General features: G+C 42.4%; 1 long non-coding RNA gene and 1 pseudogene across 1 annotated transcript; one reads left to right on the forward strand and one right to left on the reverse strand.

Annotated features, from left to right (window-relative positions):
• Positions 1-21,377: 21,377 nt before the first annotated feature.
• Positions 21,378-39,087, forward strand: LOC128096850 (uncharacterized). Its single transcript, XR_008213757.1, has 4 exons — positions 21,378-21,569; positions 25,493-25,538; positions 26,678-26,834; positions 38,475-39,087. It is a non-coding gene; the product is annotated as an uncharacterized LOC128096850 (long non-coding RNA).
• Positions 39,088-58,728: 19,641 nt separating this feature from the next.
• Positions 58,729-60,253, reverse strand: LOC128097584 (rRNA-processing protein FCF1 homolog; annotated as a pseudogene).
• Between the last annotated feature and the right edge of the window lie 11,836 nt (positions 60,254-72,089).

Raw genomic sequence — 72,089 nt, forward strand, 5'->3', positions numbered from 1 at the left:
TCTAAAGACAGAGGCACGTGGCCAAAGCTGCCAAGTTCTGCTGCTTATTGGGGCTGGAACATGGTCACCTCATTCAATTACATCTTCACCAGCTTCCTGTCTTTCGCTACCTAAGCTTGGCTGTCCCGAAACTTGCTCCGTAGACCAGGTTAGCCTCAGACTCAGAGCTCTGCCAGCCTCTGCCTTCCCAGTGCTGGGGTTAAAGTTGTGCCCTACCACACCCACCTCTAAGCTTTTCTTCAGTTTCTTTCCATAAGTTTGAAACTTAGCTGGGTGGGATCTTGCCGTGAGGTCACCACTCCCTTTATTCCATTTCTTAATTCATTTATCTCCTTGAACACAAGATTTAGCTCCATTCCACTTCTTGGCGCTCTTTTTCTCCCCAAAATTTACTTTTTCTAATTTACCCTCCTCAGCTTGCTCCCTTTCACTATAAATCTTCATTAGAGTTACCATTAATATGTCCACACAATAGAGTCTATACTAGGCCATTCTGAGATTTCTTCTGCCAACAGAATTAATCCAAAACTCTTCACTTTAGCCTCGGGCAGATTCTATGGACAAGGGCAAAAGGCAGCCACATTCTTCACAAAAATATTGCAAGAATGATCTCTTGACAACATTCTAAAATTCTTCTCCTCTGAAATGTCTTGAGTGAGCACCCAACAGTTCAAATAACTGCTAGCACCTCTGTCTTCCATGTTCCTACTAGTATGGCCCAGTAAGCAGTGCTTAAAGCATTCCACTGCTTTCCAAACTCAAAGTACTAAAGTCCAAATTCCTCCAAACAAACACGTGGTCAAGCCTATCACAGCAATACCCCAGTCCCTGGTACCAACTTCTGCTTTCCCAGTGCTGGAACTGAGAGTGCTACATCTTGCAGGTAACAGGAAGTCGAGTGACAGTCACGCTGAAGGAAACTTGAACAAAAGAGACCTCAAAGCCCACCCCCACGGTGAAACACTTCCTCCAGCAAGACCACACCTCCTAATAGGGTCATTCCCTTTGGGGGTCATTTTCTCTCAAACCACCATACTGACCAAAAAACAACCTGGGAAGGAAAGGGTTTGTAACAACCTAGGGTTAGAGCCCATCATCAAGACAAGCCAGAGCAGGAGCTGCAGCAGGAACCTGGAGGCAGGACACAAAGCAAAGATCGCTGAGGAACATTGCTTCTTTATATAGCCCAGGACCACCTGTCCAGGGTGTGCTGGGCTTTCCCACATTAATCATTAATCAAGAAAATGCCCTCAAAGACCTGCCTTCAGGCCAATCTGATGAAGGCATTTTCTCAGTGGAGGTCTTCTCTTCCCTGGTGACCTCAGCCTGTGTCAAGTTGACAGAAAACTAACCAGTCTCTTATTGATTTGTTTTCCTGTGAATATTTGTTAAGAATTCAGGAATTTTTAAAAGCCATTATTTCTTACTATCACTTTATGATAATAAAGTCTTCAATTTTAATTCAGATTTTTTTGTTTTGTTTTAGAAAGTTAATTTATTTATATGACAACAGAATACAAAATACATTCATTAAGACTAGAAAGCCAGGCAATGGTGGTGCACGCCTTTAACCCCAGCACTCAGGAGGCAGAGCCAGGTGGATCTCTGTGAGTTCAAGGCCAGCCTGGACTACAGAGTGAGATCCAGGACAGGCTCCAAAACTACACGGAGAAACCCTGTCTCCAAAAACAAAAACAAAAACAAAACAAAACAAAAAGACTAGAAAGCTAGGATGAACAAAGACCAAAGACCATGTCTTACTTATGTCTATGGCTTATGTATAAATTAACTTTAAATTAACTTAAAATTCTAGTTCCCATAAATAGTCATGCACAAAACATACACTCATATGCACGCACACACACACACGCACAGGTATTGACCACCGCTGTGCGGCAAGAATGTCTTCCTCACTCAGCTGAAGTAGGGCTGACATATCTGTACCATTCTTTGGCATTCTTATGGACTGGATACAAGGCATGGTTCAAGTACCCAAGCAATCATTTTTAGGATTCAGACAGTTATGTCCCATGAACATCATCCTTTGGGCTAGTCAAACATAGACTTGCATTCAGTCCCATTCTATTCACCACTATCTACAGATCGTTGCACAAAACTGGGAAGGAACTCCTTTGACAGTGGTAAGCATAAACAGCAGGTGCTTCTAATAATCTGCTAGTTAAGTAGAGTTTTCATTTTCAGTGTTGTTTTGAATAAAAAGCCAATTACATTTGGATTATACTTTTTTAAATCCTCCATTTGTTTTTCTTCATTAAGACTCAAATGGAACCAATTTGGGGCTGATGGACTCATATAGGTTCCAAACCTGAGTCCCTAAGCTGATTAACAAAATCCTGAAAGATGTTATTTTTTCTTTTCAATCCTCATAAATTTCCCTTTCCCTTTTAATATTTACTAAAGTCTCTTAATGATTAAGAATTTGATTCTTAAAATCAAAGTATCCAAAAAAAGTGACTGTGTTAGATATTCAGCATCTAGGAGGGAAAATAGGAAGGCAGGGAAGGCCGGAAGGAATGGAGGGAGGGAGGAAGAGAGGAAGGGGAAGAGGAAAGAATGAGAAGGGTGGGGCAGAGAGAACTCCAGGCCCTACAGAACGTTCTCCTGGTGAGGTTCTTGCAGTCTCATCCCCAGTGTGGGCATCTTGTAGATGAATCAGAATCCTCTGCATCATCATGTCGCTGCCATCCTCCTGAAACCCAGCTCTTGAACTTGGGAAGCTCCTGCTGCTGGTAGAGCTGTCTGGTCTGATTTCTTGTCCTGCTCCAGTCCTGGATGGGGTTTTTCTTTTCTGGGCTCATTGTACAATGCTGTGTCCTGTTGAGAAAGCATATTTCTACCTTTGCATTGCTTAACTATCATCATCAGAGCCACCCTAGAGTAATGGAACCAGGCTCATGGGACAAAAGTCCTGCTGCCTTGTGGGTCCCAGTGATGCCAGAAGGTCTCCCTTCAGCTGCTCCTAACTTCACAACAGCACAAAGACCACAACTCAGAAATCCTAAGGGAAGATGGGAATCCGTGGATGTAATATTAGCATTGTACTTGGGTTTTCAGTGGTCCTGTTCATTAAGTAGATTGTCTTGCCTTCTTTGTTATCCAACCATAACAAGAGAAAAACTGTTCCATGTCCAGTAGAAGCAAGTGAAATATGTTCTAACCTCACTTTTGGAAGATGTAGAGACCCAGAGAGGTTTCCTAGTGAAAACTTACTCGGAGAGTCTGAGCTCGCTTTACCCAGTAGGGATAAATAAGGTGATGATTTGAACACAGGCATGGTTACCAGGCATTTGGAAGGGTCTACACTTAGCTGTGCAGTATGCTTTGATCTAGCAAGGAGGAGGTCTTTTGCCCTGCCCCTTGGCGTTGTTATAAAAGGCCCATTTGAAGAGCCTGAAGGGGCTGTTGGATTTTGATCCAGGTCCTTCTGAAGCTATTCTGTGTTTCTGTCTTTTCCTTCCCCAATATCTTTCTATCTAAAAGTTTCTTATCCCTCTCTTCTCCTCACAGGAACCCTTTTAAAGGTGGGAGCTGGCCTCCCACAGGAAGTCTATATTGAAGGAAAGAAACCATTGGAGAAATAAGCAGAACTGACTGTAGAACTGGTGACTTACAACTAACCTGGCCTGAGCCTTAGTGACCAGGTTGGTGGGTTTCCTCCTAAGCTTTCACTGAAAGAATTTGAGTTTGTACCCACCAAACTATGAAAAACTGACAGTGTAGGAAGTAAATAATTAACAAGTCGTTGGACTCTGATTCTTGCCTCTGTGTTACCAGTTACATTTGCTCTCTTAAAAGAGAGAAACTGTCAGCAGTGGATGGCAAGGTGGGGTTTTGTTGTTTCCTAAGACAGCGTCCCACTATGCAGCCCTGGCTAGCCTGGAACTTAACTATATAGCCCAGGCTGGCCTCAAACTCATGAGATCCCCCTGCCTCTGCCTCCTGAGTGCTGGGATCAAAGGTGTGCAACCTGGCACCTGGCTTGCATGGCAAGGCTTCAGTCGCTGCCTTCGTATTTTCCAGTTTGGGTTGCTTCACACCTATGTGATGGGATGCGCAGGCTTCGATAACAGACGGGCTTTTGAATTCCTAAATATGAACGTACGACAGATGGATGTCAGTTCTAGTTTCTGAATCATGTCACTTTTTATGAAGGTATAATTCTTTCCTCTCATTTTTAGTAGTTTAAAAATCTGTTCCAGATTTTAAAATTAATATTTTTTCCATTTATCACATTTTGGGGTCACAATTCTAGCACTGGGAAGGCAGAGAGAGATGAATGGACCCCTGGGGCTCCCACATAATTAGCCAGCTTAGCCGAATTGGTGAGATCACGATCAGCCAATGAGAGACCCTGTTCCAAAAGAGTAAGTGGATGGCTCCTGAGACGCAACACCTGAGGCTGACACTCGGCCTCCACACGCAAGTGCAGGCACAGGCACCAGAGACTTTAGATTATCTGTAGTTGTTTGCACCTGCTCATTGAAACTGATAAAATCTACAGGTGGCTATTTCTCAATAATGGTAAGCACAGCAATTTTTTTCAGGACATTATAACTATTCCGTGACTGCTTCTGGCTCACTCACCTGCACCCCAGTGACCTTGTTTACAAAACAAACTGATTTTATTGTATACTTTCTGTGACAAATTCTCCTACTAAATGTACTTCTAATACTTAATATAGTTAGAGTAGACTAATATATGAATATGTGAAAAATGAATCTATTCTTCTCTAATCTGGCAACCTTTAAATATCTACAAATTTCCTTCTCTTCTTCCTGTAATAGCATTCACACATTTTAAATACATTATCTGACTCAGTCTCTTTGGCCATGAATATAACAACTTTTTGATGATCATCCATAAGTTGGTCAAATGGTTTGATTTCCCAAAATGTCTCTATCCACTGAGGCAAATACATGTTCATTCCATTCTGCATTTGTCAAGGAAATGCCATGCTTCAGAAGACGCAGGGAAAAGCACCCAAAGTGTCCAGATGTGGTGAGGGCTGCCAGGCTAACACAGGAAGAAAAGCTTCGGAATCCCTCTGGAAAGGTGATCTGCACAGTGGTTCAATGTGATGAGCTGTAAAAAGTCTTTAAAAAGCAAACCAACCAGCCAGAGCTTATCATGACAAGGAGAGTGCATAAAGGCCAACTCAGCCTCACTGTCACTGGCACCTTATCAGAAGGAAACTCATTAAACCGAGTTACCTCCAGGGGGTACAGCCCCCAAAGTCCCCAGCTGAACAGCCCAAGCTCGCAGGCAAGCCTGGTTTCATCCCAGCAAGTACCCAGCAAGTACCCAGCAAGTACCCAGCAAGTAGTGGCAGGAGTCAACACTCAAGCAAAGCAGGTCAGTGTAGGTTTTAGAAAACCCGGACTCATGTCTTTATTTCTGAAATAAAGTATTGCAAATACTGAGTACTGGTCTGTCTCCCTTTGTATCATGCTATTGGTACTTTTTTTTCCCTAAGCAAACTGCATCCTCCAGCTTTCTTCCTGTTTGGTGGAGTCATAAGATTGTTCTCTGGCCAATGAAATGTAGGTGGAAATTTCTTCTGGCAGATTCTTTACAAATGAGCTAGGATACCCTGTGACTGCTCTTCATCTCTTGTTCTTGTCTACAGCTGGAGCACAGCTGTGATAAAGACACACATGTGGAGACAGTGTGGTGAACTGAGATAAGGCTATGTCCCTGAAGATACTGTGGACTGTGGCTACCAAATCAAAACTGCTTTGTTTCCTTCTGTAGTTAGAGAAAAGAAACACGACTCTTCATGTGTGAGCCACTGGTATCCTAGGACTCCATGCTAGATAACAAAACCTAATCTCAAAAATCATAGATAGGAGAATGGACATGGTGGTCCCTACCTATAATCTCAGCTATTCAGGAGACTGACGTAGGAAGATCACAATGCAACTCTAGCCATGACTATGTAGTAAGACTCTCATCTCAAAAAAAAAAAAAAAGAACCTATCATCTACCTATTTATCTATCCATCCATCCACGTATGTACAAGTCAAAATACAAATGGAGTTTTATAAATGGTTTTTGTAAAGAGTTTTAGCATGTTTCTCATTTGCACAGCTGAGAGCCCAAACTCAACCCTGTCATTACAAAATCCACCTCTGTGATGTTATTTGGAGACATAATTCTGTTCTGGATCATAATAGTCCCAAGTTTCTATCTTGATTCCTATTGGTCTCTAGACACTTCATATAGAGCAACCTAATAATTAAGTCTAATGCCTCAGAACTGCTAAAATAGCTCTAAGTAATTCTAATCCAGACTTCTCCAGAAATGTCTGTACTCCATGTAACCCTGTATATGAACAAGCACCTATGCAAGATGACTATCCTGGATTTGGAAGAGAGTATATGAAAAAGGTATATTTTAAATCATTAAATCATTTCAATGTTAGCATGATTAGATCATTTCAGTGTTAACAGTCAATACTCTATAGTTATCCTGAAAGTAGATAAATATTCTGAAGGGAGCGGAATTTTCCACTACTTTCCTATCAGTTTGGATCTGTCCAACTCTAACTGCTGAACATTGTTTTCCATTTCCTAAATGCATCAGAATCCTCCATTGTTTATATCGATTTCCTTTGTCTACATACCCCCAGGAGATTTTTGAGAAAAATAGAGCTGTGTGCAATGGATTCAAATCTCTCTTCCTCATAACCCTCTATTTTTATGTCTCAGGTTGACAGAAAGGGGAAGCTTCCTTGCATATTTCAGGACATCCTCTCCTCTCCTAGCTTCTTGTTCTTGCACGTAGATGTCACCGTCCCACCTTCGTGCTGTCAGACTAAGCACAAGGCAAGTGCCACCTGTCACCGCCTTGCAATGAGTCCAGATGTTTTCTTCTCCTTTTAGGCAACACCATCTTATTTTTGACCTTTCGGTCACAAACCGTAATGTTTTTCATTTTGATCGTCCACATTGCTGCCATTGTCCCTTTTAGATGTCACAGCTTATTTGCTGTATCAGGCATTGATTAGTCATCCTGCTTCATTCTGACCCATCTCGGATCATTAGGAATCACAGGCTCAAAATCACTGAGAATTACAGTTTATTCTGGTTCTGTGGTCCTGTGTGTGCATGTTTATATACAGGGGTATATCGGTTTTATGATCTCTATGTGCTCCACATTTTACAAAGGAAAGCAAGTTTTTATAAAATTTCCTCGTTACTTTGACTTGACATCTCTGAGAATTATTTCTAATAAATCCAGGAAGATGTGATTACTATTATTTACCCTTATGAAACTACAGCTGTATATATCAATAACTGGCAAGTCAAACTTCTGGAAGATGGATGGACATTGTGAGAGAGATTACTGTTCTTTCATTTGCCTCTAGTGCTAACACAATGTGAAGACAGGAGCCACATGGAGTTTAAGGCTAGTTTATGTTATGTGACCTTGTCTTTAAATGAGGAATAGGAGAAATAAAAGTTACCATGGCTTCACAAACAAATCCGTAGCACACTTTTTAACATGCATTTATTTGCATAAGGAGAAAGCTTTAGTTAGCTGGTATAACTAGTGGGCAAAGTCCATGTGAAATTCGGTGAGGAATTCTTGAGGGAAGGCAAGTCTTGAGTAAGACAAGAAACATTCTTAAGCCGTGTGCTGGTTGGCATCAGTCTGAGTTTACCAGGTCAAGAAGCCACTGAAGCAAAATATAGGATTTTGATTTTGTATTAATAGGATCCAGGGTCTGGGGGGTACATATTTCAGCTCTGGCTTGTAATTCGAGCTGAAGGCAGGTTATATAGCTACAGATACAAAATTGAAGATATCAAATAAGCTGGCTGAGCCACACCCCTCATTAATCAATCTGCAATACATATTGCAGTGCACGTTTTTAGTCTTAGTGGGTTTTAGTGTTATTCTATTTGTTATTTTTCAATATCTAGCTTAGATATTATCTCCTGCATGAAGAATTTCCTGTCTTTACATTTGGATGAAATTGTTCCCCTTTTGAGAAACAATTATCTATGGTTTATAATTTCATCTGACTGAAAAACAATTCACAAACCAGAGAATTTTATAAATTGCATATCTGCTAAAGCATATATATTCAGGAAATTTAAAGAAGTCATGAAAATCAACAATAAACTAAATTTTTAAATGAGCAAAATTTGAACAAACATCTCTCTAGAGAAGATATAATGATCCACGAGCATGTGCAAAAACATTCATGCTTTGTCTTTAGGGAAATCAAATTAAATGATCTCATCCGCTGGAATGGACACAACCAAATTGAGGACAGCAGCAAATGTTGGAGAGGATACAGAGAAGCAGGAACCCTCACACAGCAAAACGGTGCAGCCTCCTCGGAAAACAGCTGGACAAGAGCTGAAGAGTTACCTATGACTCTCAACCCCGCCTTTAACCATCACCTGTAAAACATAAAAGCATATGAATGCTTACGATGAATTATCCAGAATAGCCTAAAAATAGAAACAACTGACCCTGTCAGGCAAATGTAAAGAGACAGAAAGTAGATTAGAGACAAAGAGCAGAAATGTGAAGAGACAGACGCATGCTGCCAAGGGCTTGAGAAGGAGGAGGAGAGCCGCTAAGGAAAATGGAGTTTTTAGTGTTGTAGAGTGTTCTGGTGCTAGACAGTGGTGACTCTTGTACAACTCGGTGAGTGAGTTAGGAATACCTAGATTGTAAACTGTATATAAAAAATAGTTGGGAACAGGGACCGGTGTTCACTCAGTAAAGTGCTTGCCCCGCAAGGACCTGGGTTGGAGTCTTCAGAAGCCACAGTTTTTAAAAGCAATGCATGCCTATAATCCCAGCTCTGAGGCAGTGGGACAGGAGGCTCTCTGGGGTGGTCTGTCTAGAGAAATAGCGGAGCTCTAGGTTCAGTGAGAAACCCTATCTCAAAATATAAGTTGGGGAGAGATTAGAAAGATATACTTTGTCAGCCTCTGGCCTCCATATGCGTATATACACACACTTGCACACAGACATGTGAAGAAGCACATGAACACACATAGAATTCCCCATGTCACTAACTAGAGACATTGATCTGAGAGGGGCATGAGAGGAGTGATTGGAGCAGACCAACAATCTGATAGGATGTCTGGTCAGCAAAAAGTAGAGGAAACCCCCCAGTTTCCTCATCCCTACTTCTCAAGCTTATTCATTCTCCCCCAGGCTGCAGAGGGACAGGGGAAGTAGCCTGTCAGGGGGAGCGTGATTAAATGCGTACACAACTGCCTGTCGCTCCGTAGATGGGTCACTGCAGGATGGAAATTCCCCAGAATCACTCTAGGCTGGTGGTGACAGCAGCAGAAGGTGCCGGGGAACGGAAGGGGAAGGTATTTGCCAGCTGTTTGTTTTAACAAATATCTCAGGCTGACAGCACATGTCAGCACACAAACACCTCATTCCAGTGCACCCCTACTAAAGCCTGCCAGCACCCAGTACCTAACTTCCTCGTCTCCTTTCTTGGCCAACATGACTGGCAAAGACAACTAAGATAGGAAGGGTTGATTTGACCCACAGTTGCAGTCTGTAGTCCATCAGGGCAGGGAAGTCAAGCGGCGAGAGCTTGAGACTGGCCATGTTTCTGCAGTCAGGATCCACAGTTCCAGCGGGTCTTCCAATCAATCTAGAAACTCACACAGAGGTTTGTTAGGTGTCAAGTTGACATATTAACATCACGCCTAGTGAAAGCACTCCATGAGCCTTTGTTCCTATGACAACCACTGGATGCCTTGGCTGGGCTTGAACGTATATCCTTGAGTTCTACCTTTTGAGGAATAAGACAAGACATCCTGTTACCTTCCTCCATAACTAGGCAGAGATGACACATTATCCCGGGAAGCAACTGGCACCAGGCTACCCCGCTTTCTGTCTAACCACTTCACAAGAGAAGGGGGAAGTGCTGAGCAGTCACAGAGCAGAAGGCACTGTGCCATGCTGGCTGCAGAGCCATAGTCACTAACAGAATGCTGCCACTAGCATATACTCTACCCGCCTCCAGATTCCTGTGGTGATATTGTGTTCCCCAAAATATTGTGCACCCTAATAAACTTATCTGGGGTCAGAGAACAGAACAGCCACTAGATATAAAGGCCAGAAAATGGTGGCATACACGCCTTTAATCCTAGCATTCCTAGATCCAGATGGATCTCTGTGAGTTCAAAGCCACACTGGAAACAGCCAGGTGTGGTAACAAGAGCCTTTAATCCCAGCAAGTGATGGCAGAAAGCAGAAAGGTACATAAGGCGTGAGGACCAGGAACTAGAGCCTGGTTACGCTTTTAGGCTTTTGAGCAGCACAGTTCAGCTGAGAGCCATCCAGTCTGAGGAAACAGGATCAGCTGAGGAACTGGCGAAGAGAGGGAGCTGTGGCTTGTTCTGCTTCTCTGATCTTCCAGTATTCACCCCAATACCTGGCTCCAGGTTTGTTTTTATTAATAAGAACTTTTAAGATTCGTGCTACAGACTCCCAGGCTTGACACATCACCTGAGCCACCTCTACAACCACACCTGCTCCAGAGTCATTGCCTGATAACCATCCACCCACTTGTAATTGCCCCCAACACAGGGAAGTAAAGCAGGAGCAGGCTTCTGGCTTCAGCTCAGCCTTTAGGAGCCAGGGCAGGGTGGATAATTGAGCTCTGTATTTCACACACAGTGTGGGAACTTGGCAGTCTGGACTTTAAGACTGTTTCCTTCGGCAACTGACACAGTACATTAAATGATAGCAAATTTACTGAAAATACTCACATGATACACTTCTTTGCACCCAAAACTTTGGCATTTGATATTTAACTTTTGATTTTCCAAGATGCATTATAATGAAAATGAAATTATTTTTCCCCCAAATTTAAACACAATTTAACATTATTTTCACAACGTCCTCAAATAGCTTGTTAACCTTAATTTATATTTCAGCAAGTGTTTTTATAATTTAATCTAAATTTTAAAACAAAATTTAAATTTAATTTAAGTTCATTTACAATTTAAATCCAATTGCATTTTAATTAAATTAAAATTTCAAATTTAAAGAGCAACAGATATAAATCAGAATTGGCAAAGGATCTATCAAAGAGCAGACACTGCTATTTTGGTTTCTAATAAAAAATTCAGGAACTGAAAAGTGAGATACAATTTGAAAAAAGTTTCAAAATGTAGCACTGTTCTATGAACAGGAATTAATGTTTAGAAATCAACACTTTAGCAAACTAGGTATTTCATATCTCAGTTATTGGCTGTTATTGAATCAACTGTAAACAAAAACTAAAAGAGTAATCTGAAATATATAAAAATTTAGATACTAGCATGTCAGCAAGTTGAAAGCAGGGCTTAAGAGTCGAGAACAAAAATTAGCATAAACTGAAATTTTTCCACTTCAAACGCTAAATATGAATTATGTTCAGTGAAAATCTGCTCAGCCGTCACAGCTCTACCTGAACAGATTCCTGTGCTGTCGAACCCTTCACCTTAACACTGTCGGCTCTCAATGCATTCCTCTAGGGCAGTGGGTCTCAACCTGGCTAAGGCGGCGGCCCTTTAATACAGTTCCTCATGTTGTGGGGACCCCAACCATAGCATTATTTTTGTTTCTACTCCGTAACTGTAATTTTGCCACCAGTATGAGTCAGAATGTAAACACCTGTGTTTTCCAATGGTCTCAACCCCTCAAAGGGGTCACATGACCCACAGATTGAGAACCACTGCTAAAGGACCTTTTTCAGAGAGAGAAAACGGGGCTCTCAGTTCTGGACAGGTTGGAGAGCTTAGGGCTGCGAGCCCTGCACATAGGCGAGACCTGGGGAGGAAGTTGCTATAGTAACAGCAGAACTGCCTGTCAACCAAGACATGCTTATCCATGTCTCTTCAGCAACCCAATGGAATGAGTCTCCATGTCCAGAGTCCCTGCCACATTGTTCCTAGGTTCCAGTTCTCAAGCATTCTACCTCTACTTCCAGGAAGTGAAAGGAAAGCCCGTTAGAGGAGGGTCAACTGATAGGCCGAATCGGTTTTCAGTCGTAACTTCTCAGCTGTAATGAGGAATGGGGGTAGGAGTAGAAATCTGCCAAATGACCAAACAGACAAAATCAATTATGTAGAAACATGTGATACGGCTTTAGTAGTTTTAAATGCAATGGCACAATGTGGTTAAAGATGTTTTCCATATGTGGCAGAGACCGTGGGGAGTTGGTCCAGCCCAGCAGCCTCACAGGTACAAGAAAGGGGCCGAACAATCTGACAGACTGGAATCCTGACCAAAGGAAGACACGGGGGAGAAACGAAAGAGGTACGGACAGCAGGAGCCAGAACGAGAAGGTGGCCTAGGTGGTCACAGGAAGCCAAGATGGGGTGCTCCAAGAATCCAGAGACAAGGGGACCAAACTGGTTGGAGCATGGCCAAATGAGCGCTAGACACAGAGTGAGCAGACCCAGTGGAGGGGGTTGCTGCAGAGAATTGGGCTGGCTTAAAACAGGCTTGCAGACTCAATATGCTCCTTTCTGTACCTAGTCACCAGATTCCCTTCATTCATTCACAAATCTGCTGGGCAGCCCCCGTTCTCTTCACTGGATGCCCTGACTCTCCATCTGACCCAGGGACAGCAGGGGCGGTGTGAGAGTCAGAACACCCGAGGCTCTGAATCCAATCACTGACCTTGCAACGTTTACTTCCCTGAAGGAAGCATCTGGACTTGGAGATCAGCAGGCAGCTGAGCAGAGGATGTGAGCTTAGACATGCAAAGCGCTAGAAGCAGAGGTAGGGAGACTCGACCACCTCCCTCCCACCAGAACTACCCCCAGAGATGCCTTTACTCCACACAGCTGGTCTGCATGCTCTTCCCAAGAAACTGCATGTCCTCAAAGCAAGAAGTGAAACCCTAGAGTTGAGTCATGGGCTGTGTGTGATTGGGTACTGATTATGGAGCCACTTACGTTATTAAATACTCCGCTGCTTTCTGAAGCATGGATTAAATTAAACTTTGCTTAAAAAAAAAAAATCCCTTCCCTGTTTGGACAGCTCTGTAAAAAACTAGTCCATGATTTATTTTTTCATAATCATTTCCGCTTGACTGGCTTCTTTCCTGCTTTATAATTTGTAACGATGGCAAACTCTTACTTTTGGCAAGACACTTGAATACTAGCTACAACTGCCCTGCCAGGGAAGGAGGTTGAATTTATGAAATAACAACCTTATGATGACAACATCATGAATTTCACAGCTAATCCTACAAAAGTTCCTGATGAACTCTCTGGAAAATCCCCCAGGCTTATTCCCTCTGTGTCTTTGCCTTTTAATTAGGCACTTACCTCTGATCCCTTGAGTGAGAAAGCATCTGGGTTGCTATTTTGTGTGTGCAGTATTTCCCAAGACAGCATCAATATTCCTGTCCCTGACGTGCCTAAGACAAACTGTGTTCATAACTTGTACCAAAGACTGTGATCATAACTGCTCACAAAGGCTGCATACACATTCTGTAAGCAATTTCCCGGTACTTAGTACTTCCGTGCAGAGAGGCCAGAACTGGCTAGATCATTAGCAACACCTGCTCAGAGAGACCAGAGTGCTTATTCTCAGAATATAGAGGATTTGGAAATGCATGTTTCTAACATGCCATCTATACATTGATACTAGAGAGGCTTTTTGTGGGGCAGAAGAAAAGAATGGTTTAATTTCTTTAGGTTTTAAAAATGTATTTATTTATGTGTGTAAATGTCCGTGTGTGTATACGCACATGTGTGCAGGTGCCTGTGGAGGCCAAAAGAGGGTTTCAGATCCCCTGGAGCCGGAGTTTCAGGCTGTTGCGAGTTGCCGATATGGGTGCTGAAAAACCCAGTTTGCTCCTCTGGAAGAGCAGCAAGCACTGTTAAACCGCTGAGCATCTTTCTAGCCTCTAATTTAACTTTTGAGAGAGAGAGAGAGAGAGAGAGAGAGAGAGAGAGAGAGAGAGAGAGGGAGGAAACAGAAACACCCCATTTGGTCACTTCACTTACTTTGGCTTTCACCATGATGTAACTTGCCCTGCAGTCTCGCATAAGGCCGGTGAGTGGTTTGTGAGCAGAGCATCCTGTTTTAGCTTGTGAACACCCATCCATCACACCCTCTTCATCAGTACAGTTATGGCTCCCACCCCTGTTCTCTTCAAATACGGTAACGTGGCATACTTCCCAATAACTGGATTAGTGGCTAAATGTGACTCGTGTGAAGACATGAAGCTACTCCAGCACAACACTGCAGAGGACGAGAAGACACTTCCTGCTGTGACATTTACCTTACCGTGAAACAGAATGAAAGATGGAGATCTAGACATAGGAGCACATTTACATTCTCTCTTAAGTCTATTCCTAAGGCTCATTGAGCTCCATTTTGTACATGGGGGTGGGGTGTTCTGTGTCCAGGGCTAACAAGGAGTGCTGTGTGAGCAAGGGCTCTACAGCTTTTCACCAAGGAGGATGTCCTGCCTAACCAGGCCAGCAGAGCAGAGAGGGGAGTATGGTCAGGATTGGACTCTGCATCAGATCCTTTTCAGTCTTGCTATTGGCTCACAGAGCAACTGTCTGCTGCTGCTGTGGAACAAGCCTACGCCTTGTTGGCTGGCCAGTACCTGGGGTCCAGAATCCTCCATTCACCATCCACCGTGACCATCACTACACCACTTCTACAGTCTGACACGGCAGGTGGTTGTGGACATGTCAGCACACTCCTGGAAAAAGTGACTACATGTAAAAGATGCTGAAGGATTTGTTTGGATAGCTCTCAAGCCATCCAAAACGCTGCCAATAGCCAGTGTTTGCAGAATTGCAGAGAGACCCTATTAGCTTCCCTCACAAACAGGATGGAAAGTATCCAGTAGATTCCAAAAGCAACTGAGGAGCAGTTGGACCTCTACGAGCCTGAGATGAGCCTTTCCAGATAGGTGTTATGGTGGCAAGGGCAATGTCTCCTTGCACTCCCAGGTGGCAGGTTTCCCTAAAGCTGAGGTCACTCAGAAGCTAAAGCTTATCAAGGGGTCCTGTACTCATTCTTAGCTGCTTGTCCCCGTGTCCCCTCAACTTGGAAAAAAAACTCAGTGACTTTCTTCGCTCCTGCCAGCTACTGAAAATGTGTTACCTGCAGCCATTTCTTCGCCTGTTTGCATCAGTAGCCAAACGCCACACAATGCAGATACAGGTGGAGACAAATTTGTCACTCAGCACAGAGTGTCTTGTAGGAATAACACAGATGGCAGCAGCCTGGTCCAAGGAAAAGCAATTATTTCTATAATAAAAGGATGACATCTAAACAGTGTTTCTCAGGCCAGCAAGATGACTTGCCACCAAGCCTGATCTGAAGGCCTGAAATCAATCCCCAGGATCTATGTGCTTCAGGAGAGGACTAACTCCTGCAAGATGTCTTTTGACCTTCACATGCAAGTGAGTGCTTGCACATACAAACACATACACAATAATGTGCAAAAACAAAAACAAACAAAAAAAAATCTAAGTATTTCTCCAATACTTGTGTCCCTTGGTATATAGGGGACTGGTTCCAAGTTCATCCATCACCTAACCTCCGTCACACCAAATTCCCAATGTCCAGGTGTAAAATACAACATGACAGAGTATTGGTCTCTAACTTACACACATCCTTCTGTACATTCTTATTCACTAGAAGATTTATAATCCCTAATCTGGTGCAAATGTTTTGCAGGTAGTTGTTCTGACTTTTGTTTAGAGACTAAGGACAAGAAAGCAGTCAGTATATGCTTTGTGCAAATGCATGTTGGTGTGTGTGTGTGTGTGTGTGTGTGTGTGTGTGTGTGTGTGTGTGTGAATGATTTGTGTGGTTGGTTGAATTCATGAATATAGAATCTTAAGAGACTGGTGGGCTGACTATATGATCTCTGGAGTCTCCCATAAATCCTAAACATTCTTCCTGTCTCTAGACAGTTTTGTGGAGAACAGCTTGGGGCACTGGGTCTGACCCTCTGACTACATTTTTTTAAGTGGTGTGCTTGAAACAAAGTCTCACTCTGTAGCCCAGGATAGCCTGGAACTCACTACACAGCCCAAGGTACCTTTGAAATCAAAACAATCATCTTGCCTCAACTTCTTTCCCAAGGTACCAATCTCTTTCCTGAGGTACCAACCTCTTTCCTGAGGTACCAACCTCTTTCCTGAGGTACCAACCTCTTTCCTGAGGTAGGCACCAACATGCCTACCTGGTCCTACCTGAGTCAAGGACTCCTTCTGCCCCAACTCTTTCTGTCAGGAGTGGAGGAAGAACTGTGAGAGCGTGAGGTGCAGTGAACACTGGAAATCTGGTGGTTGGCCTGACATGCCCTCCTTCCCTTTCTCCATCCTTCCTCTTCCTCTACTTTTCTCCCACTGATCACTCTCTCTAGAAGACACACACAACAGTGGGTGTAATGATGCTGTTAGCCTGGCAAATATTTCAGCAAAGTTATAGTCACTTATTTTGAAAAATACTGGATTGGAAGCAAAGTGCCAAAAGGGGAATTTCTAGCCAGTTCTAGCAGTGAAGGTGTTTGCCAAGAGGCACTTCATGTACAGCCCCTGAGGCCAACTCTACCCTAACTGAAATGGGCCATGGGTGGAGACTGTCTCCTCCCTCCAGCTGGGTTCCTGTCCTACCCTCCTCCAAGAGTGTAGTGGGAAGACAGCCACGTGTACAAACGGGAGATGCTTTTGTTATCAATTTGGGCTGAACAATTTTTTGCTTGATCAAGTCAGCCCCGATTACTTCCAGTGAGCTGAGAGGAGACCCAGAGCTCTTCTAGTCCTCCTCCACCAGCTGTGCCACCCACTGCGTTGGTCAGGCTCTGGCTGACCATGTGGCTTCTCTTAGAAGCACAGGGGGCATCTCCTTCTCCATTGATTTTCTTCTCTGCAGGGTGGGCACTGGTAAGGATCAAACCTTTAGGGTTTCCATGGGTTCTATGATCAGCAGGACGAGTAGAACTTACCAGAATAATAGATCTCTTTCAGAGGGGTCTCATTATCCCTTGGATCCTGACTCACCTTGAAGGGCAAGGACCAAGATATTGCCTGATCTTTTAGTCCCTCAGACTTCATTGATAAAGGTCTCCAAGCTTTGATGCTTGAACATCCAGAATGGTAATTTCTACAGTCTTCCAGCTTTCACTTCTTGTTACATTTATACAGAGCTTAGACAAAAAAAAAAAAAAAAAATCTGATTTTCTTAAGACTCAGTTTCCCATGTAGACGAAGGCTGACATCTTTAACTTTACCCACTGACCTCAAAAGAACTGAGTTTAAACTGTATTCGTAGCCTAACCGTGACAAAATGGGGTAACCTGTCCACACATTATTAAACCACAAAGTCCTCATTTGTTTCCAGTCCTGAGCAGACATCACTGCTGCTTAGCTTTCCCTAAGGTTCTTTTACACATTTTATCTTCTTATAAAAGTATGAGAGTTAGACAATACCAAAAACATTCTGGGTATCCTGCACCAGGCCACAGCTGACGACCTTAAGTGGCCACGTAGGGCTCAATACACGATGAGAGTCCCTGCTGCAGAACTGGTGCCGGCTCTGGCCCGTGCTGGCAGCCAAGCAGCCACCATAGAGGAGCTGTGGAGGCGAAGGGTATCGGAGAAGGAGAGCTGGGGAAGCAACGCCGCCCATAGGCTGCGAGCACAGTGGTTGTGCCCTGTGAGCCTCGGGGTGGTCTGCACTGAGAGTGGAGAGATGTGCCCAGACGCCCTGACTACCCACAAGATCACCCCGACTCTGGACAACAGCAGGATATCTGAGTCAAGTCTAGGCAATGGTCCAGTATTTATGGTACTTCAGAAACCGGAAACCGTGAACCAGACCAATGACTGGTTGCGAAGAGTATTGGCATGTAAAGCCGTTTGAGCAAAAAATATATATACTGTGGGACATTCCAATGTCACTTCAAGGAACAAATATGTGATGGAGAGGCAGGAAAGATGAAGGAAGGAGCTGGAGTGAAGAGAGGCAGAACTAGAGACACAATGGCAGTGACCAGCGTGGAAGACGGCTGCAGTGGACTGGGGGGAGCATGTAGTTGCCAAGTAGGGCTTGCAGGGTGGTATGCAGTAGCCTGAAGTTTGTACGGCCTCTTCCCCTCTCTCGCCAACACGCTGATCAGCCTCCTGATCACCCTGGCTCTGAGCAACGATTGGATGCTTGAGATGGACAATGATTCATTTACTGGACTGGGCCTCTTTGAAAGATCTTCGGGGTCTTTGCTGCCCCTAGAGGCCATCTTAATATCCGTGTTCCATGCTACAGCCAGGGCATGTGCTGGTGGTGTCCATGGTCCATGCTATGCTGCCTCTCCAGGCCAGTGTTGATGCCTGAGGTCCATGTGAATGGACACGTTGATGTCCATGGCCTGTATATCCATCGTCTGTGCTACCGCTGGAGGCCATATTGATGTCTGTGGTCTGTGCATAATGATTGCAGGACCTGAGCTGCCAACTGAGGGCATGTTGATGTCCATGGTCCTGCTGCAGACAGGGAACATGTGGATGCCCATATCCCAAGCTACCACCAAAGGCCAGATGGATGTCCGTGGTCTGTGCTGCCACCAAGGGCCATGTTTATGTCCATTGTCTTTACTGAGGCCAGATATCACGCTGAAGTCCGAGGTCCATGCTGACGCTGGAGAAGTCCATAATCCATGCTGCTGCTGGCTATAGGGAGCAGAGAAGCTTCTATTGCAGTGCTATCAATGACTGCAGACTCATAGTTGAGAATGAGAGACATAAAGGCTTCTGGACAACCTCTCTCCACCACCCCACTCTTTTACTTCCTCTAAAAAATAAATAGTCTAGACGGGAAGCCATTGAAGACAACTCTTAAAAATTGTGGTAAGGTTGCCGAAGTGTAGTTCTCCACAACAGCTGGCTTCTGGCGGGAGCTGGGGGTGGAGAAGAACTCAGTTTTCTTCAGGGGGTTGGCCATTTGGGAGTTTGACCGTTTTCCAGTGAGTATATGGGCAATGCAGATTGAACTTTTTTTTTCTGTTCTTTTTCTTGGGGAAGGCCACAAGGGTGAGGGGTGGGCATGAGAAGATTGAGAAGTAAATGTGATCAGGGTGCATTACGTGAAACTCCCAAATATCAAAAATATTATGTTGGGAGTGGGGAGAAAAAAACCAAGAACAAATTTTTAAAAAATCAAATATACAAATAAAAAAAGCCTTAAAATAGGATTGGGGGCTAAATGCTCAGAACTATTCCCTTTGTGAGATGATTTATTATAAACTTCTGACCTCGATCGAGAAAGCCATAGAATCTTCTACAGCCTCAGCTTTCTGAGATATAAAATGAGAATTTTGAGAATTAAGTCAGAGATTCTGTATAAACATGGTGTTCCTGGTGCATAATAATTGCTTTATACATGTTAGTTATTGCTAAATTCTAAACCTATTGCATGCCCCTACCAAAATCTTCACAAATTTTGAAAAACTAATTTTAAATGGAAGAAATGAAAACTCTAAATAAAAATATTGTGTTGAATAGCACACGGGACAATCAATGTTTTCCCAAGGAAGGGGCTTATATCTGTCATGGACAAGAAATTATGGCTTAGCAGAATGAGTGGAAGCTAGACCTTAGAACAGAATACCTATAGCCTTGACATTGTCAGTGGCCTAAGGAAATCATTGACCTTCTCATAAGCCAAGATGTTCCTGTATATGTGGAAGTGTTGAACATGCTTTTGAGCATGGAGATAAAGATACTACCAAGTATGACCATTAGCTAGTAAGATTACTCCTTCGTATAGGTTGAAGTATGTACCCTGAAAATGTGTTTCATCTCTACTCCCCAGAACTGCCAAATATTACCTCCTTTGGTAATAGGGCCTTGGCAGAGATAATGAGTTAAAATATAGTCATTAATTAAGTTGTGCCCTAATCCCATTAGACTTTTGCACTCACAAAAAGATGAAATATGGACACAAAACTTGACACACAGAGGAAACATCACGTGATCATAAAGGTGGAAGCTGAGGTCATCAATCTACAAACAAGTGATCAACAGAATTGCCATCCTCCTACCAGAAGCCAAGGGAGATGCCAGAACACACTCTCCCTTGTAGTCTTTCGACTAGAAACCAATATGGTGACCCACTAGTTTTAAGCTTATTAACTTCCAGAGTTTCAAGAGAATAAGGCTCTTTGCTATGGCTATCTTAGGCTATTGAATGCTCTTAGAATCTTCCCGTTGGCCCAACCAGGTGGCTCAGCAGGTAGAGGTGCTTGTCACCAAGGCTGACAATCTGAGTTCAATTCCAGTGTCCTACATGGTGGAAGGAAAGAAATGACTCCCACAAATTGTGCTCTCTCTCTTTCTGTCTCTCTCCTGTCTCCACCACACACACACACACACACACACACACACACACACACACACACACACACACACACTTAATAAATGTAAACAAATACATGGTATTTTAAAAAACCTTCCTGTCTTCCCAAACTATTTCCGCAGCCTTGCTGCGGCTTCTGCACCCTCTTGTCAGTAAGACGGCTGTTTCATAGCCTCCTAGACGCACAATCTGTTGTTCGGAAGGCAAGTTTTGGGGCCTGTTTCCCAGCAGCACAGCCGCCACACCCGGGAGAGTCGCCAGGGCAAAAGGAAGAGCAGGCGGTTGAGCCTCGAGTGCACCCACAGGCCAAGTTCACGGGCAAGTTAGGCAGCAGCTCAAGCCCCCAGACTCTCACCACGCTCGGAGCTTCCACTGCTGGCAAGAATCAGCTACCCATACCGCTCTGCAGCAGGAGGGGCTGCGCTCAAGATGTTACTGGGGTCTAAAATGTCCAATAACTCACTCAAAATGGTGCCCTAACTGCTCCTGGAGGAAGTCCCTGGTTCTACTGTATCTTTGGGGGAAATCCCCTAATCTTACTACTTTAGTCTCACATTGAAAAGTTCTCCTCAGGGGACAGGAGACATGGCTCAGCAGTTAAGAGTACTTCCTGCTCTTACAGAGGACCTGGGCTGGGTTCCAAGCACCTACATTGGGCAGCTCACAACCGCCTCTAACTCCAGTTCCAGGGAATCTGACGCCTTCTTATGGCCTCCAAGGGTACTTGGATGTACATAGTGCACATACAGACAAGCAGGCATACACACATACACATAAATACAATTTAAAAATTAAAGATCCCTCATACTCTGTGCACCTCAGCCCAGCCAGGGAGTGGGCAGGAAATTCAAATCCAGACCATCAGGCTTCCTCCCAGGACTTTTAATTTTTAGCAAGGAAAACATTTTTTTTCCCAATTTGGGCGTAATCCCAAAGACCAGATGGTTTCTGCATCAGAGTTCTTGCTGCCAAGCTTCTGGAACTGAGCTGCCTACAGCAGCTAGCTGTCTAAAATGGGTGAGCCAGCTTCTGGATAATATTTGAGCTGCCGATATACTTTTGATATATTCTGCTATCTTTTCATTTTTCCTCACCTCCTTCCACACCTTCGGGTAGACAGAGTGTTTTAGAGACTTGCAACCGAGAAACGTGAAAAGACTCCTGCAAAGAGAAGGTAAGACCAAGATGCAGCCCCACCTCATGTGAGCAGTGGGGTCTGAGGAAAATAGCTTGCTCATTTAGAATGTGTTTGCTGTTAAAGAGAAAGCAAGGAGGGAGGCGGTTAGTAGAGGAGTTGAACAAGGAAAAAAAGTTCTAAAGTCAAGCAGCCTTCCAGACCAAAGATATTCAAGATGCCAGCCCCACCCAGAAGTGTCCCACTCCATCTGCAGGTTCTATTTATAGCCAGAAAAGAAGCAAGGACAGAAAGACTTGAGAGGCTACAACTGACATTTGCCTGTATGGTCATGTTTTGGCTGCTGCTATGATTGACTGAGACTCGGTTGCTTAGTTACCAAAGGTCTACTCTTAGGTTAGGTTGCAACTTACTTACACATCAAGCTAAGTTACACTTCAGAGTGTACAGAGGATGCATGAGACCAAACCAATATGGAGACACAGTTAAACCAAACTTGATTTAATGTCTCACCTCAAAACAAAGAAACAAACAAACAAAACCAAAAAACCCTTAATTATGTGTATATGGGAAGTGTGCACATGAGTCCATTGCCCACGGAGACCAGAAGAATTGTTGAGGGCCCTGGAGCTGGAGTCACAGGCTCTTGTGAGAGGCCTGAGAGAGTGCTAGAAGCTGACCTCAAATCCAACACTGTCACTTCTTATTCCTAAGAATGTTAGTTTAGTCATTGAGAAGGCTCTCTGTTGCTGTCAACCCAGTGCAAAGCCAAATGTAGGAAAAATATGCATGGAATCAGATACAGAGAGAAGTAGAGGTGGGGTGAACTTACCTACTTCAAAATCACACCCCAGATTTCTTCCTGAGTATTGGAATAAAGTGTTGGAAGGTGTATGCTCTAAAGCACAAAGACAACTGTAGGATGCAGCTCCTGGTATATAAAGAGGCCCTCTTGGTTTACACATCTTGTGAATGTGAATTAATTTGTTTCAGACTTTTGTAAGAAGAATTCTATTTATATATATTATAACTGAATTCATGAGTCATAATCACACTGTACAATAATATGCCCCCCCCAAATCGATATCTATGAGATGTTTTCCTCATGCCTTAACATATTGGCTATGATTTTTAAAAACAAATGTTGTAGTTGGGTTTTCTACTCAGAAAAAGGATGCAATAACTAGGTTCATTTTACTGAAGAGACTCCACCTTATCAATACCGATTACACCAAGAAACTGAACACCAGGAAGTAGCAGAAAACATTCCAGTGTCTTCTCTCTCTTCTCAATGATAACAGCTGCCCTGAGTTTTAAGACCATAGTAAGTTCTCTCTCCCCCTCCCGTGTGCGTGTGCGTGTGCGTGTGCGTATGCGCGTGCGCGTGCATGTGCGTGTGTGTGTGTGTGTGTGTGTGTGTGTGTGTGTGTGTGTTTTGGGCGGGCTGGCCACTGGGCGCCAGAGATGCACTCAGCCCCACCTCCCCAGGGCTGGGATGGCAATCACATGGCACCACACCTGATGTTTTCTTTCTATACGGGTTCTAGGGATCGAGCTCAGTTTCTCATGTTTCCATGGCACTTATTTACTGAGAGAGTTGTCTCTCCAACTCTGCCTCCAAATTTTGTACATGTATCTGTGTTCATGTGTGTAGGTGCACATACATGTGCATGTGTGTGGAGGCCAGAAGTCTCTACCTTACTCTTCTTTAAGACATGGTCTTTCATGGAGCTCCCAGATGGACTAGGCTGACTAGCCAGCCAGCTCCACAGATCCTCCTGTCTCCACCCAGTCAGCACCGGAATGATGGGTATCTGCCACTTTTTACACGGTATGATTAAATTCAGGTTTTCATGCTTGTTCAGCGAGCACTTTACAAACTGAGCAATCTCCTCAGTCCCACAAAACTGTAATCTAAGCTGGCATCAGACTCATAATCCTCCTGCATCATCCTCTTTAACATCTGCCTCCTGGCAGCTCCTCCACAATTGATGTCTTTTATTTACTGATTATTTTTTATTTATTTTTGAGGCATAGTGTTACTAGGTAGCCCAGATATTCGCACAAAACTCATAAATCTCCTGCTTCAGCTTCGTGAGTTTTTGTAAGATGCACTATTTTACTCAGCTAATTTATTTTTCCTGCATTTGAATTTTACACAAATGGAATTATATACTATGTTTCATTCTGCAAATGGTTTATCTAGATCAGGGTTATGTTTGTGGGATTCACCTGGCTCCCAAGTAGAGCGGTTTACCTTCATTGCTGTGATAGTCCACTGTATATGCACCACCATGTGTCCATTTATTCAACTCTCTACCAGTTTGAAATGCTTCTAGTTGGAGGCTGTTAGAATTGCTGCCATCCTGAGCACACTTGAGTATCTTCTGATAAACATAGGCATTCCAGTTGGATAGCTGCCTCGGAATGTAATTATCATGGTGTACAAGTAGCTACAAATAATTTCTCAATGAGATTGTGGAATACTAGCAATGTTCTGCACCTTGTCAAGACCTGGATTCGAATCTCCAGAATCACATTAAACAAACCAGGCATTTCTGAATGTGCCTATCAGTGTGCAGAGTCAGGAGGGTTCTGAGAGCTTGCTGGCAAGCTGGCCTTACTGAGTCAGTGGGCTACAGTTCAGTCAGAGGCCCTGCATCAAGGGGATAAGATGGAAAGCAACGGAAAAGGGCACTGGGCATCCCACTCTGTCACGTGTATGGGAGTGCGTGGGTACATGCACTCACCCCCCCACACACACACACACAAAGATCTTGCCAATTAAAAAATAAACAAAGCGAATAATGGCAAAAAAGAAATTAAAGTTTATATTGAAATCTTAGGTTACCTAAAAATAGACTTTTTTTTTTAAAGAGAACCAAGGAATAAAATATTGGAGAAGCCGGGCGGTGGTGGCGCACGCCTTTAATCCCAGCACTCGGGAGGCAGAGTCAGGTGGATCTCTGTGAGTTCGAGGCCAGCCTGGTCTCCAAAGCAAGTTCCAGGAAAGGCACAAAGCTACACACAGAAACCCTGTCTCGAAAAAAACCAAAAAAAAAAAAAATTGGAGAAATAATTTTCCAATTGCCTAGCCAAGCCTTCATTTGCATATAGCTCACTGAAGTCAAGCAATGTCTAATGTTGTTTTTAGAGTTCCTAGGGGATTTTTCTTTGTGATCTTTTCTTCTATTAAACACAAATTCTCCTCCCTTATTGCTTACACCAAGTCCCCACGAAAGGAAAATGTCGTCCATTTGCTCAATTAAAGGAGCAGAGGTCATTGCCTCACTCATATTATTACTGTACAAACCATTTGGCTTCTCTCTGCATCAAGACCAAGCCCCGTGTATTGAGATGAACAGGAGGCTTGTCAATGAACTTAATCTAAGGAAGAGGTACCTTTGCGGTCACCCTGTGATGTACGCAGGTAAGCATTTTAGAGCTGTTTATCAGCTTGTTTCTTATCTTAAATTTCACTTCCTCTAATATTTGATTGACATTTAAGGAAATCAAATAATGTTCTAGAATAACATCAAAAGCATAGTTAGTGTTGGTGCTAGAATGTTCCACAGACAAATGAGTACCTAGCAGTTATGGTGCTGGTGTTGGGAGCAGAGCTATTTTCTTAGCTCATGTGGTCTCAATGGGACAGCATGGAACTGTGGGTGTAAGTTGTTTCTAAAGGTTATGTTTTTTTTTTTTTTTTAACAAAAACTAGAGTTGCTTAGGAAGAAGGAACCTAAACTGATGAATTGTGCCTACCAAATTGGTCTTTGGACATGTCTGTAGGGTATTTTCTTGATTAACAACTGATGTGGGATGGCTCAGTCTACTGTGGGCCTTGCCATATCCAGGCAGATAGTCTAAGATCTTAAGCAAGTAAGCTGTAAAAAGTAAGGCAGGGAGCAGCGATTCTCCGATTCTCCATGGTTTCTGATGATATTCCTTCCCACCTCTAGCTTCTCACCTAGATTCCTGCCTCTGCTTGTCTCAAGGATGTGAAAGGTACAACATAAACCCTTTCCTCGTGAGTTGTTTTTGATCGATGTCTTACCATAGCACCAGAAAAGCAAACTAGGAAATGGGGAGTGAAACTATTTTAGATATTCAATGGTTTACAGCTCTTCAAACAGTCACAGAACAGAGCAGATAGAATAGATGCGCTATCAAATTCGTTCAAGGGATTCCTTAAGGATAAGGAGGAGAAAAAGTTTAAATGTTTGTCAGGTAGGGTGAGGAGTGAAAAGATGGACAGTTAAACACTGACTGAATTGCTTTCCTTTTCTCTCCTTTTTTAAAAATGAAAATCTGTGTTAGCTTTGCTTGGCGGCAGTACCACAAACCACACCGACAATCAGGTTTTTTCAAGGCTGCAACTATTGATCATGGAAAATCTATGTGTAGATGCATATAACTTCCTGAAAACATCCAAGTTCTTTGTAGGGATTAATTTTTGACCAGATTTGAGAACCCTGAAAGTGAGTAATGTGAGGGAGAAATGAAGAGAGGGGATGCGGTCATCTTTCTCTGTCTGATGTTTAACGTTGTTTGGTTTCCGTAACCTGTAGTCACAGCCTGCAAACATTAAGAAATAAGAATCGGTGAGTTTTATGATGTATGCATTCTGCAATGCATAATGGAATATCACAGCATCTCACCAGGCACCACGTGATCCATCCTTATCCTGCAGGATTCATCACTTGCTTGGTAGTCACGTGGCCACCATGTCCCTCATCAGAGACTGTTGTGGTTATTTGTATAAAGTTAGGTACTGTCAGCAGTGCCAGGCATCCACTATGGGTCTCGGGATATATCCCCCATTGACGAGAGGAGCTTGCTGGATTTCCAGGCACTGAACTGGCAAGTGAAAGGAAGTTTAGAAAGTGAATCCTGAGAGAGATGCAGTAATAAAGCTTTATTAGATTCTGGATATTTCAAGTTCACTTCTTACATTGTGGTAGATATTCTGCTGCCTGTCTCCATTTATTCTCTCTCTTTCTCACTATCTTCCTATATAATTCTTACGTTTCACTATATACTACAGGTATTAAAAGTGTTTCTGACTGGAAATGTCCAGAAAAGGCAAGTAGACTCATTTAGAGTCAAACACTGTTTTAACAAACCCTCCCTCTTTTCTTCCCTAGTAAATGTAGTTCTGACATCTTTTCATTTCAAAGTTCTGGATGAATCTCAGAAGCCATGGATCTCTCTAGAAGGGGATCTCACAGCCACAGCCATTAGGAAAGGACAGGAAGTAAGAGTTGGCATGGAACACAGAACACAAACAGCCTGCCTGTTCTGGTGAGTGCCCTGGATCCAAGTAGTAATAAGATTCAAAGAAATCCTGTGGTCTCAGAACACTGTCCTGATGCCCAAGATTCCAAATGTACAGCTGGATGGAAGGGACCCTTGGGCTTGCCAGAGACTGACCTGCTAGTGAGCTCACATAGCATCTGGTTGTCTGTTGCTAATTTAAATCTAACATTCAAATATTTAACACTCAAAAATGAATGTCATTTTCATCAAGGGACTCAGAATGTCTAATTACTTATGAAACTGGGCTGCCTAGGTCCCTACATGGTTTTCCCATGGATTATCCTATTTATCCTGTTCTCAGGAGAACAGAGGATAGCATCAGAATCTGTGGCTCTTGTGGACTCCCACCTCCCAGGAAATCTGGGTTCCAGAATTATCAGATAAAATCCTCACCACTGTGTGCATCAAACTGTTTCTCAGTGAAATTAAAGTTGGAGTCCTTCTGGGACATTAACAGGAAGAATCAACTGTTTTCACAGGGGAACACTTGCCTTGAGGTCCACAACTATTTTTTTCTATAGGAAACCAGGACAGGAAAACAGGTGTGATATTTATAAGACAGTTCTATTCTCATTCACCTTTCCCCAAGGCTATTTGAAGAGCCCCATGTTAACTTAGAGATTTATTGTCCTCCACCCTGCCTGGGCTATGATTTTGTTTCCTGAGGTTTGAGGCAACATGTACATACATGCCTTTGAGGCAGCAACATGGGCCAGAAATGGCTTGGGTCCACAGATGGTACCCAGGTTTTTTGCTGTGGCACTTTGAAGTTTTCATATTCTTTTCTTTTCTCTTAGCCATGGCTTTAAATTTATTTTCCATTTTTATTTAGCAGATGTAGGTGATGGCTGTTTAAAACCAGGAAGGATTTCAGGATAACTAGCCAAATCATATTATTAACAACTAAGTTCAAAATCCTGGTTTGGGGATCACTTGTATCATGGAGGACAAAATGACAAGATGGTGGCAGGGTTCAGAACACAGAGCTACCCAGTGAATGAGTGATGTGGGTTCTAACTTCAGCTAAAGTGGTAAAAGCCAGCCCGCTTCTGCATTCCTCATGGAATCCACTTTCCATGAGGATTCTGATGCCCTTTGTCTAACCTAGTCTATGTTACAAGATTGTCTCCACCTTTGTAATTTATACTGTTCTTCCCTTTAACCCTAGTATTTTCTGAACTAAAATTATAAGGGCTTGTGTATTGATGGGACTGAGCCCACAGCTCTTATTGGACATATTATATATAATATACTTTGTCTATATGACATGTGACACATACAATGTACACACACAAATGATTGGAATGTCTGTAGAGTTTGACATACATCCTAAGTGGATTTTATGTACTCTTTCTTCAGTTTCTGGAATGTAGGAAAAGCATTGTCCTGGTAACAGATGCTATAGCTATCTGTGACTGGGTTCTGCCCATCATCCCACCCCCATCTCACTACTGCCCAGGGTCTGTGGATCTGTTCTGAGAATCAGGAGTACTGAGATCCACTGAATTTCATCATGTGTCCATACCTACTGCAAATGTGACCAAAGAACTATGGCTTATTCTTGAAATTGAGCACTGTTTTCATATAAAGCATAACTTCAATATGTCTAGAAGACAAATGTTGAGCTGAATGATCATTGCTAAATTCAGATGTATGTGTAGTGTTATAGGCACTGGCTACCTATATATGATGACAGGGATTCACAATACGCCCCAGTGGTTGCACATGCCTGGCGGACCTAGACACTTCTGCCTAGCCATTTCCGGGTCAAAATAGCCATTTCTGGGTCAAAACGTCTTGTGTGACCAGGACCCCGAGGCTTTGTGTGGTTGTGTAAAGCGCGCAATGCAACCATGTGATCTACGCACATGCGTGGAGTAGCCACATGAGCCTGTGTGCGCAGGCGTGGCCTAGCCTTTATAAGCTGGCGCCATATTCCTGGCTCCACTCTTTATTCATATGTGTTTTCATGGGCCTGTCACGTCTGTCTCTCTTTCCTATCTTAATAAAACTCTTGTTAGTGGATTCTGTCATGTTTCGTAACATTTCCTCACAGGGTAAGAGCGCCGCAAACAACTAACATATGCTTTTATTTTATTTTAATTTTAGTCAAATAAACCTTAGGATTGCTTTTCTATCCTGGCATACTGGTCAAAAAGATGCCAGATTATGAGGACTAATTTGCCCTAAAGGGGTCAGTCTTCTTGAGTACTGACATAATTTGATACTTAAGAAGATTTTAAATAAACACTATTGAGGTTTCAGGGGACTAAAAATTCTCCAAACAATGATCCTCTGTTGTTTTCTCCAGAAAGTATCCTTAAAAGAGGGTCACACTCTTCCTAACTTCTGAGACAAAAGACCACATTTTAATTGTGTCATGTGCATAGTACTAAGGATACAGAAGCATCAGGAAATCTAATGGATATAGTTTTCTTAGGGTTTGGGGAGGAAAATATATCTAAAAAGGTATATGCCATGGGTTACAGGGAGTTAATTGGGAGGGGGTGGTTTTCCAGGACGAGGGAGACGTGTGAGGAAGAAGGGAGGCTTGGAGCAGCAGTGCCGACTGCCTTGGTGCACTTCCTGTCTCTGTTCTGTGTGAGTCAAACTTTATTGTTGCTAGGACAAAATGCCTAACATAGGCAAATTAGGGAGGGAGGGTTTATTCAGTCCACCATGGCAAGCAGGGATGGCAGGGCACACAGCTTTCATCATGGTGCCCAGGGAGCAGAGACAGAGAGACAATGTCTGTGGTAGGCTTCCTTCTCCTTCCACTCTATTAACCACGCCCACCCCAGATGATGCTACACATCACAAAAGGCAGGTCTCCCCGCTTTAACTAACCCTCTCCAGAACAGCCCTCACAGACACACTCAGGAATGTTCTTTACCCATCTCTTGGACCTTTCCCAAACCAATCTGACTATATTAACCTTTTCCTAGTCATAAATCAGTTTGCAAATTTCTGAAAGACCCTATAATTGATCACATGTTTGCATGAGAAGCCACACTGAGGAACAGGGCTGGTGAATGACAAGAAATGGTCTAGGTTGGGGTCTATTAAGACTCCTTTTGGTTGCAAGTGCAAGGAGCATATCCTTAATAAAAGAAACGTTGAGACCCTTAATAATACAAAATCTGAAACTTGGGGTTGGGGATTTAGCTCAGTGGTAGAGTGCTTGCCTAGCAAGCGCAAGGCCCTGGGTTCGGTCCTCAGCTCTGAAAAAAAAAAAAAAAGACAAAATCTGAAGCTTTGAACATCGACATGTTGCTACAAGTGAAAGCCTCCATGCCTGGCCTCCTGGGTCATGACCCTGGAAGGCTCAGACACAACACACAGCTTACCCAGCATCTCCCCCACCGCTCCCCCACCACCGCCAAATACCAATATTCTTTGCCTATGATTTAGTTTTTCTTATAAGTCTTAGATCTCCTACACAGGGAGTCTCATCATATTTATCCAAATATCTCCAAACTCAAAAGCAAAATATTAAAATTCAAAATCACTTCTGGTCTTAAACAGTTCAGGTAGAGGGTACTTTACCTGTAATTGAAACCTGAAAGAAAAATAGAGGCAAATTGTACTAAGCAATTTGTGCAGCTTTATGTTTTCTTCACAACTGCTCTCTTTGGCTATTGTATTTGGGTTGCTGTTTATTTGTTTTTAATGCCTTCTCCACCTAGCTGCCCTCTGGGTAGATATGAATACAGGCAACTTTTATTACTACTGCATTCCCGGTAACAGAAAATATGCCTGGTATTTAATAATGCTCATCATAAAGCTATAGTTATAGAATGTAGTCATAAAATGTCTGATTTTCCCCACACATTACCCAAAAGTGGAACTATATTAGAATGTAGGCAAGGCTGTACTTAAGCACATGTTACTTATATAATGGATGATATTTGCTATGATGGTGCACTTTTAATTTTTAGAATTTTACTCCTCTAGCTTGTCCACAGGCCATCTCCCTTTTGTTTTTCCTAAACATGCCAAGAGTAGCTATCTGTAAAGTAATATATGGATCTTGCCAGATATAAGTCAATAGCATAAGGAAATAGGAGAAACTTGTTCTCTCCACATAAGTCCCTGGATTCCTTTTTGAGCAAAGGCAACTGAAGGAGACAATGATGAATGGTGGCATTTTAAAACTTAGCTTTGGTAAACTTTCTCACATTCAGAGACAAGTATAGAACAAAACTAGCCAGGACAAACTTCAGTGTATGCACATCTAATGGATATGCACCAAAGAATGGACATTTTTTTTTTTTTTTTGGTCTTGATTCCACATTGCTGTGGAGCTATCTTTTGTACTCTGTGAATATGTGTTGCTCCCATTGGTTTGAGAAAGAGCTACATGGCCAATAGCTAGGCAGGAAGAGGTTAGGTGGGACTTGTGGACAGGGAGAGAGTGTGGGGTGAAGAAGGAGAAGTTGCCAGGAGAGGTGGAGAGAAGCCAGGCAGATGCGAAACTAGTCAGATACACAGAAGTGATGGAGGCAGTAAAGTCACAAGGCAGAAGGTAGATCAATAAAAATGGATTAACTTAAGTTGTAAGAGCTAATTAGTAACAAGCCTAAGCGTTGGCTGAGCATTTATAATTAATAAAAAGTCTCCATGTGAGTATTTGGAAGCTGGCTGGTGGGACAGAAAAGTCCGCTGATGCCACATCACGACTTTTAGGAATGCCCCAGGATATGGTGAAGAGAAAGCTAAATTGAAAAGAAACTTGACCACCTGCCCAGGTGAGACACTGAGAGTTTTCCTTGATGTAACTATTGCAATAGAGTCATCTCCCTACAATGGAAGTCAGGGAAGCATTAGGATAATTGACTTTTAGAATAAAATCTTAGAAATTCTCAGAATTTCAATTTTTCATTCTTTTGTTAAAAACACTATTTCTTAATATGTCGTTGTTCTCCTCTTTGGTTTTTTTCCTACCAAAAAAAAAAAATCTTTGGTCTTTCTTTTGCCAATACTAAGTTAAACATTTCTTTGGAGAAGTGAACAGCAACCTCTCCACTGATAAAATTATTTAAGCACTGGCCACAGCTAAGGTTTTTAGTGTGTACGATTCAGGATTAGCCAGTCAGAGGGCTTCATCCCACCAGCCACAGGGGAAAAATGCAAGAGTCAATAGGTCAGAGACTGTCTCTGGGATTTTTTTATAGTAGATGGATTAACACCCATTCTCAGCTTCCTTTGGAGGCAGTAAATCCTGACACTCAGCCAAGGGCTTGCGACTCTCCAACCTTCCCCACCGTGTCCGCCATCTTCTGCAGCAGAAGAGAAAGTTAGCAACCTAAAAAGAGTGGCACTGTGTCTCCAGGTCCTCGCATATGACGGCCCCATCCCTAGAGCTTCTGTCTGGATGTCACAGAGCTACCTGGAGTGAAAACAACTTGTTCTGGCTGATGAAGGAAGACAGGAGAGGAAAGCCAGTGTCTGGACAAGCAGTTTCGATTGTAAAATCTACACACAGAATGATCTTTTCTACGACAAGAAAATATAATTCCCCAAATGATTCTTGATTTACTTTCTTAAGTTGGGTTAATATCACTTGAAAACATGAGATTATTAATTATGACAAAGATAGTTATCACCCCCAAAATGTACATATTTTCTTTCACAGTAAGAATTGTTACCAGAAAATTAATTAGGTTAAAAACCATGCATCTCAAACCCAATCTACCCAAGGTAAGCCATACACAAACCATTATTACTAATGGAAATAAGGATACACACACATAAAAACACACACATACACGCACACACATATGTTCATATGTATATATTATATATAGATATGTGTGTGCATGTATGTGTGTGTGCTGTGTGTACACATATCCATGTCAAAATTGTTGAGAAGAATTCTATTGTCTTCAGTGTTTTTTCTTCCATTCACATTGGTATGTGACAAGCAGCATTGGCATGCTGAACCCACAAGACAGGATGTGTCAACATTTTCTCATCCTTGAGGAGAGTTGCTCAGGGATCCAGAACCTCTCTTGAAGAGTTTACATGACTGACTAGTAAACTATCATATTCAAACAAGTGTACCTGAGGTACTGTATGTTACAGTAGGTATGTTACACCTACCCAAAGTAATGTAGTATTATAATCTCTTATCATAATGTTTTTCATATTTGTACTTTTTTTTAGCTTTGGAATGGACAAGAAAGATATCCTAAGAATAATAATTGTTGAACGAAATTCATATGAAAATAATTTGAAAATGAAGCAATAATGAAAGAGTTTGGAAAAGTTGTGATTCATTTATTTTTTTAAAGACAAAAATTGATGGGTTGAAATAGCACATAGGAGCCAGATCACAAAAGTAGATTCCTGTGTCCACATCCATTTATCATGCTTTAAGGATAGAAAAACAAGTTATTCCTTCTAGGTTTTTGTTGTTGTTGTATTGTTTTTTGTTTTTGTTTTTTGTTTTTTTTTTCTAGTCTTTGTGACATGTGACAGGAGATATACATCTGTCTTCATGATTGATGGAGTTAGGGATTAGGCTAATTTCCAATGCACAAGGCTCCATGTTGAATCTGAACTTAAAAGTGGTCAACAGCCTATGTAGGAAGTTAAGATAAAACTTTGTCCAGCAAAGTTTCCATGTGGGATGGTGTCATTTCAGTTAAATGAAGACTGCTCACAGCAAGAATAATCACTGAAGCTTATACTACATCTCAAACCACGTAAAAATAGTTGCAATTGTCGACAAGCTTTATGGACAGCCCAGTTGTTTAAATAGCCACATGTGAGGTAACTTTACAGTGTGAAACAGTACCCTAGGTCACCTCGTCTGATGTTGCTTTCCTTTGCAAACACCTGCTGCCAGAAGCGCTGTAGAAATATTGCTTCCATGCAACCTCAGAAAACAAACACACCCAACCTTTCATGTCATGCATAATAGTATTTTATCTTGAATGTATTACCGGCTCCCACCACCTGGTAACAACCATAATGCTGATATCCAGGACATGGGACCACTGTCTTTCTAGTCTGGGCTTCTGTGGATTGGATGCTGTGACACTGAAATTTTTTACGTTAATCAGAGGAAACAAATGGGTTGGAGAAAATCAGCTGAATATATTGTTTTACAACACACATGAACTTTATATATTAAAAATGGCCCATCTGTCAAGCCTTAAGGGCTAGGAAATCACCTAGAAACTTGTTGGATCTCAGGCCACTGGCAACAAAGTCGTGAATCTTGCTGTTGGTCAGGAAGGGGGTCTGGAGCAAAGGGCACAGCTAGGATACTGGCCGTACATGAGCTGCGAATCAAACAGGAGAGTCACATACTGAAGGCATGTAACAGTCGACTTCTGAAGCAAGTGTCTTCGGTAACTTTGGCAATCACGATTTCACAACCTGCTTTCCACCAGATGTTATTTGTGGTTTTAGAGTTTCTGGTCAACTGTACTTAGAAAGTGTTAGTTTAACTACAGCTGGTCAAGTTTATTAACTACAGACTTTTTCAGTCCGTAACATTCTAAACAATAGTACAAACAAGGACTCGGTTTTAAGTATACAACCCCATCTCTCTAATTTATTTGGCTTTACAACTTTTTAATTTGTTTGCTTGTTTTTGTTTGCCAGTGGAACATCTCAAATAGTTTAACTAGCTTCCAAGTTTTGTCCCAATAAATTAGTCTTCAATTTAGTATTTCAACAGCAGAATAACAAGAGCCTGAATTCTAATTTTAATAGGTCAAACAGGCTTATGAAGCTAATATTCTTATAATATCAAGTATAATCTTATGAAAATTCTGTTTATAACTACATTTTCAAAGTTCCAGAATAGATATAACACTAATAATATATGTAAAGAGGACATGTCATGTCTAGCAACCTAGGAGATGTTTGTTAAAGATCTGTATCTGCTATGAATCTTGAACAATGAGTGAGCCATGCCAAGCCTCATTTCCCTAACATGAAAGAAAGGTTAAATGGATCATTCTAAGAATCCATAACTGAGAGAAACATTATCAGCCCCTCAGCTCCTTCACCAGAAAAACAAGACAGCAGAATGAGAGTGGATCCTGTGTTTCCTTACCACAGACTAGTGTGTGGGTGCCTGAGGGCTTCTGGTGTGCTCCAGTTTGAGGGGAAGCTGCTTGGTGACTGCTCGGAGTGAGGTGACAGAAAGGTGACAGACAGGGCACCTCTGGGGACAGAATGAGAGGTGTCTTAGAGCCTCCAGTTCAAGTGCAATGTTATACTTTTCCATTTTGGGGTTTTTCTTTCTTTTTCTTGATTTTAAGACTTTTTTTAAAAAATTTCTGTTCTGAGATGGACTCGTGCCTAAAGTTAAGCTAACATGCAAGTCCATGCAATGTAAGATTTTATATGGTGAGTCAAGATAACCAGAGCATATTTTATTTTATTTTTTTCCTCTTAGTGAAACAAGATTCTTTTCTCAAATAATATATCCTGATTATAGTTCCCCTCCCTCTATTCCTCCCAGATCCTCCCACCTCCTGTCCCATCAGGATCCACTCCCCTTCTGTCTCTCATTAGAAAAGAACAGGATTCTAAGGGATAATATTAAAATATAACAAAGTAAAATATAATAAGATAAAGCAAATCTATCACATCAGAGTTGTACAGGATAAACCAACAGAGGAAGAGTCCAAGACAAGGCATAAGAATGAGAGACCCACTCATCTGCACTCTCAGGAATCCCAACACTGAACTGGAAGGAAAAGAGTCAAAGACAAGGCATGAGAATGAGAGACCCACTCATCTGCACTCTCAGGAGTCCCAACACTGAACTGGAATCCATAATACATATGCAGAGGAGCTGGTGCAGAACCGTGCAGGCCCTGTGCATGCTTCAGTCTCTGAGTTCATATGAGCTTTGCGCATGCTGATTTAGAAGGCCTTATTTTCTTGGTGTCCTCCATCCCCTCTGGCTTTTACACAATTTGAACCAGGGACTAGATAGTCCAGCGACCTAGGGTAAAACCAAATACCACTGCACTAAAATAATAACAAAAATAGTAGTGATAAAATGACTTCTAATGATATTCCGCTATACTCATACATGACTGCCTTGTTCAGCCGTCATCATAGAAGCTTCCTCCTGGAGCAGATGGGAACAAATGCAGAGACCCGCAGCCAGACATGATGGAGAGAGTGAGAAACCATGGAACACTCAGTCCTAAATGGGATGTCTCCATCAAATCCCTCCCCTCAGAGCTTGGGGAACTGGAGCATATTTTAAAAAAGAATGCTTATTTCTACACCCTCCAGGCATTTGTGTGAATACATATGACACCTAGTGGTGAAAGATTGGGAAATGGAATAGTCAAGGAAGAGGAAATAGGAATGGCCTAATGGAGAACAAGCTGCAGAGAAGGAACTGCATTTTAGAAAAACCCTTATCCACACAGATATATCATTCTCGGAGCCTTCATGTAAAAAGAAACAATTAGAAGAAGATTCAACTGCATAAGAAATTAAATGATCCTTAAAAAGTGTTCCTAATGAATCTGGAAGCTTGACAGCAAAGAAGAACAACTTCATCCACATATATTTTTCCCACCCAACTAAAGGGTGGATAACAAGTATTGGAGAATTCCTGTGACTGAGCACAGCCCTGTAGACATGTGGAACCGAGGCCATCATGACCCAGGCTATCATGACCCAGGCCATCAGCATCTTCCTATTCCCTGTGGACAAACACAGTCTTGGGAAATGTTTTAGGAAAGATAGTGCCATGAGCATTCCTTGCCAGAAACAGGTGGACATGTTTGTGTCTTTCAACAATTTCAGAATTTATTGAATAATAATAAATTCACAACTTCATGGCTGCATTTTCTTAGTCATCCCAGTTCTCTTGGTAGCTGGCTACTGGCAAACATGTTCTTTGATTCCCAATTGCATTAATAATGTTAACTATCTGATCACACATTACACACCACACAGTAATTGTGTCTGTCTCTATCCATGCATGTGCATGTTCACCTACATAGGGTACAAAATGGCTGCCCAGAGGTGACAGCAGAGCTCAGGTGAGTCTTACTGAGAGGCAGGAAGAGGAGTGTGACACAGATGCAAGGATTATGAATCTTAGGATGTTCTTGGGTGGGTGGCGGGGGTCAAACCACAAGGTCAGAGTGGAGCCGAGCCTCGGGGGTTGAATGCAGCCACCCAAGTGAGGTACAGAACAGCACACACCGTTGCTGCACAGTGCGCAACCTGGGCTAGAGGGTGGCTGCCAGCAGCTCAGGCAGACTGATGAGGCAGTGAGAACTGAGCTGAGCTAAAGCACCTTGAAGAGTCACAAGGGGTCTGTCTGTCTATCAGATGACAGGCTGGTGGGAGCTGTTGCCATCCTGGTGTTAGGGGCCTCCTCTTTACAGGGTCTAGGTGGAAGTGTCATACCCTTCTCTTGGTCTGCTGTGTTCAATATGTCCTCAAGCCTGCTTTTCCTTAATACACCCATGTGGTCCCGAATTACGTTTATAAACTTGCAAGTACTCCTTTTGCTTTTAAGAATAGGTTAAGTGAGCCGGGCAGCGGTGGCGCACACCTTTAATCCCAGCACTTGGGAGGCAGAGCCAGGTGGATCTCTGTGAGTTCGAGGCCAGCCTGGTCTACAGAGCGAGATCCAGGACAGGCACCAAAACTACACAGAGAAACCCTGTCTCAAAAAACCAAAAAAAAAAAAAAAAAAACCCAAAACAAACAAACAAACGAAAAGAATAGGTTAAGTGTCAGTCTGTGTCACATGGGCAATGCTGGACAAATGGTGCCATTTATATACACAGAAAGGTACAGAGACACCCTGCCTCTGAGTCTGCAGTCAAAACCAAGTCAAATGCTGTTTGTAACATGCTCTTTCTCAGGGCAAGACACAGCTGGAACAAAGCTTTTGCACTATATGGTGCAAGTCAGAGCAGGGCACAGCCTGATCTCCACACCAAGGATGCTTTAGGTAGGGCTTGTTAGAACTGAAAGGTACTGAAATGATTTGTGGCTCAAGTGATTTCATTTTAAAGCTCTGTGTCGTTTGCAAGCTTATACACAAGCACGTGTGTAGGTCCTTTTAAATAAAATCAGCACATCATCTCGTCTCTTAGGAAATGGTGAGAGTCAGAAAGTTACTAAAATTTTAGAGGGTAACAATGATCAAATGGAATTGTAAAACAACAGGCTGGAGAGAGTGAGCACCCCTGTGAACCAAGGCAAGCATCTTAATATTCCCAGAAGATCAGCGGTCCTTCTTTTTAGCTCATACCCCAACTTCTTGGCATTTTGAGGAGCATTCTAGAAAAAATATTTAAGAGATCTGCCAACTCTGTTATCTACTTCCCTGCATGTACTGAATGTCCCATCCTTTAAAATAAACCACCATCTACGATTAGAGTTTCCCTACATGGTAAGTACTGCAGAACACCCACTGTTCTTATCAATATTTCTCTTACAATCCATGGGAGGAGTGCGAGGTGGAGTTAGGCAAGTCGCCTTTTGGAAATACACTCTCACACATTCTGGCATTGTGTGTCTTGTCTACAAAAAGTGGTCTTGTTGACATTGGAAGTTATTGTTAATCTCCACAGTTAAGCCAGCTTAAAACAACTCCAGAACTGTTTGTTGTTTCAGATTACTCATGCTCCTGCTCTCCTTCACTGATGTAGATGGTCAAGGACTGGGAGACCTGGGAATCCATCCCAGACACTGAGAAAAGACTGAGAATTGAACTGGCTTGGTGGATATGCAAAGCATCTCATGACTTTGGAGCTACTCTATCAACAAACAAATAAACAAAAATCAAGTTCTCAAAACCCCAACACCCAATAAACAAGCTTCCATAAGCCAGAAGGAAAACACCTTTATTTGCGTCAACGTTTTCTTGGAACTTTCTTAAGTCAACTGTTTTTGAAGAGACTGAGATCCAGCTCAGGCTCTGCCATTGGCTCTTCCCATTGGGCAAGTCACATGGATTGTTACGGTGTCCAGTCTTCATCTAATAAGATAAAGGGAGTCTGCTCTCAAGATTTGGAAGTTTATCTTTTCGTTTATATACTTTATCTATGGGTGCATTGGCATTGGCACACCACAATCACACATGTGTTGAGGTCAGAGGGCAACTTGAAGGAGCTGAGTCTCTTTCACCATGTGAAGTCCCAGGTGAATGAAAAAATGAGAACAGAACTGCTCTTAGGGACAGTGCATGTTTATTGTGGATAAAAGGGAAATTACAGCCAGAGGCACATGGAAGGGTCCAGACTGAACCAAGTCATGAGATGTGGGCGGTGGGGGGGGGGGGGGGGGCGGGGAGAATAGAGCAAGAGATGAAGAGAAGAGACGGGTAGTCCAAGAATACCTGGGGGCCCAGAGACCTAGAGACCAAAGAGCACCAAGAAACTGGTAGCCAAAAATGGCTGGCAGTTGTTCTCAACCTGTGGGTTGTGACCCCTCAGGGTTGAACGACCCTTTCACAGGGGTCAAATATCAGATATCCTGCATATCAGATATTTGCAGTACAATTCATAACAGTAGCAAAATTACAGTTATGAAGTAACAACAAAAATAATTTTATGGTCGGGGGTCACCACAACATGAGGAACTCTATTAAAGGGTCACAGCATTATGAAGGTTGAGAACCACTGGTATGGTTATAAAGGGATCAGAGGTTGGGGGAAGGGAAGCCCAGCCAAGCTCTGGGCTGGAGAGTTTAGGGGTAGAGGTGGGGTATGCCAACCGGGATGACTCTGTCACAGGCACTAGCGAGCAGGGACTGAGGGACACTGGCAGCTAGAGTCTGCTTTGAAATATTGAATGAGCACCCCAGTTAGCCATTTGTCCGGAGTTTGAGACCTAACAGATTTTTTTTCTACTAAATGATCTCTCCAAGTTGCTCCACTCTGGGCTTGGGGTTTATTTGATTCCACGACCAATCAAATAGGAATGACAGTAGTGGACTAGTGAAGATGAGGAAGCAAAGGAATTTAAGAATAAAGAAAAGGTTCACTAATTTTTTAAATTTACTTGGTGAGAAAATACTCAAGGGCAGGTAATCTAGAGTATTGCAGCAAGCAATCACAAACAGGAGCTGTAAGCAAGCTGTAAGGGGCTGGCCTGGAAGAAAAGGTGGAGGGACGTGTCTCTGCTCTTGGTTTTAGAAGAAATGCCCTCTTTTGCCTTCTGGCCCTCCCTCCAACTCAGGAGACTCCCTCACTTGACCGCAAGCTCAGGATGGCCTGAGACTGTGTTGTTTACAATGCACTTCTCAAGGAAGTGCTACAGAAAATGCTGCTCAGACACTCCTTGCACTTGAGGGACAGAGTGTTTGGTTTCTGTTGTTTATTTAGCTTATGTACTGAATGTGGGAGCACGCATGCCCTGCACACAGTTCAGAGGGAACTGTTGCTCCATACCAGTGGGCATTTCAGCACAAGAGGATTGAAAATGCAAGGACAAAACTCAAGAGGCAAGACTGCCAAGGTTACCAAGGAACTCAATTTAAAAGGCTGAGCACTTATCGACTGCTTCTAAGCCATTTCTCCCTTAAACATTAAAGATGTTTTAAAGGATGGTGCAAAGATCGTGAGAAGTGGAAACACAGGATACACAGAAACTAAAGACGTATGTTCTTCCCTTTTTATCTAAATTTTTAACCTTAGTCTACCATTGTTGAGGATTATTTGAGCAACTAGCTCAGACATGTGACTAGCAGAGAATTACAGATGTTTTAAAAATCTAAGTCACATATAATAGATGTGTAAATACAGATGGTAACATGAATTATAGTCACAATTTTCCTCCTCTTTGTTCAGATAATATGTTTCCATGCCAGTCTACTGCATTATAGACTTTGGGCAGGGAACATGTCTAACATTGTAAATGTTGCCTAAAATAAGTATCTATAACAATACATTTATGGAGAACAATGCGTTCATGGAGATCACACCCATCTGCACATGGTTCTTCCCATCTCCTCAGCCAGCAAGAACTTCCTTCTGCCTCACTACATGATAGACTGTATACGTCTGTTAACCTTCCATAACCACCAAGCATGTCTGTAGAGACAAAAGGCTAAAAACGGGGACATTGAGAAGGCTCAGTGGGAAAAGGTGCTTGTTCTATAATATATAAATATAACAGAATATGTGACATAATATATTATAATATTCTATAATATAATATAATATAATATAATATAATATAATATAATATAATATAATATAATATAGAATAAAAATCTATATGCCTGATGAGTTGTGTTCTATCCCTGGAACCCACATAAAGGTAGAAAGAGAGAATCAACTCCACAAAGTTGTCCTCTGACCTCTAAGCACGTACTATGGCACGTGTCTCACACATACACACACAACACACACACACACACACACACAAACTTATTCTTAAAAATAAAAACAAATGTATACACTTTGCCATTCAGGCTGTGATCAGTTGGTGCCTGACTCATGAATCTTACACTGACATCTGGTACCTAACTCTTAATGATCTTTGTGCCTTAAACAAGTGGTCAGTCTCAAGAAAAACAACTCACACTGTAAAATTTATTATCAACAAGATAACCAGATGTCAGTCTGTCTACCCAGATATAGGTCCCTACAGAAATTCCAGGATGCCAGGACCAAGCAATTTCCCTAACAACTGCTACAAAAGCTCTGCCCCTTCTCTTGATGTGGAAATGCACCCTCTGGAAACTCACCATCATTCTCTTGCAGTGCATTTCATTAAACTCTCTCTTGGTCTGTACGAGCTTTTAGTAAATTCTTCCTAGAGTATTCCTTGTAAACTGTCTGGCAGAAATGAAGACATTCTAAAGTGACATTTGAGTATCTGAACCTGTCAAACAAAATTCCAAAGAAATAGGAATTTCCCAGGGCATCTCATGCTGAGAGAAGACAAGATGGAAATTTGTCTCCAGGAAAGAGATTTCACACAGTTCTACAGGGTGATACTGAAACCCAGATAACAATGGATCAGTAGGGACAAGACTTCTCATTGGCCAGGACTGCTAAAATATACACATCCTTGTTTAAACTCTGATCTCACCTCAGGACCCTGAAGACCAGACCTGAAGGGTTTGCGGGATCTCTTTTGTCCCTCCACCAATGTGGCCACATGAATAAAAGTCCTTTTTCTGCTTTCCTAATAATTTCTCATTATTAGCCTATTGAGGATGGGTGACTGGACCTAAAAAACAGTGGCACTGTTTACCATACAAAAGAAGCCTCAAGGCACAACAAAACCCACTAAAAGAGTTTATTAAGGGGAAGGAATAGAAAGAGTGTGCATAGGCTGTGGAATGACCATGCAGGAAGAAAGAAGAATAGGTGGAACCTGCTTTTATAGGTGTCCCCTGCCCCACCCCGCCCTGCCCCACCCCTGCGCATGTGCATATGGGCTTACATAACTACCCTACACATGTGCATAGATTACGTGATCACAAAGCGCATGGATTGTGTAGAACATACAGCCCTAGGATGACTAAGCATCTTGTCTGGCTACTGGACAGCACATGCGCAGTCATGCAGCTGGGAGAGCAGCTAGGAATCCTAACAGCTGTGAACCTCAAGCTCAACAATGACATCACTAGTGATCTCCATACGCCATTTTGCACGGTGTTTTAGTGGCCCGTAAAAGGAATCGCTGCCACTTCACCTCTCTTGAGCCCTTACTCCTATGCTGTGGTGGCTGGCTGAGTAGAGACAGCTGAGGGGCTCAGGCTTATGTAATACCCTACCATGGCATGAGGACTGCTGGACTGTGACTCCAGCTTTCGGATGCCCTTCAGCACAAAAGCCAAGTTCTTTTGGCCCCTGAGGAAAGTTTACTGTTTGCAACTGAAAGTCCCTGCCCAAGGCAAGTCTTTGATAGTACCTGAAGGCAATGGAAAAAGAAAGGCCTCTTATCCTCAGTGAGAATAAGGGACAGTGTTCTTCCTTCTGGAAATTCCCTCATAAACTGCAGCAGCTCGTCTGGGCTGAGTCTATACAAATGAGCACTCCCTGGTTTCCTTCCCCTCACTCTTTTGTCTCTCCAGAATTTGCTCCCACGTCTCCTTGGAGCAAGAGGGAGCAGAGCACCCAGGTATACCTGTCCCCCCCTCCTGGCCAGACTTTCCAACCTGAGAGATTGACAGGTGGCTACGCTTTCCTTTGTCCAGGTCAGTGAGTTCCCATCCCATCAAGACCAACCCGTGGCCAAGTTTTGGACTGGGAATCTGATCCCAGAGACTCACCCTGGACTCAGCACCATAAATAGCTCCAAAGTGAAATCAGGTCTCACTTTCAGGAGCCAGGGGTCCTCGAATCACAGTGGGTTAGAATCCTGCATCAAGTCCCTTGTGGACAAACAGGAGATCTGTTGCACACTAGGACACTTTTTGGGTGGATCTTGTACCTCAGTAGAACACTCAGAGTGTTCTGCCTGTCTTCCCCTCTGACTCAGCCCTCAGATATATTGTGCTGCCATGGGACCCCTATTTTTACCTGCTCTGGTGCGGGTGGTCTTGTCTTTGTGCAGTCTTTCTCTATCACTGCCTCTTACCCTTGTCTAATTTCTGCTTCCACAGAACAGTTTACTTCCTTCCTTGATGGGTAGTGGGATTCAAGAACTTCCCAACGTTAGCCATTTTGGAAAAACTTCTTTAAAAGTTTGAATTTTATGTGTATTTGAAGCATAAATAGGTAAACTATAAGCCATTTGGGGGCCAAACCCAGGACCCCAAACTCTCAGGCTTACCAAAATACCTAATATATTGGCCCTGATAACTCTCACCCTCTCTAGCACATCTCTCTGAATCTCTGAGGAGAGCACTGGGACTCAGCTGAGCACCAACTATGATGCTGAAGCCAAGTTGTTCAAGTTGGACTGACCTCTGTGAAGATTCACAACCCACCGCTTGTTTGTGGACTGGTCATGAGGGAAGCAGGTCTTGTTGTTCTGGAGAAACAAACTTCTTTCTGCCAACTTCCTTATGGGACTTCTGCTTTCCACCCAGATGCCCTGAAGGACTAAGTCGTATTGATCCCCATCAAAAAGCAACTTTTTAGGAGCAAATAGCTCAGCAGCCAAGGAGCTTGCTGCCAAGGCTAATTACTTTGAATTTATTCCCTAGAACCCCTATGTCAGAAGAAGAAAAATCAACTCCTATAATCTAATCTGTCTTCTGATCTCTGTGTGTGCACTGTGGCATGCATGCAAACACACACACACACACACACACACACACACACACGGGGGGGGGGGGGGGGTAATAGACAAACAATTGTACTTTTTTTAAGGCCACCTTCCCAGTTCTTAGGAAAACTAAGATCTCACTCTATTCTCCCATGAGAATTTTGAAGAACAGCCTTTCAAAACCTAGCCTTCCCTCTGCCAGCTGTTCCTTCCTTCTCACTAAACAGAGAGCAAACAATTAGACAGATGCTAATAGTTTAGAGGACAACATCACAGGACTTTCAAATCCTGTGTCAGGCCTGGTTCCCAGGACCAGGGACAACGGGACCAAAGAAATAATCCTGAAGTGTTGCGATCCACAGGTTCATAGGCCACAAGTTACTCCTAGCTAGAACTCTGATAAAAATAAAATACTATTACAAAGACAGAATTCTCTGGGTCTGGCCTGCCATCACTGCATTCCATAGCAAGTCCCCAGCCTCCTCCAGGAAAAATCATTTGCTATCTCCACAGTTATTCAGGGAAATAGATGCCTTTTGTATCCAAAACTATAATTACAAGGTTAACGTGAAGATTTTTGCCTCTATGTGTGTTATCTTTCCCTCCTGTCTTTTCTTGGAAAGATAATTTCACAAGTTCAATGTTTAGTTTAGAATTTTTGTTACCATGGTCAGCTCTTGCAGAAATGTCGTGTTCAATAACTCTCATACTCATGAGAGACCAAGAGAGAAAATACATAAGAGAGTTTTTTAGAAAGTTCATTGGCGGTAAAGTCTACCTAGTACCTGCATCAAACAAAACTCTTCAAAGTTTAACAAGATGTATTTCATAATCTCACTTTGTTGCATTAGTTCTTACATAACATTTCACAATTTAGATTCTACTTTGTTAAAAAGATGAAAAATTTGTTGTGTTGTTGAGAGAGAAAAAAGAAAATGAAAAACAATGAAAGTAAATTTTTAGGTAATAAAAGACTTTATATGATAAAATAAGATTTCATCTTAAGGTAAAATGACTAGAATTTTCCAAAATGAAAAGGAAAAATATTAAGGGCAGGCATGATGATGCATGCCTTTGATCCCAGTGCTGTGGAATAATCATTCTGTACACTGTGAAGACGTGTTGCTTTCATTGTTAACAAAAAGCAGATTGGCCAATGGCTAGGCAAGATTTGGAGGTCAGAGAGAATGCTGAAGTGAAGAAAGGTGGAGATGCCATGAGGCACAGAGCAAGCAGGATGGGAAATAGGTACATAAGGTAAACGCCCCTCAGGACAGCACATAGATTAATAGAAATGAGTTAATTTAAATTACAAGAGCTAGCTAAAAAACAAGCCTAAGCTATTGGCTGAGCATTTATAATCAACATTAAGTCTCTTGTGTGGTTATTTGGGAGTGAATGCCAGGACACAGAAAAGCTCCACCTACATCCCAGTACACAGGAGACTGAAGCAAGTGGATCTCTATGAGTTCAAAACCATCCTAGTCTACATAGCAAGTTTTAGGCCAGCCAAGGCTACATGGCTACATAGAGAGACCCTGTCTCAAAAAAAAAAAGGAAAAAATAGGATAAAGCCAGACTAGAAAGCTTAAGCACATCACAAAAGATCCAAGTAAGGCACAAGAAATTTACAAGAGATGAAATTTAAAGACAGCACATTTATGATAATTAAATGTTATTGCAACTCCTAAGGTAAAAGTTCGAAACACTGAAATGAAATCAAAACCTAGTCCTATGTTTAAGACAATAAAATTTTCTTGAGCTATTAATCTGTTCTTGGTAACATTCATTAAAACAAACAAACAACTGTCTTTTGAAACAAGACATATGGGGCTAGTAAATGACTTGAGATTACTTGCTGTGCAAGAACGAGGACCTGACTGTGAATTCCCAGCACCAATTTAAAGACTAGACATGGCCTTGTGTGCTTATAACGTCACTATTGCAGGGTGGAGGCAGAGTCCTAGGAGCTCACTGGCCATGCAGCCTAGCTGAAACACTGAACTTCAGGTTAGGTGAGAAACCCTGTTCCAGGAGAATGAGGCAAAGATTAACAGTGAAGGAGATCTAACATCCCCTGGCCTCTGCATATGCAGCTGCAAGTGTGCATGCATGTGCATGTGCACACATGTACACCACAAACACATACATATACAACACACATGCACATGTGCACATGTACACATACAATACACACACAACTTTCTGTTTAGCAAAAGTAATTATATTTCTGCTATATTTTTCAGGCTTTTATTACCTTGAATAATTGAGTCTTATTTAAGAATCTATTCATTGTTTTTCTAAGCTCTATCCCTAGGTAACACAAAAGTTAGAAAAAAAATTGATTACTTCCTCTTCAAGACTGATGACACTACTCTCCTGGCTATTTATCAATCAAAATTTGGGGGCCTAAGGGATAAAAGGGGCAAAAAGGGCAGCCATTATTTTAGTCATTGCCCTCCAAGGTTAGCCAGGACCCCGAGGATGACAACCCCCCCAAAAGAGCCTTGTAACTCCAGCAGTAGGTCACTTACCCTGTGAACCAGAGAGGCCACAGAGACTGTGGAGGTTGGATTCTTAACAGTGCATTCCTTGCGACGGAGCAAGCCGAGAAGGGGAAAACTGTCCAAGGAAAGTCACGTGTCATAACAGTCTCTTTCCTTCCTGCTGTCTTCCTTGATGGGTGGAACTTTCCCTTCATGCCAGGCCCTGCTGCTCTCTTCTTCCTCTTCTTTGCCAGTGTTTCTAATCATTGTTGAACATTCTAGAAGGGTTCACCTCTCTTATCTCTGAAGTAGGATTTCTTATTCTCTGTTTTCCAATCTCTGCCTCCTCGATGGCTAATCAGATTTGTTTTGTGGAATTAAACAGACTTTCTGGCTGGGCTAACTCTTAAGTAACTCCTCTGGATGAATTATACTCTCTTGGCTTCCATAGCCCCTTTCTTGTTTTGGTTTTAATCTGCTTTGTGCTTTCAGCCCTTATTTTCTTAACCTTCTGGTACAATTTTCATGCCATCATAGACCTTTAAGCTCAAGATGGTATTGTCTGAAAGGATAGTGGCCATTACCATCAAAATCAACCCCTTTCTCCCACCACTAAAGACCTTTCAAATGATGTCACATTCTGAGCTTCAGCCTCTTGCAATAGCCACTACTCCCCTCTCCAAAATGTCCCTCCAGCCTTCTATGCTATATGGTCCTATAGCCCTTGGCAGATCAGCAATGCCAACTACCCTCCCCAGGTTCCTACCTTGCTCTGAAGCAGCTCCAGAAGAAAAAAATCTTCATCCTTGTCAATAATTTACCTTGTAGTTCTGTCATGATGAAACGTAATAATAATAATAATAATTTAAAAAGCATAATAACAAAACCCCCAAAGCTTCTACACTTTAGTCATCAAGCTCCAACCATTTGGAGCCTAGCCCAGAATGTCTCACATGGCCATCTCTAGCCTCATACCCAACAGCCCATTGTGCTTTCAACAAACGTCCAGCTTCAACAAAAGCAACTACCCTGTAGAATTTACTACTCAGCAAAATCAGAAATGTCTGCCTGTCCACAGAGGTACAGGCCACACACAAGAGGCCCACAATAAGACCAAGCAACTTCTCCCTCAATTTCTATAAAATGATATTTCTACTTTTCTCTGTGGCACAATCCTCTCTCTGAGAATCTTTCCACTGTTTTCTTTCTGGCTATGCATTTTATGAAACTCTCTCTTTGTCAGCTTATGTCTTTGATGAATTCTTTTTAATCTCCCTGTCCCCAACCTTCCACACCCCATTTCACAAAAGCACTGATATCTAAGCCATCACACACTACCATCCCGAGCAGAGTGGTATTATTTATTTTGTGCATCAGATTTCCCCTTCAGCCACTTATTGGCCAAACAAACTTCCAGGAACTCACTCACCCCCCCCCCCCCCGCCCCGAGGCTGACTGTGCAGCAGAAAGTAGGGTTCGTTTATGACCTTTCTGTGTACCAGCCCTTTCCGAACACACTCTTGTCTTTGTGAATTAATTTTAGCCGCAAGCTTGCTTATAGAAAGGACACCAATGACATTAGATAGCATATCCTCAGTTCCCATGCCTGTGTTTTCCATGATAAAATATTATTAGTTTCCTGGGAGGAAGGAGTCTTCTTGTAAAGGATTAGGTTCAAACTGTTCATATTCACTCAAGGAATTCCCATATACTTGTAAGGGAGGGCAGAACCATTTTAAAGGTCAGTTAGTATTGTATGCTTTTCCTGGGAAGATTTAAACAAACACCTATTCACTCCAGATAAGGAAATGATGACAGAAACAAAACCGAGTCCATCCCAGCCCAGCTCGGGGAGCCAATGACTTTGGGGGCTTCCTTAAAGGCACAAGGGTTAGTGGTTACTTAGAGGAGCATGGAGAACTCAAAAGCAAGTGTAGCACTGAAAAGCCCCAAACCCAGTGACTCACAAAAGCCACATTTGTGGAGTCCCTCCATCAACTGACCTTCCATGTCCTGTGAACACTAACTTCTCCTAAGACCATTGTACAGCTAGGGACAGACGGGCGTAAGTGGCTAGAATACCAGGTACAATTCCTGTAACCTTTTCCCCCTCCTTTTACTACAAAGCATCAACACCTCTTTACCACCACCATAGACTCAACTATCACTGAATTCTCTGCTTATCTCTCTGCCATGACTATGCGCCCCGGGTACTATACAGTCACCACATCCATCTCTGTTCCATAGTGCCCCATGGTCACGTCAGACCTGGAGGACATTGCTCGCAACAGATAGCATCCTCTGAGCTCTCAAACTGCTTTCTGTCAAGCAACCTGCATCTCTCCTAGATGGGGTTAGCACCATCTGGCCGTTCAATCTCTTGGAAAGTCCAAAATCAGACCTTGACTCCAGAATCTCTTTATAAACTCAAGAGTGTGGCCTGGAATTTGGTTACGAAGAAGAAGAAATGATTGACTGCTGACTGAGCAGGCGGGAAATGTGCAATCATTTAAAAGAACAAAGCAGCACTATGTGTCCAAGAGTGGTATTAAAGGGGCAGCATGCTGGCACACCTGTATCTGTGGAACTAGGGCTCAAGAACAAGTAAGAGAAGCTGCTGTGAAAAGGAAGGAACCCTGAGTGGCTGAGTGCAGGGTGGGAGGGAGACCTTCGCTTTACCTCCGCATAACTGTGGTATTCGCATTAAAGTTACTCACAGACGCAGACTGCTTTGCTAACCTGAGTGTAGACAGTAGAATTAGACACACTTGAATCAGTGTTCCGAGTGGGACTATGAGGAGAAACAAGGCAGAGTGTGCCGTTAAATGGAAGTCCAGCACATCAATGAGTAAGTGTAAATGTAAATATGTCTCAAATACCCCATGCTGAAATTTTTTGTTTATCCGAAATTTATGTTTAATCGGGAGTCTTGTATTTTTTCCTTTGGTCCAAATAGCAAACCTCTATATCGTTGTCTGCTTCTTCTGTTTGGGGCCTTGGGAGGATGAGGAAAGTCAGATTCTGAAGTAGCAAGGAGAGAAAGCCAGGGAAAGAGAAGCGAGGCATGGCCAGATCCCCAGGGACACCTGGAAAGGTAAAGTCAGGCTGAGTAGTGCTCCTGTCTGCAGCCTGGGGCTCAGTTTCATGCCGACAGGTGGCTGCGCCGGGCAACCTGGTGAGATGGAGAGCAGAACGTGGTATCTCAGAAGTGCCAGTCCTCTAGTAGGGCGGCCTTCCTCAGATGGCCAACAGCTACTAACAGCTGAAGCTACCCCAAAGCAGAGGGGCGCAAGACCATAGGGCCCGTCCTATCCTGAGGAGCAAGGAGGCACTACAGAAACGAGCAGACACTTTCAGTTCTACCTCTGGCTCTTGAGTTTGTGGAACATTCCTATTTAACTCCCCGGCTACTGTGTGCTACTTGCCTTGTCCCAAAAGACTGTACCCCTGGCCCAACTTTACCTACAAACTAAAATTTTTTCCAGAGTCTACCAGCCAGACACTGTGAGTCAGATAGTCAGCAGTAGGACCAGACACTTTACTGTCAGGTACTCTTTGCAAGCCATACTCCGTTTATCATAAAGTTTATCTCTGGCCCAGCATCCTGCTCCATCCATATATAGACACTCTGGGGGCAGGGGCAGGAGGCTCTGATCATGCTGTTGGCTATGGAGGTGTAGCAAGAAGGGAAGAGCCCCTATGTGGAACGCATTAACATGACCAGGGGAGGTTGAGACGTGGCTCCCTTTGAGACAGGCTGGAGAGAACTCTGCTTAGTACACACACTGTGTCTTCCTGGAACTTAGGCCTACCTGCTGCTGTATGACGGTCACCCCATTCTGTGGTTAAACAGCAATCACTTCCTTATCTCTCTAAAGGTTTCTGTAGGTCAGGAGTTTCCAAGGGTTCAGGAGCAAACGCTGACGCAAGAATTTTTGTGCCAGTGATTTACTGTAGGAGTGCTCAGGAGAGACCGGGACAGGATGAGGGCAAAGAAGCCGAGGCAGAGTTCTGCAGAGAGCTAACTTTTGCTGGATCTGCAGGCGACTCAGAATGCCAGTTTTGTCTTGGTTATCCTGCCAGAAGTGAAGAGGAACCAGAGCCTTTGCACTCTGGCTTTTTCTGGTTCTTTGCCAGCCTGGGTGTGGGAGGGCTGAGGTGTGGGGAATCTCAGCAGGCCTAACTTTATGCACAGCTCCACAGCCTACATATAGTGCTTCTCAGGGGAGATCCTTGGTTTACAAAGCGAAGCCAATTTGCGTATGCCTCGTTTTTGAGGATTTGGTAAAATTACGCATGTGAAGATTTTTACCTCAATACCTGGTAACACTGTATGAACAGTAGTATAAACATTCTTTGGAACAGAAAGTATCTAAAATACGCTGCGATTTTTATGTCTTCTACCCAGCAATATACTCAAAATAAGCAGATAAAACCCCCTTAATAACCAAAAGCAAATGTGAGTACTGTGAGCATGTGAGAGGGCTTCGTCGGTATCACCACACTTCAAGAGTGTTGGGGAAGCCTGTGGTAGGAGCCAGTACCCCCTGACAGCTTACGAAAAACTGTGTGTACTGGAAACTTCTAAGTCAGCCCCCACACCGAAGGCTTTGTGTTAGCCTGTGAGGGTGGCCCCGTTTCTCTGGTTTGGTGTTCCTGATGCTATGTTTTTACTTGTTTTATTATCACAGTATCAATGATCACACCTCAAATTCGCCTAAGTGCGTCCTTAGATGTGATTTACCTATTTAAGGACACATGAGCAAGCTTACATGAACGTATTTTCTCATCCCATCCCCTTAAACACATACTTGCTGTAACACAAAAGGTGATTTGTTTGATTTAGCCATTTTATCACGGCTGCCGTAAGGCTTGAGTCCTGTTCCCGGCAGCACAAAGCTGCAACAACAGAAGAAGTAAGGAATGAGGGAAGGAAGAGAGGGCAAGGGGAGGAGGAGAGGGGAAAGGAAAGAAGTCAAAAGAAAGCATCAGCTGGATTCAGGTCTAACTCATTTCTAAACTTCAGAGCACTGCCTGAAACAGAGATGAATTTTAAAGATTACATATTGAATCAACGAATTGATGTTATTCATAAATGCCATGGTTTGAACGTGAAATGCCTCGTACAGGCTCATTGATGGGCGGGCTTGGTTTCCAGATCTGAGGTCCACTTCTGGAAAATTATTCTGAAGCCTCTGGCTGAATCAAATTAAATTCCTCAATGGGGTCGTAATATGGTACTATGAGCCACAAAGATATGAAGTAGGAATTCAGCTGATATTGGCAAAGTTATTACCAAGAAAAAGTTACAGACTTTTTTTTCCAGAGGAAAACCAAGACTTAAGGAATCTTGGTGATATTGACTTTTGGATGTATTAGCTGTATCCTGCAATGAATTTCTTGTGTGCTATAGTAGTTTCCCCATTCGACTCTTCCAGTGTGATTGATCATTAATTGGGCACAACTTCCCCTATACATTTGGAGTAATTGGATAACTTTTCCCAGCTACACATTCATTATTAGCTACATATTCATTATTAGCAAACCTGCCAGATAAGAATTAGCTCATCTCATGTACAGATAAAAGAAAATAACAACTAACAATTAAATCCTCAACTCTTTACCTTCACCACAGATTATTTACATTAGACCCTGATTTAAGAGATTTACTGCTCACATTTCTGGGATGATGTTTCAGCCATCTGCTAGTTACTGATTTAAAGTAGATACTCCCCACTGACCCAAGGAGATTGCCAACAAGGCCAGGTGGGCGATAGTTACCAAGCTTCATTTCTTGTGCAAATTAAGATTTAATCCTCCCTCCTTTATCTCAGCCAGGTGCTATTCCTAGATTCCCTCCTTAGCAATTACTCAGGAGTGAAAGTGCTTTTACTAACCAAATGCTACATGCTACCGATGTAGGTTGCTTAGCAACCCGGCATACGTCTCCTGCCCTACCAGAAAGCAGCTGCAGCAGGGATGAGCTGGTGCCTAAGAATAAACAGTTTTATTTACTAGTGATTTATTGACATTTATAGACCCCAAACGTTCTACCTAGCCACTTCTAAGGTTATAGTCTGAGCACATAAATTCCCTTTTAGAATCCCCTAATTGATCTTAGCCTTTAGTTGACCCTACCAGAGAACTCCCCTTTAGTCACTCCCCCTTTGGGGTTGTAATTGGAAGCTGACAATGATCACTTTATGTGTGGATCTTTATCACCTCTCTCTGGGACCCTGAGAACTTCAAGCCTCCCACCACATGGCCAAAGAATTACTGCTTGTATATATATACCGGTTCCCTGACAGCACTTGTAGAGCTGATTTAGAAGAACAAAGTTGAAAACGAAGATGAGGAAGAACTAAGTCTAGAACGATGAGAACACTGCAGAAGAAGGGACAGAGAAGCGCTAAGTACGAGAACAGAAGAGAAGCTGTATACATAGAATTGAATTAGAAGAATAAAGTGAATGGACTAAAGAGCTTGGTGTGCTTAGATTCATTTCCTATCCCTCAGATTAGATTCCCAGCTGGTTGTTAGATTCTTCCACAGACCCTGGGAGAAAGCAATAGGGGCTGGACCTCTATTGTTTTCGATAATATGGTAGCGATATTGGGAAATGGGGGAAAGTGGGAAGTAAAGCGTAGTTAAAGAAAGCGGGTCACTGGTGATGTATCTGGGGATTACATATTGCCTAAGCACCTTCCTGTAGGCCCCTCCCTCAAGTGGCTTTTTTGTTTTGTTTTGTTTTGTTTTTGTTTTTGTTTTTCGAGACAGGGTCTCTCTGTGTAGCTTTGCGCCTTTCCTGGAACTTACTCGGTAGGTAGCCCAGGCTGGCCTCGAACTCACAGAGATCCTCCTGGCTCTGCCTCCTGAGTGCTGGGATTAAAGGCGTGTGTCACCACCACCCGGCATCAAGTAGCTTTTACCACATGCCCCCGCCACCATGGTCATCAGCTCTCCATAGGCCCAGAGTCAACGGACTGAAGGCTGAGGGATGGAAACATCTGAAACTGTGAGATAAGCAAATTCTTCCTGGCCTACATTGTTTATGCAGGCTTTCTGTCACAATACTGCAAAATGAACTAACAAAACACCAACTCAGAAAGACAGAGGTATTAAAGGCTCTGCATGCAACCAAAACCCTGAAAACCATAAAAAATGAATACTTTCCACATACCTTTGTTGCTAGAAAACCTACTAAAGCCTGAACTCACTTGGCAGCAAAGCTGAATGTGAACAGATGGAGGTTAACAGTTTTTCCTTATCCCACTTAATGTGAATATTTACATGTTTCACTACAGGTATGTTAATGTTTGGTTTCAGACTCCTCCGGGAGGGTTATATAGGATACATAATCATACATGGATGTAAATATGTAGTTACAGGCTAGCTATTCTTTTTTTTAACTTTATTCTTCTCTCATATACTGCATTCTGACTGAAGTTTCCCCTCCCTCCTCTCCTCCCAGTACCCCCCCCACTACATCCCCTCTACCCCAAATCCACTCCTCCTCCTTTCCCTTCAGAAAAGAGTAAGCCTCCCAGGGATATCAACCAAACGGCATGTCAAGTTTTGTAAAACTAAGCACACCCCTTTATATTAAGGCTGAACAAAGCAGCTCAGTAGGAGGAAAAGGGTCCCAAGAGCAGACAAAGAGTCAGAGGCAGCAGGCTGGCTATTCCCAATCTGAAATGTTTGGAACTGAATGTTCTAGAACTCAGGACTTGAGGGAATGAGCATTTTTAGAAAATTTTCACAAACACAATGAGGTATCTTAAGGTAGAACTGAAGTCTAAACACAAAATTTTCTGTGTGTTTCTTATTCCGCTTCCACACACAGCCTGAAGGTGGTCACATGTGATATTTTTAATATGCCTATGTTTCCATTGCAGGGCAAATATTGAATTTTCTACTTGTGACATTCAAGAGGTTTTGAATTCTGGAGCATTTCACATTTCTGTTTTTTTTCAGATTAATGTCAACCTGCATTAACTTTGTAAAATGTAAAACAAATTCTGAATTTTAAAATGTATGTGCTCTAAGAGAACAAAATATGTGTGTGTGCCTGTCAGTTACTTAATTCATTGTTGCATCAAACCGCCCACTGGCTTCTCAGTGAACTTGGATGGATCCCCACCCTTCCTCGGGACCCCAGCTGATGTCTTTCCTCTCCAGCCGTCAGTCTTGCTTCCTTCTCTCCAGTGTACTGAGTCCCACACCTAGTCCTGGCGACCCCTGGAAATTTGTGCTTGTAAACACCTGCTGGGATATTCCTCATCTCCTCTGCTGCTTGCTCCCTTTCTTCCTCCAGGTTTCAACTTCAGTGTCTCCCTGACTCTCCTAAACCCACCCCGATAGATAGTTCCTGCTGTCAGTATCTATCAAACACCCTGTTTCCTCACTTTCCACACAAGATTTAGCCCATGTCTAACTATTATTTTAGTTCTGTTAATAGTTTGTCTCCTTCTCCGCACTCCAAGCTCTAAAAATGTGAAGGCTTTTTATCTTATGTAATTTTGTATGCCCAACTTTTAGCAATATACCCTACTCAACTGTATTTTCTAAGCTGAATGAATAAATAAATGCAATTTTCCATCCCATACAGGATCACATTGAAACAGGACTCATAGTGATCGTCAGCTAACTGGTGAAAACTAATATGATAAGAAGACCTGACTTATCATATGTGATCTATAAGTAACATATGCTTTTGTTGTTGGTATAAAGGGATCTCTCAAAGATCAGAGAGTCTAAGGTGAGTTGGTTGACTTAGCTTCTTTTCCTGTTGCCGTGACCAAATGTAATTTAAAGAAGAAGGGTTTCATTCTGGTTCACAGTTCAAAGTACAACCTGTCATGGTGGGGAAATCAAGGCAGCAACATTGCATCCACAGTCAAGAAGAAGAGACCAGTGAATGTTGGTCCTCAGCTGGCTCTCTCCATTTATATATTCCAGGATCCCAGTGGAGAGAAATGATGTCATCCACAATGGTAGGTCTTTTCACTTCAATTAACCTGATCAGCATAATTCTTAAAGCCATGCCCAGTGGCCCATCTCCCTCATGGGTCTAGGTTGTGTCAAGTAGACCATTGATACCATCACAATGGTGTTTTAGAAGCTGCCTCCATGCAACCCTATGAATGAGAAGAATCAACATAATAAAGACTTTATTCCAAAGAAAGAGAGTGATATGACAACTTAAGAGTATGAGGAAACAGAAAACTGTAGCTGAAAGTTTTTCTGGTCCTGCCCAGTTCCCTCGGCCCCTCAGTCTGCAGCCACTCAGACCCAAGTAAACACACAGAGGCTTATATTAATTAAAACTGTTTGGCCATTAGCTCAAGCTAACTACTGACTAACTCTTACACTTAAACTCTGCCCATTTCTGTTAATCTAGATGTCACCACGTGTTCTGAGGCTTTACCTGTGTGCCATTACATGCTGCTCCCTGGATGGCAGGCTGGTATCTCCTGACTCAGCCTTCCTCTCCCCAGAATTCTCCTTATCTGCTTATCCTGCCTGTACTTCCTGCCTGGCTACTGGCCCATCAGCATTTTATTTATCAACCAATCAGAGCAACACATTCACAGCATACAGAACATCCCACAACAGAAAACTCATTCAGAGACACACAGAAAAAAGCCCCCAGCTCCATTTTCCCCTCCTCAAGCAGGAGGGGAGGAGAAAGTCATGTGACCTATTGAAACAGACTGACCGTCCCAGTCAAGCCCATGGTTCTTGTACGCCTTAAATCCAGTCAGGCGGTTGATGTAACAATGAGTCTTTCTGTGTCTCAAGCCAGGGTTAGAGAAGAAATCCATTTTGTAACTCCTCATATCTCCACGTGAGATATCCCGCAGAGTGTTGGGAGGGGGTTGATTGTTTAAGACTGAGCTACACTGAGGATGAGAAGGTAAGGAATAAATCTTAAGATGGGGAATCTGGGAACACGCTGACATCATTTCAGCTAGGTAAAAGACTACCATGAGAGGCAGTTGTGAAGAGGGGGAAGACTAGGTGGGAGGTGGGGGGAAGGGTGGGGTGTGCTCAGGGACTGACAGTACAATGGTCTCAGGCCATGCCCTCTGTTGCAAGGAACAAGAATAAAGATAATAGCAGAGACTGATAGACCCAAGGCTGTGGCCAGAGACTGCTCAGCTTCCAGCACTGCCTATCCATTGTGCCATTCCAGGGCCCAGGAAAGAAGTCCAACAGTATAGGCAAAGAATTCAGCGAGGAATTTGAAATAAGAAACACGGAAATATTGTAAATGATCGAGCGGATCAGATGAAAACAGAGTGGGAAGCATTACCAACAAATTAGGGCAAGCAGAAGAAATAATATTACATTCAGTTAACACTGAAGAAAAAGATCAAGCAAACAGAATTCTGCCTTCCAGAGACCAGGACAGCCTGGTCTACAGAGCATGTTCCAGGACAAGCTCCAAAGCTACACAGAGAAACCCTGTCTCGAACAACAACAACAACAAAAATTTAGATGGAGCTGAGATTGAAAACTAAAAACATAAAATATCTAATAAATGAATTTTTGAAATCTAGGGAAAGATATAGGCATCTAAGGACAGGGGCCATTTAAAACTCCAGCAAATATGACCAGAAAAAGTAGTCTCCATAACACATTATAGTTAAAATGCCAACACTACAGAACAATGGAAAATATTAAAGCTGTAAGAGATGAATTCCAACTCACAAATTCAAATTTGTGATGATATTTTATTTGTGCTCTAATAAATAAAGCTTGCCTAGAGATCAGAGGAAAAAGCCAGCCATTATAAGTAAACACAAAAGTCATGCAATGTTAGCACACGCCTTTAATCCTATCACTTGAGAGGCAGGGATCTTTCTGGATCTATGTGAGTTCAAGGCCACACTGGGAACAGAGCCCTGTGTGGTGGCACACGCCTTAAATTCCAACACTAGTTAACCATGGAGGTCTGGAGGTCTGTACAGACAGACAGGAAGTGACAGAACTGGGCAGGAAGAGGATGTAGCTGAACAGAGAGAGCAAATCAGATGGCAGAACAGCAAGACATATAGGCATGGGTAGACAGGAAGTATCTCACTTTTGGAAGCTGCAGAGTTGGTGAGGTGTGGTTAGCATGTGGCTGTTCCTATTCCTCTGATCTCTCTCAGGTTTTTCACCCCTATATCTGGCTCTGGCTCTATGTTTTCTATTAATAAGACCATTTAGAAATTCATCTACACAAATTTATTAGAATACTATCAGTTTTATAGCAGAAATAATAAAAAGTCATGAGAGTAAACGGCTGAAGCCAAGGTTACTATATCCAGCAAAGTTGTCTCTTAAAACTGATGAAGAAATAAAGATGCCCTAAGGTAAGTACAAACTAAAGCAATTCACTACTAGTAAGCCAGCATGGCAGAACATAGTTAAAAAATCCCACACACATGGGAGTGGAAAGATGGCTCAGTAGTTAAAGGCCCAAGTTTGGTTGCCAGCAATCAGTCAAGTGACTGACAACCACCTATAAATCCATTTCCAAAGGCACCCATGAGAACCTACACATGGGCACTCTACACAAATACACACACTCTACATGAGTGAGAGAGGGAAGGAGGGAGGGAGGGAGGGAGAGAGAGAGGGACAAAATGAATTTTTTCTAAAAATATACAAAACAAATCCCACACACAGAGGAAGAAAGACTGGGAAAGTAGGAGCACTGGAGACAGGATTAATTCAGGAGAGGAACAGATGAGCAGAGGAGAACCAGGAGAGGATCAGAGAAGTAGAACCCAGTAATTCAGCAAACCCCTTACGATGAACAGGGACTAGAGGAAAAGAGCAAACAGCAATGTGACCAATGAGGAAAACAAAGACTAAAACTAAGAAATCAACAAATATTTCTTTTTTTCTTTTTTTTTTAAGTGTAGCTATTTTTTAAATTGAGACAAAATGTCATTTAAAAACAACAACATCAAAAAGTGTGTTTAATTAATTGACAACAGAGAAAGCTGGTCAAAGAAAGGCAAGCACATTTTGTCGAGTAAGAACTAGAACCGGTGCCGGGCGGTGGTGGCGCATGCCTTTAATCCCAGCACTCGGGAGGCAGAGCCAGGCGGATCTCTGTGAGTTCGAGGCCAGCCTGGGCTACCAAGTGAGTTCCAGGAAAGGCACAAAGCTATACAGAGAAACCCTGTCTCGAAAAACCGAAAAAAAAAAAAAAAGAACTAGAACCGAGGAGCTCCGTAATCATCTGGCATCCGTTCACTGTTGTACCTATGGTTAGAAATGTACATGATAGGAACTCCAGGGATCTTCCGGATTCTTCGTTTGAGGTCCTGGTCAACTGGGGCCACAATGTAACTCTTGTGCTGAGTGACTCTCTGGACCAAGCAGTCAGCAGCACAGGTTCCTTTGTGTGCGCACGGAAGTCGGTCAAATCGTGGATCCTTGGCGATCCTTAGTGTCACTCTATACTTCTGTCCCAGTTTCTCAATTTCAGCCATCACACAATCAGTTATGCAAGGGATACACTTGGCGTACAGACAGTCCATCATTGACTGCACTAAGTCCAGTTTGGCTCTAATGGAAAAGTTGAAGTTGGTATCAACGAGGATGTGGTAAGGTGGACCTAGTTGTGTATTATACTGGAAGAATAAGCTGGAAGGATGCTGGGGACTTCTCTTTCCTTCCGTGCACTGGGATCTTTCTTTTCTTTCTTTTTAGGCTTTAATCTATCCTTTTCTTTAAGTCTCCCATCTCTGAGACTAAGCCTTCCCTTCATAGTCGCATATTTCCTTGTTTTCTTCTGCTTCCCCATGTTCACTCCGCACTCCTGTTTCTTCCGGAATATAACAAGTATTTCTTAATCACAACCCTAAACGTAAATGGCCTTAAGTCACCAATAAAAAGAAGCAGACTAATTATTTGGATTAAAAGACATGTTTGTGTTAGAATCTCACCCCTTTGGCCAAGACATGCAGAGACTAAAATGAAAGGAAGGAATGCAACATACCCAGCAAGTGAAGGGCATTTGTTCAGACCTTACAAAGCAGAATTTCAATCAAAATTAAAGTGGGCCACTACATATTAGTAAAGTGAATAATTCACCTCAATAATAAATAATTGGGACAATTCATCAAATAGTCTTAACAAACTTCTACGGAATATTCCATCCAATGGCTGAGTAGTATGTACATTTTTATTATCAGTCCATGGAACTTTCTCCAAAAATAAATCAACATTTGGGTCATTAACCAATATTAAAAAAATCAAACAATAGAATGAGAGTTGAAAACAGTAGTAAGAAAAACTATACAAAAACACAAAGTTTGAACAGTCAACTCTTGAGTGATCAGAAGATCCACGAAGAAATCAGATAGGAAAGTTAACAATTCCTAGAATCAAGTGAAAATTAAAACATAAATTAGCAGAACCTTTAAAAATACAGAAAAGCAGTTCTAAAATGGACATTTACAGCTATGAGTGATTACAATTAAAGCATGAAAGACAGCACTGAAGAAAAAAATTGAAAAAGATGTCAGAAGATGGAAAAAAATCTCCCATGCCCATGAATACATAGGAATAATATAGTAAAAAATGGCCACCCTACCAAAAAGCAACCTACAGATTCAATGCAATCCCCAACATAATTCCAACACAGTTCTTCACAGATCTTGAAAGGACAGTTTTCAGCTTCATATGGAAACACACACAGAGAGAGAGAGAGAGAGAGAGAGAGAGAGAGAGAGAGAGAGAGAGAGAACCAAAAACAAAGCAAAAAAAAAAAAAGGATCATTAAAACAATCCTGAATAATAAAAGAACTGCTAGAGCTATTACCATCTCTGGTTTCAAGTTGTATTGCAGAGTTATAGCAATAAAAACTGCATGGTATTAGTACAAAAACAGATACATTGATTAATGGAGTAGAACTGAAGACCCAGACCTAGTCCACACACCCATGAACACCAGATTTTTGATAAAGAAGGCAGAAATATACAATGGAAAAATGAAAGCACCTTCAACAAATGGTGCTGGTCCAACTGGAGCTGCATGTAGAAGAATCTAAATAGATCCATACTTAGCACCCTGCACAAAACTCAACTCCCAAATGGGTTATAGACCTCAACATAAAAACAGATTCTCTGAATCTGACAGAAGAGAAAGAGGGGAATAGCTTTGAACTTCTTGGAAGAGGAAAAGACTTTCTGAACAAAACACCAATGGCATAGGCACTAAGATCAGCAATTAATAAGTAGGACATCATAAAATTGAAAAGCTTCTGAATGGCAAAGGACACCATCATTTGGACAAAGTAGTGAAATATTTTTACCAACTACACACCAAATAAAGGGCTAATATCCAAAATATATAAAGAACTAAAAAAAAATAGATATCAAGAAAACAAATAACCCAAGATTTTTTCTTTTTTGTTTGTTCAGTTTGGTTTTTGGTTTTTCTTTTAAATTGTAATTTTATTGTGGGGGGGGTGGTGTTGCAAGGGCAGAAAGCAGATATGAAGGGATTGGGAGTTGGATGGTATTGGGATGCATGATGCAAAATACACAAAATATCAATTAAAATTTTAAAAAATATTTGCACAAAATACTGTTTATAGAGTTGATCATAGAGAAAAAGAAAAGAAAAAATAAGCCAATTTAAAAAATGGGGTATTGATCTAAACAGAACTCTCAAAAGAGGAAACTCAAATGGCTGAGAAACAGTTAAAGAAATGTTCAACATCATTAGTCATCAAGGAACTTCAAATCAAAACTACTTTGAGATTTCATCTTATACCTGTCAAAATGGCTAAGATCAGTAACACAAATGATATCTCTTGATGGTGAAGATTTAGAGTAAGGGGAACACTCCTCCATTGCTGGTGGGAATGCAAACTCATATAGCTACTATAGAAATCAGTGTAGTGGTTCCTCAGAAAGTTGGGAATCAATCTACCAATCCAGCTGTATCATTCTTGGGCATATACCAAAAGGACACTTCATGCTACCACAAGGACACTTGCTCAACCATATTCATTGCTACTCTATTCATAATAGTCAGAAATTGGAAAGAACTTAGATGTCCCTCAATAGAAAATGGATACAGAAAAATACAATGGAATATTACTCAGCTGTTAAAACATGAAATCATAAAATTTCAGGTAAATGGGTAGAACTAGAAAAATCATCCTGAGTGACATATCCCAGACCAAGGGAGACAAAAATAGTATGTATTCACTTATGTAGGTAACCAAGCTATAATCTGTAGAACCACAGATACCTGTATAGAGTAAGGAACTAGGGGGACAGATACATCTCATTAGGAAAGGGAAATAGAATAGATAGTTATGGATGGATGTGGGGCATGGAATGGGAGAATCAAGTGTGGATGGAGAGGGGAAACAGAGATAAGGGAGAGAACATGGGGAGAGATACGAGAAGGTGAAAAGACCTCCTATGCTATGCTCATAGATTGGTAGGATTAATATTGTGAGAATGGCCATCAGTCCAAAAGCAGTAGAGAGTCAGCATAATCTCCATCAAAATTCCAATGCAACTCCTCACAGAAACTGAAAACCATAATCTTAAAGTTTATCTGGAAACTCCAAAGACCCAAGATAACCAAAATAATCATGAGCAATAAAACACTGCTAGAGGCCTCACCATCCCTTCTTTTGAATCACACTACAGAGTTATATTAATTAAAACAACATAGTACTGGAGTGAACACAGAAACTGGTCAATAAAATCTAATTAAAGATATAAATACAAGCCTACACTCCTACCACCACCTGATTTTTGATAAAGGGGCCAACAATGCACATTGGAGAAAAGACAGGACCTTCAACAAATGGTGTTGGTCAAACAGTATGGCCGTGCGTAGATGAATGAAATATGATCCTGATCTCTCACCGTGCATAAAACTCAACTCCAGAGGGACCAAGGACCTCAACAGAAGATCAGACACCTTAAATCAGAAGAGAAAGTAGGGCTACATTTGAACGTATTGGCACAGGAAAAAATTTCTGAACAGGACACCTGCAGGGCTGCCATTAACACCAATAGTTGATAAAGGGTCCTTATGTGACTAAAAGGTCTTGGTACAGCAACAGACACTACATTCCAGTGAAGAGGTAGCCTACAAAATGATAAAAAAATTCTTTACCAGCTGTGCATTTGGCAAAGTGCCAGTTTCTAAAACATACAAAGAACTCAAAGGGAAAAAAAAAACACTAAACAGTAAGAAAGCAAGCATGAGGGAACTACAGTGACAAGTACTTTGAGATTTCACATTACTCCAGTAAGAATGGCTAAGATCAAAGAACAAGTAATAACTAATGCTGGCCTGGGTGTGGAGAAAGGGGAACATTTATTCACTGTTGATGGGAATGCAAACTGGTGCAGCCACTATGGAAATCAGTTTGAAGTTTCCTCACAAAAATAGAAATAGATCTACCATATGATCCAGCTGCCACTTCTCAGCATATCCCCCAAAGGACTCTAGATCCTATTAGAGATAGTTCCTCATCCATGTTCATTGCTGCTCTATCCACAGTAGCCAGAAAATGGAAACAACCTAGATCAGTGGTTTTCAACCTTTGGGGATCAAATGGCCCTTTCACAGAGAAGCAATGGAAAACGCAGATGTTTGAATTAAGATTCGTAACAGTTGTAAAATTGCAGTTAGGAAGTAGCAATGGAAATAATTTTATGGTTGGGTGTCACTGCAACATGAGAAACTGCATTAAAGGGTTGCAACATTAGGAAAGTTGAAAACTGCTGGCATAGATGTTCATTAACTGTGAATGGATAATGAAAATGTGATACAATTACACAGCCGAGTATTATTCAGGTGCAAAGAAAAACGTAATTACAAATTAATGGAACTAGCAAAAATAATTTTGAGTGAAGTAAACAAGACCCAGAAAGGCAAACACATGAACTCTCTAATACGTGGACAATGTATTTGAACCTTCAGATATGTGTTTGTTTAAGTTGGAGTACATGTAGGAGCTAGAAAACTAGTAAGAAGCCATGGAGAGAAGGCAGATACAACACAGGTTATGGTATAAAGTAGGTCGGGGGGGGTTAAATAGAAATGACTATATACTGGAGGACAAATGCCTCCCCCATAATCTATGCACGCTGCTGGAGGAGAAAGGAATCAAAGGTCTAGCCCAGGTGTGAACCTGTAGCTGGAGTTATCTCCAGTCCAGCCCAGGCCCGCAGCCACTCAGACCCAAATAAACACACAGAGACTTTTATTACTTATAAACTGTATGACCATGGCAGGCTTCTTGCTATCTAGTTCTTATACCTTAAATTAACCCATTATTAATATGATATAATAAATAAAATAACCCAACTTATTAATCTATAAGTTGCCATGTGACTTGTGACTTACCGGTACTTTTACATCTCGCTTCCTCTGTGTCTGTCTGACGACTCCTGACTCAGCCTTTCTGTTCCCAGAATTCTCCTCTCTCTTGTCCCCCCTATACTATACTTCCTGCCTGGCTACTGGCCAATCAGCATTTTATTTATCAATCAATCAGAGCAACACATTCACAGCATACAGAAAGACATCCCCAGCATGAACCCTGTGAGCTACAAAAATGACTGGCATGGCATATTGGCATACCTTGTGCAATAACATCACAAATGTTATGGGAGCAATCAAACTCTATTTAATTGGATTTAAAACCTGCTCCACAAGATGGAACTCATCCTGTCACTGTTAACTGGGTCAGAAACCTGACACTGGTTAGGCCATAGGCCCTGTGGCAAACCTAATACTATTATTCTGCCAAATGAGCATAGTATCAAACTGCTTCCTAAGTTCTAATCTTTATATCCATGTATTAGTGCCTTTCTGAACCCTCATCAGAGAGAAGCCTCTTTTTGCAGTACATGGTTATTAATACAGAGACCATAGTTAGTCAACACATAGAGAATAAGAGACTGTGGAATGCTCTAAATGGAACATCTACATCACACAACCCCTCACCCCAAGGTTCAGGGATCATTGCAGAAAAGAGGAATGGAAAGATCATAAGCGACAGAAGTAGGGGACATTTGCACTGAAATCTATTGTTGAATATGACAGACTGTTGCAATATGAGCTCACAGCAACTGTGACTGCATGCACAAGCCCTACTCAAGATCAAGCCAGCCATGGACGGAGGAGGGGCATATAAAGTCCAACCAGTAGCTGAGAGACTGCTGGCAAGATGGCTGTCGGGATGCGGGAGCAAGTGGTCTTCACAGATGAGGCCCCTAAAAGGCTATCCTTGCTCTAGCAGATGGTATTTCACCCATGTACATATACACAGCACTAAACAGACTCCGTGGATTTTTAAAAGACAGAAAGGGAGCACATGAAACCGGAAAGAAAACGTGATGGGGGTGGGGAACAATTGGAGGTGAGGAGATGGAGTGTGGATTTTATCAAAACACATTCATCATATAACTGTCTGAAATTCTCAAACAAAATATTTTTTAAAAGCTTGGTGTGGGGGAAGGGTAGGAAGCAGAATGTTATAGTTTGAACTTAAAGTGTAACCTCCCAAAGGCTCCTGTGTTGAGAACTTTGCCCCAGCTGCTGGAAATATCTTGGAAAGTCCTGAAAAATTCAGGAAGTTGGGAATTAGCTGGAGAAAGTCAGCCACTAGGGGTAGATCTTTGGCTTATGTTTTGCTGTTCTCTCTCTCTCTCTCTCTCTCTCTCTCTCTCTCTCTCTCTCTCTCTCTCTCTCTCTCCCCTTTTTCTTTATATTTGCAACAAGGCAAAAAATATATAAACAGTCCTGTTCTGCTATGAGCTCTGGCCACTGTGATGCTGTGTCCCAGTGCATGGGCCCAAGCATAGATATCTGACTTTTCTGAAACCGTGAGCGAAGTCAATCCTGCTCCATCTTAGCTACCTGTCAAGTATTCTAGTCACAGCAACACAAAAGCAACTAACACAAGTCTCAAAAGATGCATAGGCAGAAAGCTAAATAAAAAGGTGAAAAATCTATGAGAGCAAAAGTACAAAGCAACACAGGAAGAAATGGAAGCAGACACCAGAAGATGAAGAGCTGAGCCTCCGGCCATAGATTAGCAAAATTGATGCTGTGAACATGGCCATATTCCCAAAGCAATCTACAAATTCAGTGCAATTCTCATCAAAATTCCAATGGCATTCTCCATAGAGACAGAAACAATAATCCTAAAATTCATATGGAAACACAATGGACTCTGGCTAGCCAAAAAATCCTGAACAGAATGAGTAAGGATGGCAGCATCACAATACCTGACCTCAAGTCACATGGAATGGCTGTGGTGACCAAAACAGCAGGTTTTGGCCTGAAAGCAGCTGTGTAGATCAATGCAGTAGAACAGAAGACCCAGAAATAAGCCCACACAGGCAGAGCAACCTGAGTTTCAACAAAGGAGCCAAGAACATGATTGAGAAAAGATAGCCTTTTCAACAAACGATGCTAAGAAAACAGGATATCCACACACACTGGAGTAAAATCGGACCCTGCTATCTCCTCTTCAACTTAAGCCAGTTGAAAATCAATCAACAAGATTAATGTAAGAGCTGAAACTCTACAATTGCTGGAGGAAAATTGTGACATAAAGAGAAAGGCCATGCCTTTTCTTTAAATTTTTATTTGTTTTTATGTTTTTTCCTAAGATTTATTTTATTTTTTGTTAAATTTATTTAAGATATAATTGGATCATTTCCTCTCCCTCTCCTTCCATCTACCCCCTCTTTCAAATTCATGGCCTCTTTTTCTTTAATTGTGATTGTTTCACACACACACACACACACACACACACACACACACACACACACACAAGAATATAACCTGCTGTGTCTGTTTAGTGTTGCTTGTATGTACATGCTTCCGGCTGACCACCTGGTGTTGTATAACCAATTAGATGGCTAATCTCTGGGAAGGACTAATTTTCTCTCTCTCTCCAGTTGATAATTGCTTGTAGCTCTTCATCTAGGAGTTGGGCCCAGAGACATTTCTCCTTCTACACCAGGATGGGCAACAGTAGCCAGCTGCATGTGTGTAAGCACGTGTACAGGAGTGCAGGTGCCCCAAATGGCCAGAAGCATTGGATCCCCTTGGAACTAGAGTAACAGGCAGTTGTGAGCTGCCTAATGTGGGTGGTGGGAATTGAACTTGATTCCTCCGCAAGAGCAGTACATGTTTCTAACCTCTGAGCCATCTCTCCAACCCTCTTTGCTTTGGTTCTTTAAGACGGAGTCTCACTATGTAACCCGCGTAGGCCTTGAACTTGTGAACTTCCTGCATCAGCCTCCTGAGTGCTGTGATCACCGGCATGTATCACCAGCCCAGCTGGCAATGACTTTCTGAGAAGGACATCAGTAGCTCATGAAATGACATTAATCATTTACCAATGAAATTAAACATTTCTTCATAGTAAAAGAAACAGAGAAGAGACAAGAGCCTTGGCTACCAGGGAGATACAAATCAAAAGTACAGTGAGACTCCATCTCATCCCCACCAGAACAGTGACCACCCCAAAAACAACCACAAATGCTGGTGAGGACATGAGGGGGGAATCTTTATATCCTTTGGAGGTATGCAAATTAGACTAGACAATACAGAAATCAGTATGGAAGTTCTTCAGAAAATAGAACTGCCGTACAGTCCAGCTTTGCCATTTCTGGATACCTACACAACAGAATCCAAGTCAGTAAACTGCAGAGACATTTGCATGGCCATGTTCATCACAGCAGTACTCATCGTAGCTAGCTTGTGGAATTGGCCTGGGTGCTCATTGGAATGAATGAACAAAAGAAGTGTAGATACGCACTGTTGTGTATTAGTGTGTTAGTAAGCCGTAAAGAAGAACAAAATCGTGCTGTTCATGCACAAAATGTGAGGAAGCTGAGGATCATCGTGTTGAGTGAAATACGATAAACTCAGAAAGACAAATATTGCATGTCTTCTATCATATCCGGTTTTGTAGAGGGGGGGACCATGAAAATAAAAAGGGGGAGTAAGGAGACAGGACGAGAAGGGGCGGGATAAGAAAAGACAGCGGGAAGTGGATGTAATCCCAGTATGATATAAAAGTGTATGAAAATGCCGTCAGGAAATCCACTGTTTTGTACAATTAATTACAGTAAGAAAAACGGGGAAGGCATTTGAGGGTGAACAATATTAGGCCTGCGTAAGACAGTACATGTGGCTTGCAGTGAACAGGAGGGTCATTTAAGCACACAGAGCTGTGCTGATTTACTATAGTTAGTGGGTTAATAAAAAGGCTCTCCAGTTTCTTCAGGGTCAGTCTTAGATATGAGGCTGGAAGAAAGTAAGTAAGGGCATTTTGAAACCAAGAATAAAGCATTCAATATCCCATAAGAGCCTTTTGCTGGCCCTCAGAGTTATTTCCACGTAATATAAAGTTTTCAGATGACCTCATTTCCATCGTGATAATCTCTCCAAAGTGTCTGGGTGTGGTGCTCATCTGGTAAAATGACACATTACACAGGGCGGCCTCCGGCCTGGCCACTTTCCAGCGGGCTGCCTGCTCCGGAGAGGGTAGCGCTTGCAGGCCCTGTGGTTCTGCCCTGCATGGCTGAGGGAGGAGCTGCCGAGTTCGGTGGTTAGTGCAGCAGGCTGAGTCAGCAAGCTTCGTTTCTGTATTTGGCCGTGTAACTTACCGAAACTGTGGTCAGACCAGCTGTCTGTCATAAAAGGCGGCTTTGTTGTTCTGTGTAACTTGCCCAAACTTCTATGTGAATGTCACTTTCGTTGCTGCTCTTTTGAAGCTCTGAAACCCCTCTCTGGGATTTTTCTTCCTTATATATTTTTTTCTTTCAGTAATAGTCTAGTTCAAGAAACTAAGAAACAGAAAAATAAGAACAAAAACAACAAAAAAAAAGCAAGTGCCATGGTTTCAGAGACCTCTACACGTGGGTAGCCACACCTGGCAGAGCCATGCATGCAGGGGACAGTGAAGAAGTCACTGGCTTTGTGCCTAAGCAAACTCAAGGCCTTACATAAAAACCAATAGATGACAAAGAAAGCAGTTTTCCACGATATCAAATACCAGTTCTTCAACTTAGTCCCTGGGATGGACTTTAGAACAAATAATTCGCTGCTTCAGATATTTACTACAAATGGGAAAGACGTGATCCACGTTAGCGTAATGGGGAAAATAGCCTGCTGGGGAAAATTATTGTGTGGCATGGAAGCTTCCCTGACCATGTGGCCAACACGTTCACTGTCATGAGGCCATCTTTGTCTGCTGCCCGTGGTGAATGTTGTAAGCTAAGCTGAGCAAGCGTTTTCAGGGGTCTACCTGAAAAGTAAACACTCTTATATGTCTTAGAATGATTTCATTGCAACAGTGTATGAGAATGTTCTTCAGACTAGTAAACAATCTGAATCAAATTCAGAATCTTAAACATCTATAAATGGGACACCGAGGAAGCACAGAGCGAGCACAAATTAAATGACCCTGAGCGAGAAGAGTGCAACTCGAATCTACACGTATTTGCTTGGGTTTAAAAGAAAATGAGTAATGTCAAGAACATGGCGTGATAATCCTGCGTATAAAATATTTGGCTGCATTCCATGTTAATGTGTAAAGAGTTCCTTTAGAACATCAGAGTGAAATACTAACGTAAGTGTTCTATTGCCACGCGGTTTTCAGGGGTGTTTCTTGCATTCTTTGTATTTTTCTGGAGTATTTCCTAGTATAAACATATTATTAAAATATGAATCAAGCTATTTGTATTATAATATTTGTATTTTCCTTATTATAAGCATATAAGAAAAGGAAGACATTCAATATCACCCCATCCCCAAGAGATAAACAATATCAGCATTGTTCTATAGTCTTCTACATATATTCATGTATTAATATGCAAAATGGGCCAACAGTGGATATTATATTTGATAGCCAAGCTATTTTTTATTTTTTACTTTATAATGCATTCTTTGTAAGGTGATTTTTCTGTTACTGTTAGAATTTTTATCTTTTTAATTCCTGCTAGAATTTTTCTGTATAGATGCGGAATGGTTATGTAACCAATCCCCTTTCTAGAAGGTTGTCGTTTCCACTTCTCTGCTAGTGAAAGCAGCACTCACCAGCAAATTTTCACCTGCTGGGAGATCTGTCCCTGAGACAGACACAGAGGGTGGAATCTGTCTGTCTGCTTGTCTGTCATCAAAGGCCCAATTGTTTCCTGTGTTTCAGGAAATACAGTGCAGTCTCCCAGGCACGTCCACCACCACAAGTGACTGTCAACTGAAAACCAGCCTGGGCAGTTGGGCGTGCTGCTTCAGTACCTGGATCTGAACCATTTAAGCACTCACAACTCTATTAAACCACCGGTACTTTGAGGAGATTTTTGAAAACTACTTTGTCCAGTTACTTTCAAAGGTTTCTAGGAAGAGGTATTCCAAATATCAGTTTCTCATTCTCATCACCGAAGGGAAACAAAGGAATCTTTTTTTTTTTTTTTGAACAAGCACCCATCACTTCCTACATGAGACTCTGGGTGGTTTCACTGACCTTCAGACTCATGTCTTTCCTGAACAACTGGAGCTCCACATGCTCTCCTCCCTCTCAAGTCTTAGACAGCATGTACAGTTTGCCCTACGTTGCTTTCTTCCAAGAAGCTTGTCATCTGTGGCCCTGTGGCCCCATCTGGGGCTGCCTTGACTGCTTATCTCTTTACCTAGAACACACTGGACCCAGATACTTGCCAGACTATCCCTGTCCTTCACTCAGGGCTGGCTCAAATATGACCTTTGAGAGCCTTCCCTGACCACCCCATCGTGTGACTTCTCCCCCACTCCCTCTGTGTCATGTGGCTTGGGTTTGCTTGTTCCCAGCTGTCTGCATCCTCTAGGCTGGTGGTTTGGCCTGTGTGTGTTCCATCTCCTCACCATAGTGTCAGCTCCAGGACAAAGAGCCTGCCCTGCCCCCCTAACTTGCTCTCTGTGTTACACACTGCTGCCCCTTAAAAAAATAAAATAATAATAATAATAATAATAATAATAATAATAAATAATAAGTGATCCTTTCCAAAGACACAATCTTCTTTCCAGAAGTGTTCAGAGTGTGCAGTGTGAGAGGAGACTGGGAGGAAGAAGAGGAGCGGACGGTAAGAAAATGCTCCCTTGTGATCTGGTGACAGAGCCTGACAGACCAGATGTCATAAGACTCCGGTTATTTTCCAGCCCTGGTGTGGCAGTGGTGTGACCAGCAGCGAGTCATACCACTCTGCCTTTCACAATCTTGCAGAATACACGTCACCCAGCTCTCTAAACCAGTTTGCCAGCTTCAGCAGGTCTTCTCACCCATGGCTCACAGAGCCTCTGAGCAGCCGTCAGCTCTGCGGGGATACAGCTGAGGGAAAAACAAAAGGAAGACAATCCAGGAGAAAGCTGTAATTACCCTCCTAACTGCACAGACAGGCAATAAACATTCACTGATTTTAATACAGCAAGAAGTGTTGACTTTAAAACTTCAGTGTTGATAAAAACACATGACTTTCAACCTTTTTATCATCATAGTGCAAATGCAAACACCAGCATTTTGAGGAAACAGTTGATGACATTAAGATTCAAGAAAGCATGTCAGCAATATATGAAATATAACCATTGTGGGTAAAATATAATGGCAACGATTCTGGCCACCCACAAGGGTCTCACAGTCATGACTCACCATGTCTAGGCCTCCTTGGGCACTCATTGTCACTTTCAGATGGATGCTGGCAGTGCCCAAGGACATAATCTACCATCTACAGGGCAAAGGGCGGGACTGGAGGGCATCCTGTAAATTAAGCAAAATAAGGCAGATGAAGAAAGTCAGTCATCACTGAAAAGGTGTGTGTGTGTGTGTGTGTGTGTGTGTGTGTGTGTGTGTGTGTGTGTGTGTGTGTAACACAAAAGCAAACGAGGGACTATGTGAAGGGACACAGGGGTCCAAAGGTAAGGGAGAGGAGGTTACAAGGCGGGGTAATGGAGGTTCAAGGGAAGACAAATATTGGATGTTTTCTCTCCTGTGTGGAATCTATATCTAAATGTAGATAAAGGCACAAAGGGGGAGAATGAAGGGGACCAGAAAGAGGGGAGGCAAGAGAGGGTAATAGGGGCGAATATGAACAAAACGCAATGATACGCATGTATGAAAATGCCATAATGAAACCCATCGTTTCAGTAAGCACTCTACTAACTAAAATGTTAGTAATAAAGCAAAAAAGGAGAGAGAAAGAACGAAGGGAGGAAAGAAAAAGGAGCTAAGGGTGTAGGGTGTCACTCAGTTGATGCAATATTTACCTAGCTTGCACAAAGCCCTGGGTTCAATCCCCAGACCACAGGAACTGTGCACGTCTTACAATCTCAGCATTTGAGAGATGGAAACAGAAGGATTGGGAATTCAAGATCATCCTATTCTGCAGCAAGGCTCAAAGTGGGGAAAAGGTATAATCCAGAGGTGACATCAGTGACATCAGCTCGTATCCATATCTCTTTGGGGAGGGGGAGGGTTGAGCATGCCATGCCATCTTTCTGGTGATATACCATGTCTAAGCTGCACTGTGCTCT

This window comes from Peromyscus californicus, unplaced genomic scaffold (assembly GCF_007827085.1).
Source record: "Peromyscus californicus insignis strain IS unplaced genomic scaffold, ASM782708v3 Scaffold_5__1_contigs__length_169319896, whole genome shotgun sequence".
NCBI classification, from domain to species: Eukaryota; Metazoa; Chordata; class Mammalia; order Rodentia; family Cricetidae; genus Peromyscus; species Peromyscus californicus.